Source organism: Peromyscus eremicus, chromosome 2 (assembly GCF_949786415.1).
Source record: "Peromyscus eremicus chromosome 2, PerEre_H2_v1, whole genome shotgun sequence".
Lineage (NCBI taxonomy): Eukaryota > Metazoa > Chordata > Mammalia > Rodentia > Cricetidae > Peromyscus > Peromyscus eremicus.
The window spans coordinates 23,676,086-23,748,174 of record NC_081417.1 but is presented as its reverse complement, the minus strand read 5'-3'; the positions used below and the strand labels follow the sequence as shown (position 1 = coordinate 23,748,174).

The window sequence follows — 72,089 nt, the reverse complement described above, 5'->3', positions numbered from 1 at the left end:
TACCACTAAGTGCTTTCATAAATAATTTGGAGAGATCTCACACTAACAACTCAACAAAACAACTGATAGCCTTAGAACAAATAGAAGCAAACACACCCAAGAGGAGTAGAGAGCAGGACAAAAATCAATAAAATGGGGCAGAAATCAATAAAAAAATAAATAAATAAACATAGAGAACAACACAGAGAATCAATGAAACAAAGACTTAGTTCTTTGCGAAAGTCAGCAAGACAAACAACACCTTATGCAAACTAACTACAAGACAGAGAGAGAATATCCCAATTAACAATATCAGAATTGAAAAGGGGACAGAAAAATGTACTTAGGAAAACCAGAGAATCATTAGGTCATACTTCAAAAACCTGTACTCCACAAAATTGTAAAATCTAGAAGTGGTCAAATTTCTTGATAGATATCACTTCCAAAATTAAATAAGGTTTAGATAATACAATTTAAATAGACCTATATCACCTAAGAAAATAGAAGCAGCCATTAAAAGTCTCCCAATCAAATGCCCAGGTCCAAATGGTTACAGTTCAGAATTCTTCCAGACTTTCAAAGAAGAGCTCATACCAATACTTCTCAAATTATACTACATCTACACATTGAGATATTCAAACTACATAAAGACACAAAAAGAAAAAGAATGACAGATCATTATCTCTTATGGACATAGATGCAAAAATATTCAATAAATTACTTGCAGACTAAGGCAAAGAGCACATCCAAAAGATCATTCACCATGACCAAGTAGGTTACATCCCAAAAATACTGGGATAGTTCAATATAAGAAAATAAACAAATGCCACCCACCAAATAAATATCACGGAACTGGCAGACAAATAGAACCAGAGAAACATCTCCCTGAGTGAGATAACCCACATTCAAAATGACAAATATGGTATGTGCTATGCCCAGATTGGGACCCCAAAGACTTCACCACAGACCTTAGGTTCAGAATGCAACAGCATGGTTTATTTCTGTTTGTTTACAAGCCACGGGCAGGGAAGCTCGATCCAAAGCACTCACTCGTAGTCGTGAGGCCAGGAGGAACTTGCTTTTTCTTTGTGTGGCTAGCTTTTTAAAGGCAAAATCCACAAGCCCTTCAGGGGGAGTTTTGCACGGGTGCAACTCGGATTGGTTTATTTTTATCTCTGTTCTCTTTTAATTGGGTGAGGGTATGTAACCTTTGAATTTACTGGTTGGTGGTTACAATTTATTACTTTGGGGGCAGTCCAGCACAAGTCCCAGGCTTTGTCCTTGAGCCACCATGGGGGCTGGCTGGCCACACACGCACTGCACATAACTCTAAGTTGGTGAGGGGCCCCAGAGAGTAAACATCTGGCTGAACTTTGAGCAGTCAGAGTACGTGCAGAAAGGGAGCTACTGCAAGGACTATGTCTTTTGTTCATAGCCCTCCCAGAAACTGCTTGCTCAAGTCTCAGGAAACTGAAATTGAGGCCTGATCTCTGAGAGAAGACTGAGCAGCCTGTTATGGCATCTGCTTGGTCCTTTCAGTATGTACTCACTTGTAAGTAGATATTAGCTGTAAAGTAAAGAATAATCCTACCATAATCCACAGACCCAGGATGGCTAAGTAACATGGAGGGCTCAAGGTGGGGGGCACTTGGATCCCCTTGCAAAAGTGAAATAGAAGAGATTTTATGGGTGAACTGTGGGTGAGTGGGGAAGGGTACATGAAGAATTGGGTTGGTGGGGATGGAGAGTTGGTGGGGATGGAGAAGAAGAGCATTGAAAGAGATGACTTGAAATGGCGAGGGGGGCGCATTTCAAGGTAAGGTAGAAACATGGGGCAAGGGAAACTCCCAGAAATCTTCAAGGATGACCAAAACTAGGACACATAGCATTAGCAGATATGTAGCCTGAATATGCTACATGTGACCAGGCAAGACTTTCAGTGGACAAATTTTGGATACTAGCCACAAAACCTTTGTTATAGAGTCTGCCCTGCCTATGGGAACTTTTTTGGTATGGGGAACACAGAATTTGTTGGAGTGGCAAACCCATGATTGGTCCAGCCTGAGAAGAGTGTCATGATAGTTACCTCACACCTGACAGTGCCTGTGGTGCCAGGATCTAGAGATTGAATGTCCCAGAGACCTAGGATAGAACCAAACATGACTAGAGAAAAAAATGCCAGTATAATGATGCCCAATTATATTCCTTTATACACATAGATTGGTACCTAACCCAATAGTCTTCAGAGAAGCTTCATCCAGTAAATGATGGAAACGGATATGTAGACCCACAGTCAAACATTAGGCTGAGCTTGGGCATTCCTGCTGTAGAATGAGGAAGCTTTTAGGAGCCAGAGATGTCAAGGACATCACAAGAAAACTCATAGAATTAACAAACTGGGCCTCATAGGATCTCACAAAGTCTGAACTGCCAACCAACGAGTTCACATAGGACTTATCTAGGCCTTCTGCATATTTCTGAATGTTGTATAGATAGCTTGGACTGATTGTGAAACTCTCAACAATGTGAGCATGGGCTGTCTTTGACTCTTTTGCTGGCTTTTGAGACCCTATTCCTCATACTGATTTGCCTTACACAGGTTTTATATAAGAGGAGGTGGTTAGTGCTACTTCAACTTTATATTCCATCTTTGTTGACATCCATGGGAGTGCAAGTGTTACAGATTCAGAGGGAAAGTTATCTTGACTTGTTGGGATGTTAGGCTATTTCTACACCTAGGAAGGAAGGTATCTTGAGTATCTACAATTTTAAGAAGAAAGGTATCCTGACTTGTCAGGAAGTCAGGCTATACCTACAGCTGGGAAGGGAGGTATCCTGGATACCTACTGTCAGGGACAAGGATAGAATCTCTAGTTAGTGGAAAAATACAGACCCCCATAAGACAGGGAAACAGATCATCTTACAGTCAGGTTTTCTAGCAACAGGACATTGAGTCAGAGCCCTTGACCCTTTCACCCTGTAAACATCCTATACAAACAAACATCCTGTTAGCTTGCCCCGCCTTATGCAGATGACAGCTTCTTGCTCTCCCCACCCTGCAGGAACTATATAAACCCTCTTGGAGAAAAATAAAGTGGCACCTTGATCAGAATCTAGACTTGATGTATTTCCTTGTATCTCCTGTCGCTATCATTCTGTCCTTAGGGTGGTCGAGAACCTGTTGTAGCCTGGCAGGCGGGGCAACCTACAACTATGAGGAGAAAGGTATCCTAACTTGTCACAAAGCCAGGCTATACCTGAAGCTGGGGAGCAGTTGGGGGATGGTCTTCTTGCAGGATGTAGCAATCTCTTCTATGAGAGACAACCATTACACCTGAGCTCTCCTCCACCACCACACCTTAAGGGAGTTGCCCAGCAGAGGTATCCTTTTCTTCTTCTCCCTAACCTGCCTTAGGGAATGTCCCACCAGACTTATCAGTTTCTTCTCGAATCTGACCCAGAATGTTGCTTTTTCTGCTTCCCTATGCTAAACGGAAAACTCCGATAGAACTATAGCAATCTCCTCTAGTTCAGGAGACAAGCTGTTACTTTTTCTGCTCAGCCTCCCTAAGGCAACATCCCAGAAAAGATTCTGCTCTGTGCCATCAAAAGATCTTCTCCCAAAACTCCTAAGAAAGAGATTATTAGGGAAGGAGGAATCCAGGGGAGTGGCTGCCTCTGCCAAGGTGTAGAAGGACAGTCCATAACTGAACAGGCAGAAGGGCTTATATAGGGCTTCCAAAGGTTGGAGTTTTTCCAGGGAGATGATTTTCTGTGCAGAGTCTGGTTGCTTTTCCTACTCAATGATTGGTTACTTTCATATTCAGTTGGTCAGGGTCAGATTTGGCTCTGGTTTGAGGACCAAACTCTGTTTCTTTCACTGGCTCTTTTAAATATTTTGGCTCTAGTTTCAGGGCCAGGGTGTACTTCTTTCATGGGCCCTGGTTCTAGTGCCAAGGTGTGTTTCTTTGGCTCTGGTTTCAGGCTCAGGGTGTGTTTCTTTGGTTCTGGTTTTGTTATATCTGCATCATGAGTCCCCCAGAGGCTACCACAAGCCAGTGTTCATCTGCAAAAGAAAAGAGCCTTTATTGCAAGCTTGAGTCTGGTCTCTCTATCTGTTCCGACATAGCAGTTGAATAGGGAGAGTCTAGAGAGCAGTTGAGGCAGGAATTTTAAGGAGTAGAGAATGGAGATGTAGGAGAATTTCAGGTTCAGATGGGCATTGCACTCCTTAATTGGTAGGAGTTGGGCAACAATATTATTGTCAAATACGGATTGGTACTGGAGTTGCTGCAAGAAAATTGGTAACCTATATACAAGTGATGTAAGCTATTCTTTATGTCTTGGAGCATCTAGTACTTGTTTGTCTCAATTCTGATTGGTCTCCTGCAGCATACAGTCTGTGGTTTTTCCTAGTTATTGTAAGGATGTGGCCTAGTCTCAATATTGTTATTCTGTAGTCTGTCATGGCTATATTAATGTTAAGTTAGTCCTCTTCAGTTTCAGGGCTAAAGAGTTTCTTGAACTGGCTCAAGTTTCAGGGCTAGGATGTGTTTCTTTTACTATCTCTGGTTTCAGGGCCAAGGTGTGTTTCTTTCACTTGCTCTGGTTTCAGGGACAGGGTGGGTTTCTTTCACTGGTGCCTTTACTTTACATGGAGGCCTGTCCTTTTTTGAATAGAAACAGAGGAGAAGATTAGGTCAGGGAGAGAGGGGAAGTGGTAGAATGGGGGTGGGAATGGAAGGAGAGGAATGAGAAGAAACTGCAATTGGCATGTAAAATGAATTTTAAAAATTTAAAACTAAAACAATTAAACTTAACAGTTTATTAATAGATCTTTTCTAGTTCCATACAATTTAGTTTCAATAGTTCATTGACTGAACCCATTGAACTTTTAAATATAAGAGCTAGTCATCCACAAGTTAAAACAATCTGTGTTTTGTTCTAATATAAATCAGATTTGTTTCTTTCTCTTGCCTGATTGCTCTAGTTGGGACTTCAAATATTCTGTTGAATAAAAGTAGTGAGAACAATCTTGCTCCAACTCTTAAAGAGAATACACTCAGTACAATGTTAGTGATGAGCTAGTTGTATATGGCTCTGGTTAATCTGCAGTGTGTTCCTTCTATACCTAATTGGGCCAGCACTTAACTATAAATCATTATTGAAATTTATAAGTTGTCTTTTCTTCTTCAACATGATTTATGTTCTTCATTCTGTTTATGCAATGGTCACCTTAATTGATTTGCATTTGATAAATTATTCTTGCTCTGATGTATTTAAATTGTTGCCTATCCTATGACATCTTTCTTTGAAAGATGTTTATTTGATTCTTTGTATGTATTTCCTAACACATACCAAAACTTCCTGATATAAATGAGCAATGTTAAAACAATAAACAATTAAGTAATTGTGAAGCTGACTATAGTAACACCTACTTTTATTTCTAAAACTGAGGTACCAGAAACATGAGGATTGTTATAAGTTCAGGGTCAGCCTAGGTTATATAACAAGTTCCAGAGCAGTCATGGATGTATAGTAAAACCAAGGCTTTCAATAGCAAAACAAAACAGAAAGAAGGAAAGGACTGTCATTTTTACTGTCTTCTTAGATAGTATAGTAAACCTTCATCATAAAAGGAAATAGAAAACAAATGATCAGAAAATTATATGAGATATCCAGAAATGATGTGTGCTACAAGTATGTATTGAGAATGTTAAAGAAATATAGTGGTTGTAGTAGAATTACGTTCTATGAATTTCCCTGATTAGGTAGTGTGTGTGTTTTAGAGTTTCTGTAATGAAAAGACACCGTGATCATGACAACTTTTATAAAGAAAAACATTTAATTGAGGTGGTGGCTTACAGTTTCACAGGTTTCAGCCATTATCATCATGGCACAGGCCATGGTGCATACAGGCAGACATGGTGCTAGCTACCTCTTCATCAGAAGACAACAAGAAGTAGACTGTGATGCTGAGCAAAAGTTAAGCAAAAGAGACCTCAAAGCCTACCCCCACAGTAACACTCTTCCTCCAACAAGGCCACACTTAGTTCAACAAAGAATCACCTACTAATCGTGCCACTCCTGCTGTGGGATAATTCTCTGGTACACTGCAAAGATTTGTCATTCCAATTGGTTTAATAAAATGCTGATTGGCCAGTAGCCAGGCAGGAAGTATAAGTGGGGCATCCAGACTAAGAGAATTCTGAGATGAGGAAGCACGGAGTCAGGAGTCACCAACGAGACACAGAGGAAGCAAGATGAGAATACTACACTGAGAAATAGTACCAAGCAACTTGGCTAAACATAAATAGAAATATGGTTTGACATAATATGTAAGAGTTAGCTATTAATAAACCTGAGCTAATGGCTGAGTATTTAAAAATAATATTAAGCCCCTGCTGTGGGATGTTCTGTATGGCAAATGTGTTGCTGATTAGTCAATAAATAAAACACTGATTGGCCATTGGATAGGCAGGAAGTGTAGGCGGGACAAGGAGGAGAATAAAGCTGGGAAGTAGAAGGCTGAGTCAGAGAGACACACTGCCAGCCGCCACGATGACAAACAGCATGTGAAGATGCTAGTAAGCCATGAGCCATGTGGCAAGGTATAGATTAATGAAAATGGATTAATTTAAGCTGTAAGAACAGATAGCAAGAAGCCTGCCACGGCCATACAGTTTGCAAGCAATATAAGTCTCTGTGTTTACTTGGTCGGGTCTGAGCGGCTGTGGGACTGGCAGATGAGAGAGATTTGTCCTGACCGTGGGCCAGGCAGGAAAACTCTAGCTACAAGCCCCTGATTCAATTGATAGGCAAGTAGCTGCTGGGTATTTGAGAGTTGTTGGTGGTACAGAAACTTCTGCCTGTACACTCCCTATGAGCTTATGGGGGCCAAACACATTATAACTACCACAGGTAGGTACCTTTGAGAAGCAACTAGAGGTAAGGGAAGAAGCCAATAGGTCTCTACAGATCTGAGGTTACCACAACCCATTCATGTGGGTTCTGGGACAAAAGTCAACTTCACATTAATAGTGTATTCTTTTTTACTTTTGTTGGACAAGTTAATATTTTCTTTTACAGTGGCTCAAGGTCAGAACAAATTAAAACAGTAATATAGGACTGTGTGAGTACTGAATGTACTTTCTACTATATGCATTTAAAGGGGAAAAAGCTAGTCTCGCTTAAAAAATGTCCTTGATAGGCCAGAACAAATGCCAATACAAAGAGAGGAGCTGGGTACATAATCCCACCCTACCTGTGGTTTTATTGTCAACTGTTGGGAAACAAAGTGTGTTTTCTCTAAGAGTTTAACCTCTGCTAATTTCACAATGCTCCAAAGGAAACCCACATACCCAACATTGTTTGGGAAGTATAATCTGATATGGAAAGATTTTTTTTTGTTACTATTTTTTTCAAAGACACAAAGTTGAGTGGATAAGAAAGGGGGTGGTGAGCTATGTGGGCTCCTTCTGCAGTATTATTGGTTAATTACTGAGAGTAAATGTAACAGTGCATAACAGGGATTGATGTTAAAACTGAAAAAGTGTGTCTTTGATGGGACTTTACACTGAGTTGGCTAGAACATCTTGGTTAAACTTTCTGTGAACTAACTTCACAGAACTAACCTTCATCTCAGGATCACAGCTTAGCTTTCTCTGAAGTGAGATTCTTAACTTAAACCTTTTGTACCTCAATTCTTTTGTTAATGCAATGTTTTTCTCAGTTTATTAAGTTTCAAGGCCGCCCTTCCCAGACATTTCTGAAACGACCTTCTACCTTTCATATCATTCATCTCATGGTCTTTGTGACAAAGTTTGTCTACTCTATGCTTCCTACAGGCAGGGATATACCACAGATTAAGCACCTCCTCCTTTCAATATTTCCCTTCCACTATGCACTCATTCCTTAATACTGCCTGTCCTTATTAAATGCCAAAATGATTCATTGTCCATTGACCATTTGATATTACAGAAATTTTTGTCTGGTGTTTGGATACTGTGTTTCACGATGTAGCTCAGGTTGTCCAGAAACTCTGTTAGCCCAACCTTGCCTCAAACTCACAATTCTCCAGTCTCCATTTCCTGAATGCTGAGATTATAAACACTTGATGTTTAAACTATGATATTCAGCTCAAATTTAGTTTTTCATAACTTTTTTCTCCAAGATAGAAGGTTCTTTTGTAACTCTAAGCAAACAAGTCCACCCATTTATGCAATTCAGATTGATGGTTACCATGAAGATCTGTGGTTCTGGATGTCTTTGATTGAATCAAATACTTCCCTGTGTCCAGAGTAGCAGCTGTTTCTTAAAGAAACAAAAGTGCATCATACCCAAAGGAATCAGATTCCAATGTTTTCCTTGTATCTGCATGTTGTATGACTTTTCTTTGAGACTTGTAAACATATGTCTAATCAACTCTCATAGGACTCTTTTGACAGACTAAGGAAACAATTTCACCGAATTCATAGCTGAAAGATATTCCCTATGAAATGGAATTAAATCCAACTGAAGAACAGTTAGTTCAATGCATAGTATTCATAACACTATTGCAATAGTGGGCCTGGTATTTTGTGACTGTAGCACACAGAGTTCACAACTCATCAGTATTGTTAATGACAATTCTCCCACAGTAGCACAGATGGTACCTTCCATCTTTATTAAAACAACCAGGAGGAAAAGAAAACTCAGTTCAGTCACAACTTAATTTCTCATGTTCTGTATTCATAGCATACAGTGTTTTCAACAATGAAGTTTTACAGTCTCTCTGAATGCCACAAACAGCAGTGGCAATAGACCACATGGTTTGCATCACATCAAGGGATTCCTTGGCCAACAACTCATAGGGGAACACTCACCCCTGTCACTGACAATCACTTAATAATTTTATGGCTTCATGGGAGTTGCACTTTCTACCCCTAAAGGACATAGTCTACATTTGATTTTAGCCACTATTGTAATCAGTCATTTTTTTCTTTCAGTTATCCTACATGAAATTGAATTGAAAGGAATTGAGAAAAGCCATTGAAGCTGGTTGTCTTCAGCCCAGTAAGACATCAATGTTTATTAAATGAGTCTATCACTGTCAGTTTTCATTGGATACCAATGTAAAATGCTTCAGGTAAGTGTTGGGAATATATCACAAAAGTTCTCATGTCCACAGGTTTACAGAGAAACCAGTAATGTTAAGCACACAGGATTGTCTTTCCACTAGTAAAGATGTAAACCCTGTTCTTCCACCTAGAAAGCTGAGAATTGGAAGTAATTAATAGCCTGGTGGTCAGAGTTATCTGTTAGGACAGGCTGTATCAAGCTCCTACACCCAGGACTGGAAGTGGCTAGTAATCTAAATGACCTTTACAGCCAGGGACTCCTCAAGCTGCCACAATCAGTAGAGGAGATTCCTAACAGTTTAGATGTGTTTGTATAGCCAGAGGTGCACCCAGGCTCACACAAGCAAGACCAGAGGTGGCTAATAGTCCAAATGATCTCCATATCATGTGCATGACTGAGGCCAAGCCACATCATTACTTATATACCCTTAAGCTAGTACATGTGGCCTACCTCTAGACCCCATCTTCTGGGAAGAAATGACATGTACCCTAAGTTGAGTTTCAATGTAATTATGCTTCCTTGTGCACCAGGGATTGTATTACACCAGTGTGGTGGTTGGAATAAAAATTGCCCAGATAGGCCCACACAGAGTGATACTAATAGGAGGACTTGTTGGAGTAGGTATGGCTTTGTTGGAGAAGAGATTTCACTGGGGGTGGTCTTTGAGGTCTCGGAAACCAGAACTTCACCAGTATATCGTAGTCAAGTCCTATTTCCTGTGGATCCAGATGTAGTAAACTCTCAGCTACTTCTCCAATACTATGTCTCCCTGCATGCTGGCATGCTTCCTGCCATGAAGATAATAGATGAAACCTCTGAACTGTAAGCCAGCAACAATTAAATGTTTTTCTTTATAAGAATGCTGTGGTCATGGTCTACCTTCACAGCAATAAAACCTTAAGACAACCAGGAAAGCTTTTTTCCAAATTATACTGTATTTAATTTGTTGGGAATTAACCATCTGACATCAGACTCTCTAGAAGATTTGATCAAGGTTGACAAAGTCAATCTGCATCACATTTTCATTCTCACCTCTTCATGCTTTGTTTTTGTGCCTGGCACTTGCAGAAATCCAGTTAGGTTATGAGGATGATGACTTCATCTATTAGTCACTTGCATGGAAATCTTTGGAAGAGGCCTTTGACACTGTGCATATAGATAAGGGTATATTTTCATTCTCTATGGGCAGTATAGGTTGGCTCTAGGAAGTCTGCCTGACAATCCATCATAGTATGGGTTGGTTGATATATCAATGTTGTTTATGTTTTTCATCAGAATATCCAACCATCAAGGAATGGTGAACATACCTCATATGTTAGACCAGCATGCAAAATATAGGATAATTTAACAAGATTGTTAGTGCACTTAGTTATTTCCTGATCTACATTGGTTTATCTGTGACAGGACATGATCAGAACACAATGGGTAATCTCCAGACATACTCAAAGGCATGTGGTCCACATTTTAATAAAGGGACCTATTTTTTTTTTATTTCCAGGAGGATTCAATAGATTATGGGCTGCTACATGGAGAACTCTCATAGGTTCTGATTTCTATCAAATCTTGTTATATTCATCTGTCTGTAGTCCTCTTAGTGGCAAATCCAGCACTTTTTAATTCTTCCTTTTCTCACTAATATCCAGAAATGGAAGCCACTAAACAGAGTCCAGTTGTTAGTGCAGATAATTAAAGTTCGTGTTTCTTTGCCTTTCTTTTCTTTCTCCAAACACATAGATCTGTGTTCTCAATATTTCTGTACATCGCTGTTCAGAACTCCTACTTTTGCTGTGTGCCAGGGACAGATAGTATAATACTATAACTGAGTGACTGTTTAATTACAGGACAGTGGTGTTGAAAGACACTGGTCTTAGGTTGTTCTGAAGTATATTGATAACATGTCTTACAGAACTCACAACATATTGATGTATAAATATTAAAATATTGATGTAAATATTTATTTTATCGTCACAGAGTGGGGAGGGCCAGCTCCCATGATCTGCTCCAGAATTGTGAATAGAAGACCTCAGAGTGGTGAGGGCTTAGGAAATATTATTATCAGAAGCCTAGACATTGTCTATCTGAGGAGTAAATAATAAAGAAACACACATTCTTTCTGAGGATAACTTTTCTTTTACTTCATCTTAAGAATGATCTCTTACTCTGTCTCCACAGAGCTACATATCTCCACACTGTTGCAAACAGCTACATATCTTTACATACATACATATTTCACATGGCTATACATCTTTTTACATATATAAAATATATATTATATATATTTATATATCCTCTACATCTCTTTTCTATACGGCTTCTTCTTGCCTCCACACAGCTACAAATCTCCACACAGCCATAGCTAAACATCTCATTTATGTAGCTTGCTCACCGTATAGCACTTTACACAGATCCTTGGCACAGATCCTCTACATAGCAACAGCTCTTACACACAGCTCACCCTCTCACACTCACTCACACACACATACTTCTAGATTATTCGATCACTCTTTACTCACTCACTCTTTCACCCACTTACTCTCCCACACTTCTCTCATGGTCCTGTTTCTTCATTTCTCACTCAGCAAACACAGACACAGACACACACACACACACACACACACACACACACACACACACACAGCCACAGACACACACTCACACAGACACACACACACAGACACACACACACACAGACACAGACACACACACACACACAGACACAGACACACTCACACAGACACACACACACACAGAGACACACACACACACATACACACACACACACAGACACACACACACACACACACACACACACACACACACATACATACACACTTCACTCACATTCTGCAGCAGCTCTCACATTGCTCTACACAGCTGTCTCTCTCCGCACTGCCACTGCTCTCTCACAGCCAAACTCTGGACTATTAGAAGTTACATTTTCAGGGACCTACCCATTCTCATAATACAAGATCAGAAATGTAGTTTCTCTTAGGCTAGCAATGTCACATTGGCCCATGCACATAGCTCTAAGTTGGTGAGTGATCTCAGACAGTAAACAATTGGCTGAACCTTGAGTGGTCAGGGTGCATGCAGAAAGAGAGCTACTATAAGGAGCTATATCTCAATGGCCTTGATTTAGCAATAAACAACACTTGGAAATTTGTCTTTGTGTATTTTCTGCAAGGGCAGTTTAGTCTGTTTAGAATTTGTTCTAAGATCTTCCCAAAATGTGTAAAAGGCTGTCTTTTAGACTAAGAATACTGTTACTTCCCTGTGTCAGTAAAGAAGAATATTCTGGTATTATTTCTCACATCAGAGTTATACAGATTAACCAGAAATCCACAGCTAAATATGTGCCCAAATGTGTAATATTTTCTAGAGATAAACACACAAGCAGTGAGAAAACACCCATAGCTGTTTTTAGGAATGAAATGAAGTAGGACATGGGAAAAATTACAGACAGAAGCAATAGGTCAATAACAGTCAGTAACTCCACTGCTTTGTCAAGTGGGTCTTCCCAACTGCTGTCCTGGAACCTGAAGCACAATTGCAGTGGTGCATGTGATATAGAGATGAGACTAAGACCATAGAAAGTCAATGGAGAGCTAGAGGTATGGAAAATTCCCAGGATCAGCTTCTTGGAGAACATCAATATTCTGAAATACAAAGACAATGTTTTTATGATAACCAAACATTAATTCTATGCCACATAGCAGCCATGAATGCATGGGACAGAATTGAGGAAGCAGGAACAAAAATTGAGTCATTTACAAAAGTTGTACAGAGCCCAAAATAATCCTTCAAGGATTTCTTACAAAAGCTGTCTTCAACAGTAAATAAAATTGTCCTGGACTCAGAAACTAGACAGATAATAATTGAATCTTTGGCTTTTGAGAACATGAGTGCAGCATGCAAGAGAATAATCAGGCCATTAAAGGCAAGATCTGCACCCTTGGAGGACTGGATCAGGGACACAATTAATGTTGAGTCTCATGGCCATGATGATATGTGGATAGGAGAAGCAATTTCAAAAGGTTTGAGGAATGTCAGATGTTTTGGGTGCGGTCATTTGTAAAGGGAATGTAAACAGGGCATTCCTAGAAAGAATGTTTTTTCAAGGAACAACAGCAACAGAATGCACCTCCCTTTGGGAGTATGCAGAAGGTGTGGTAAGGGTAAACATTGGACCAATGAATGTAGATCAACAAAAGACAGACAAGGTAATTCTTCGCCTCTGTCTTCAGGAAACTCCCAGAGGGGCCTCATGCAGGCCCCCACAACAAATCCAGTTCAGATCTTTCCTGCCATCATAGAAGAAACCCCTACTCAGAGCAATTAAATAACCAGATGCCTATTGGAATAAACCAGGCTGCTCAGGGTGATAGAACAGCTGAGGCAGAGAGAATAGAAAAATCAGGAGAATCCACAAAGCAAATTTTTTGGCAAACTTCTATGAATAAACAAAGACCAAGATTAAAAATACAAATAAATGTTTTCTTGGATGGTTTAGTAGTCACAGATACAGACGTGACAATAATTGCACCAGAATTTTGGCATCCAACTTGGCCTCTATAGGAGGTAAATGTTCAGCTTTTAGGGATTGGAACATTATCTCAAGTGAAACAGAGTAAAAGATGACATGAATATATAGGTTCAGAAGTACAGAGAGAGAAATTAAAGCCATATGTAGCTAATATAGCTATGAACTTATGGGGCTGTGATCTATTACAACAAAGGAATACACAGATTAACATTCCTCCAACCTCAGAAATAAATCATAAACCAACACATGTTTCTGAGAAAAATATTAGAAGGTATTATTCTAACAAGTGGTCACCAGCCATCCAGATTGTACAAGAACAGGGCACAACAACTGACGATCTTTCAAAGACATCAACAGCTCTACCTTTAAAATGATTAACAGACAAGCCTGTATGAGTTCAGTAATGGCCTTTAACAACAGAGAAACTGCAGGCTTTAGAAGAGCTGGTTCAAGAGCAGTTAAATGCTCAGCATATTGAAGAATCAACCAGCCCTTGGAATTCTCCTGTATTTGTTATTTAAAAGAAATCTGGGAAATGGAGAATGGTAATAGACCTAAGAGCAATTAACAAAGTAATTCAGCCAATGGGCTCTCTACTATCTGGAATTCCTTTGCTTACTCTGTTACCTAAAGGATGGCCTCTTATAGTTATCAATTTAAAAGACTACTTCTTTTCCATACCTTTACAAGAAAAATACAAAGATTTGTCTTCACAGTGCCTACTGATAATAATTCTCAACCAATTAAGAGATATCAAAGGAGAGTTCTCTCACAGGGAATGTTAAATAACCCAATCCTGTGCCAATATTTTGTATGACAGCCACTGGAAGTAATATGTAAAAAAATTTCTTAAATCTATAATTTATCATTACATGGACAATATTTTACTAGCTGACTCGAATGCAGATACATTAGAAAGAATGTTTGAAGAAGTAAAGAAAATTTTGCCTTGTGGGGGATTATAAATTGCTTCTGAAAAAAAAAACAAAGAAGAGATTCTATTAATTATTTGGGATATAAAATAGGTCTACAAAACTTTAGACCCCAAAAGGTGCAAATTAAGAGAAATCAATTATGAACTCTTAATGACTTTCAAAGATTATTCAGAGACATTTCTCATCTATGAACTATTGCATGGGTAAAAAATGATGAACTGAGTAATTTGTTCAAAACCTTAGAAGATGACAAGGACTTAAATAGTCCAAGAGAATTATCACCTAAAGCTGAGAAAGAATTGACCTTGGTAGAAAAGAAAGTACAAGAAGGACACGTGGATCCTGTCAATCCAAAGCTGGATTGCATTTTGGTTATTTTACCCTCTAGACATTCTCCTACAGGAATTTTAATTCAGAGGGAAGATATTATATTGGAATGGATATTGCTACTAAATAAACAGAGTAAAAATTAAAAACTTATATGGAAAGATCTCTGACTTGATTTTGAAAGGAAGATTGAGACTTCATCAATTAGCAGGAATAGATTCAGCAAAAATGATCATACCTTTAACTAAGGAGGACATTGAAAAATTATGGGCAGAAAGTGAACCTGTGCAAAAAACTTGCAGTAATTTTAGGAGAGATTAACAGCAAATATCCCAAAAGCAATAGAATGAACTTATAAAGAGAGCTGATTGGATTATGCCTCTCATTGTATGGGAAACACCCATATCTGGAGCTCGTACAATTTATACAGATGCAAACAAACAAGGAAAGACAGGTTACAAATCAGAAAATCTATTTAAGTAAAGTGGCTCAAAGTCTTTATAATTCAGTTCAAAAATCGGAATTATATGCTATTGTATTGGTATTAGTGGATTTTTCAGAACCTGTCAACATAGTTACTGACTCTCAGTATACTGAAAGAGTGGTATTACATATTGAGACTGCAGAATTTATCCCTGATTAGTAAGAATTAACTTCACTATTTATTCAGTTACAAGATATAATCAGGAATGGGAAACATTCCTTACATATAACTCACACCCAATCCCATACAGGTCTGCCAGGCCCTCTAGCACAAGGTAATGATGAGATTGATAAATTATTGATAGAAAATGTGCTGGAGGCCTCAGAATTTCATAAAAAAAAAATCATAGCAATAATAAAGGTTTAAAAAAGGATTTTTCCATAACCTGGCAACAAGCCAAGAAAATTGCAAGGAACTGTCCTACTTGTTCCTTTTACAATCAGAATCCATTATCAGGAGGCTGTAACCCAAAGGGTACTGAGAGGAATGAAATCTGGCAGATGAATGTGTTTCACGTGGCAGGATTTGGAAAATTAAAATATGTACACTATACCATTGATACTTATTCAGGATTTCAATGGGCAACTGCTTTGAGTTCTGAAAAAGCTTATCCTGTAATCAGGCATTTGCTAAAAGTTATGGCCATGCTAGAAGTTACATCATGGGTATAACTGTGCAAATTAAAACTGACAATGCTCCAGCATATGTCTCTGGTAAAATGAAACATTTTTTTGCTTATTACAATATAAAACATTACAGGTATACCACATAATCGTACAGGCCAAGAAGTTATAGAAAGATCAAACAGAACTTTATTTAATATGCTAAATAAACAGAAAGGGGTAACAAAAACCCCAGAAATAGATTATATAATGCTCTATTAACTTTAAACTTTTTCAGTGCTAATGAGAAAGGAACAACAGATACAGAGACATTGGATAATAGAAAAAGTACAGAATTAAATCAGCCTATATACTTTAAGGATATGCTGACCTCAGAATGGAAACCAGGATATGTGTTACACTGGGGATGAGGTTTTGCTTTTGATTCTACAGGAGAAGATAAGCTGTGGATACCATCAAAATTAATAAAGGTTCAATTTGAATAAGAGAGACCTCTTAATTAGAAGAGGTAATAGTTCATCAACCAGCATGACAATCCAAATTAAATTAACTTATATCACTAGCAAATGTTTCATTTAATCAGATATAACTTGCCAAAAGGGAACCTCCACAAAGTTAGTCTTGGGGAAAGGTTTTTGTTTTTTTCTTTCAGGAGAATGAAGGCTAAGGAATCTGAAGAACACTGGCCAAATGAGACATCTGAAGAAAAAGGACAAATCATCTAGAAAAAAAAATGTCCCAAGAAAAGGAGTAAATTGGCCTATTGGTATATCATCTATAAAATTTCATAAGTCTTCCTAAATGTTTGTTTCTGCTCTTCTCTACAGATACTTGACACAAATGGTCTTTTTGTAGTCCTAGTTCAATTAAAAATTAGGCTGATGTTGGAGTTGGAAAATGGCTCTCTCCTTCTTTAAACCCAACCATATTGTAAAAGGAAAATGCAAATCTCTGTATCATGTCAGAAAAGCCATCTTCTGATATGGGACAGAAGAAAACAAAAAAATTAAGGGACTATTCTATTGCTACTAATCTAAATTCCTTGATTCTATTTTGATTCTTTAAGCTTTTCTTAAGTTATGAATTTTATATAAAAATTTATAAGATTAATATGTATATTAAACTTTTGTTATGATATTAATGGTCATATAGAGTACTAACTAATTCTAGAAAAAAGGCTTCAATTAGCTGCCTATCAATGTTTTTGTGTTCAAGTCTTTATCAGTTTTCTGCAGGGAATCATGACCAGGCCAGGCCTAACATTGAATTTCAAGTCTCCAGAAAGATGATGGGGCCCAACAACAACGATTCCACGTGGACAAAAATAATACCACTAAGCTGACAAACATCACCCACAGATCAGCTTTAGAGTACAAACTGCACAGAACAACTTTGAGAGGGCTAGCTGAGATGATACAGTTTCACAGATGACTTGAACAATGACTTGAGATAAGCCCTGAACTTTGGCATTATGCAGAGACTGGACAACAAATGATAAAGCTACCTTTCCTAGACCTTGACAACTAACCCCAAATTTTTCTTTTCAGAATCCCCTAAAGATGCCTTCACCCACAACCACCAGGAAGCAATTTTAAGAACATGATACCCACATTCCCAAAGAGGTAGTGTGGGGTGGGTGGTTTTTGGTCTTTCAATGGGTTTTGGGTCTGGGATAATTTTTGTTGTTTACAAGGTTTAGTTACAAGTTGTTGTTGTTAATGGTTAGGAAAATGGCTAAACAAAGGAGATTACAATTAAGGTTCTTGTTTGAAAAAAGATATATAGAAATGATAAAACAGAGGGTAGATTAATGAATCTACACTGAAAAGTAAAGTTTGATGATATTCACAGCTTATCTTCTCCTGTAGAAACAAAAGAGAGTTTATAGCTATGATATAGATAAAAAGGTAGATTATTGAATCTACTTTTAAAAGACAATTACTAGTTTTAAATACTTTACATTGGATTGGATTTTATATATTGTATACAAATTATATATATTGAGATTGATATTGTTTGAAATGCTGTATGTGTATTTCTAATCTTGTTCAGATATTGTACTTATACAGTTCATTTAACAATGTAATGTAATTTGCTAATCCTTGAATGTTACTACTACCAACTATTAGGATATAAAGAAATGAAAGTTAGTAGTTAGACATTACAATTGAACTTGTAGTCATATTAGGTGTGTTTTCAGGGTTGAGCAGAAATATATTAGATAGACAAGTCATCTTCAAACCCTTCAGAGATCTACAGAATATGGCATTTAAAATGTTTTAATAACTTAGAATTTTTTTCTTTTTCTATGACTATGAGACATGTAGACTCCTGGCAGCACCAATCTACTTCAGAGAAGATATGGGCATTGAAGAAACTGCATATGGAGTTAACTTTCATTGTGGCAAAAGTTAGCCACTGAGTCCTCACATCGACTGCTGACTAACAGGACAAAAAATGGACAGACAGGACACAAAACAAAAGACTTTTGATTCTTACCAAAACAAGTGTGGTTGTGGCTTTAACAACAGGCATCCTCTGAGGCCAGAACAATACAGCACCATTGCTGAAGTGGCCTTTGCAATCTGGAAAAGGCACAGGGCCCCTTTCTTTGATGGCAACTGCCCAGGCAATGGACCAGTGGCTTCAGATGTGCAGTGGAACAGTAGCTAAAAGTTATTCTTGACAGAGTAACTAGGCTGACAGAGTCTAACATTTCAATGGTAGACTGGCATTTAATAAAAGACATGAAACACCCACAAGCCAAGAAGAATGGGATGCAGAGAAGAATGGGATGCTGAGATGAAGCCACCCTCAAGTCAAGAAGAACGGACAGCCGAATTCCAAAAACATCAACAATTTCCAGAACTTAAAATCCTGACTCATGACAGGACACTGATGGAATTCAAGTTTATCTGGTTCGTAGACTACCGAATGTGAGGTTGAACTGTAGGCCTTGTGTATATCCTACTTCACAAATGAGTCTGCCAGGTACGCTAAGCCTAGAGGCTGAAGATGATGTCCCAACGCTGCAGAGAAACCTCAGTTGAGTGTCCAGGCAGCTGACTGTTTCTGTCAACTCACATTCTTTTTTGGAAGGTGCTTGTTTACACTTCCTGTTTTATTAGATAATATATATCCTTCTTGAGTCTCTGAGGGAGTTGAATATTAGATAATTATAGTTAGTTGAAGATTAGATAGTTATAGTTATAGTTTTCCTTGTAAAGAATTTCAGAAAAGAAATTCACTAGAGAGGTGTAAGTGTATAAATTTTATCAACAGATAGTTTTCTGTTGATAATATAAGTTAGAATGGAAAATGAATTAGGTACATTTTGGTCTTATCAAAATAGGATAGATAATGAAATATTTTCTCTGAGTTTGTCAAATGCAAATGGACTAGACATTGTTGAGATATTTATTGTTTGCATATATTATATATAGTAATTGTACTTATTGTATATCATTTTTCTTATATTAGTTATAATGTTTTTTCTTTATTCTTTTCATTGGAATAAAAAGGGGAAATATGGTGATACTTTATTTGTGCTGAAATGTGATATATTATTTGTATGTTAATAAATAAAGTTGTTTGAAGATCAGAGGTCAAAACAAGCCATAAACCAGAAGTCAGGCAGTTGTAGCACACGCCCTTAATCTGATCAGATGGCAGACAGAGTCTCTGTGTGGTCAAGAACACAACCAAGCGTAGTGACACACACCTTTAACACCAGTATCAACCATAGAGACCTGGAGGTCTGAATAGACAGACAGTGACAAGGAAGTGATGTGGCTGGGCTTAGAGCCAATGAGAAGGCAGAACAGGAAGGCAATAAAAGCACAGGTTAGACAGGAAGAGCTCTCTCTCTCTCTCTCTCTCTCTCTCTCTCTCTCTCTCTCTCTCTCTCTCTCTCTCTCTCTCTCTCTCTCTCCCTCTCCCTCTCCCTCTCCCTCTCCCTCTCCCTCTCCCTCTCCCCGGGAAAGTGAGAGCAGGGAGGTGATAAGATAAGGCTAGTCTTAGCTCTTCATAGCTCTTCACTATTTCTCTGACCTTTTTGGCTATTACTTCTGTATTTGGCTCTGTGTTTCTTATTTAATAAGACTGTTTAGAAACTCATCTACATGTGTGTCTCTGCAGTGAGGAGACTTGCAGGGGCCTATGTCTGCCGCAGGAGCACACTGGGTGACATCCTGTGTCTCATGTCCTGGCTACCACTTGCACTGTCAGGGCCCTGTGTCTGCCTTGTGAGCATGTCGGGTGGGGTCCTGTGTCTCCACCATGCAGTGTGTGAGGCAGCAGAAGAGTTCTGTAGTCACTGTTGCGGCCCATGTCATAGTGCCAGCAGGGTTACAGGTGCCTACAGCTGTGCGCAGATTGGAACATCTGTTTCTCTGCCACTGCACATGGAGCAAAGCCTGTGTCTCTAATGCGCAGTGCGTGGTGGGGGTCTGTGTCCCTGCTGCCAAATGGATCTTTCCAATTCCCTGTTCCTCCCCAACCTCCACCCAGACACAGAACATTTCCCTTCCCCTCCCCACATCCCGACTCTGCAGCCCTTCGCTAGGGGTGGTAAGCACTCTGGCAGCAGGTAGAGGGTGGGGTGGGGGCATGTGGGTGAGGTGTGGGAGGGAGCAGTTGGGTATTTATCACATTTGTATTTGTATAGTAATGATGAATGTGCCATGGCGTGTGTCTGGAGGTTTGGGAACAACTTTGCAGTGTTGGTTCTTTCCTTCCACTTTTAAATGTGTTTTGAAGACGTTACTCAGATTTCCGGGCTTGTGTGGCAAAAAAAAGTTTACCTAGTGATTCATTCAGATGCTTCCAGATCAGGACCCTGAGACCTAAATTTGCTACCTTGTTTCTATCAAGAGTCATGACTTTGAAAGCACACACCTTGCTGCTATACAAACAAACTGCCCTTAGTGGCACCGGGTCCTGTGCTCATTGCATGAGTTGGCTGTTTGAAACCTGGGGCCTATGCAGGGTCCCTTGGCTCGGCCTGGGAGGAGGGGACTGGACCTACCTGGACTGAGTCCACCAGGTTGATCTCAGTCTGTGGGGAAGGCTTTGCCCTGGAGGAGATTGGAATGGGGGGCGGGCTGGGGGGAAGGTGAGGGGGGCGGGAGGGGGGAGAACAAGGGAATCTGTGGCTGATATGTAGAACTGAATTGTATTGCAAAATAAAAATTTAAAAAAAAAACCAAAACAAAACAAACAAACAAACAAACAAACTGCCCTTCAAAGCTTGATTACCTTACCCCCATGAATAACTGCTCTCACCTAAAAGAAGAGTCCTGTTAGGCCCTGCTACTCTGAGAATTGAGATAGTGACTTATGTTCATGTTACAAAGTTTGCATGAGTAATTAATGTGATTGCTTGCAGAGGCAATTAGTCAACTCAAAGGGAGGGGGAGAAAACCACAAAATAAAAGAATTTCAAAGTCTTGTCGTGCCATTTGATGAGTCCAAATTAAAAAGAAAGATAGAAACAAAGATGAATTTTTAAGGGTTTCTAAATACTGTTATAAAAGGACTTAAGTTTTCTAAACAAATTGCTTGATTTAAATTTCATGGAAAACACAATGCCTCTGGGACTGCTAACACGTTTTGCCTGTGTTTAAGATAGAGATTCTTTTGTTTATATTGAAACCTAGTTATTTCATTAATAAAATTATTTCTAAGCTTTAAATTGAAAATATAAATGGACCATCAAGTAAGAAGGATAATGTAAAAAGATATAAGCATGAAATAATGTAGAGTTAAAAATAAAAAAAGGAAAATCTTTTACATATAATCTGGTCATCTCCTTTTGCCAGGTGGTGGGACTCCTTTTCCAGTGGTGGGACTGATTGAATTCAAAATATTAATGGCTTTTATATCCTCAAAACTACGGATATTCGTGTTGGAGATTGGACAGCAATTAAGAGCAAATGTGACTCTTGCAGAGGACCCGGGTTCAGTTCCCATCACTCACATGAAGAATAATAATTATCTGTAACTTATTTCTAGGACATCTGATGCTCTGTTCTGATTGTAGGAACTGCATACACATGATACACATACATACGAGGAAAATACCCTTACACATAAATTAGAAATAAATCTAATTTTTAAACTACAGGTACAAGCAGATACATCCAGATAGGGAGAAAAACCAATGCTCCACTCCTCCAATTACCCATCTAGGAACCAATAAGCATTTAGATGATTCTTCAACTCCAGAGATCTCTCTGTATCAGGACAACCAAAACTCAAATAAAGTTCTAAAAGTGATCATCATGACAAGCTGGGTAACTGCATCTTAGAAATTGAACCTTCAAAATACATGTCAGTTACATAACAACCCAACAACCTGTCTCTAACCAGCCTGTGTAATACTCAGGGAAGTTGGCATTAAACAAATTAAGCATAGAAATAAAAACTCAAAATATGGCATAAGAAGATCTGTATTCTGTGTGAGCATTTTACACTGGAAGAACGATCCTGACTCTGAAACTACAGAGATTTGAATAATGCTCAACTATAAAAATTTACCTGAATGGATACTATAAGATACCAAAAGACACTTGATACATTGGTAAAACAAAACCAAGGTTGCAACATAAGACATCTCATAGAGCACATTTTAACCTTTCACTAGGGTTACACTATTACAACTTTATATACATGGGCAAAGGTATTTGGTGACTCACCCATATAATCACAATCAAAGCCAAATTTTGTCTTGAAACTTAGGAAATTTTAATTGTTTGAAGGATCATTTCTTGCCTATGCTTCTCAGTCAAATAAGTGGAAACACACCTGCTCATTTACTTAACCCCTAATGTTGACATAGCAACTAAAAACCAGTCTTATCTGTTCATTTGGAAGCATTTGTCAGGTCTAAATAAGGTCTGCAATTCATTCTCCTTCCTATGGGAATGGGAAACAAATCACCACTAGAATAGGTAGGACTGTGAAGGACTTGCCTCCTCCTCTCATGTTACCAGAGTATTCTCTACAGTCCTCTCAGATAGTGACTGATTGCTCAGAGTATTACTATCCTACAAGACCAAAAATATTCACTAGTGGCAAAAGTTTTAAATATTGAAGTGGTTTATATCACTTAACTGCTGAAAGGGGTATTGTGTCTCTTCCTTAAAAAAGAATGCTGTTTCCTGTTAGTCAGTCAGGATTAGTCAGAAATGCTGGACAAAAATTGATAGGCCATACAAGTAAAATGTATCAGCTATCTGAATCATAGGACTCAGGGTCTAAAGTTTGACGTCAGATATCTTGACTCCTTCCTTTAGTAAGGTCATTCTTTGTTTCTTCTAGTCCTGTTGTTCAGACATTGGTAATAAAATTCTAAATTAATCTGTTTCTTCTTGCCTAGATGCCATTAAACTCCAAATACTACTTCAGAGTTTCAATTCAGTTTTGGAACAAGATTCAAGTCTCCGTGTCTTAGCTAGATCATCTAGAGTGAGAATTCATGATCCCTTTTGTAGCTAGAGTTTTCCTCCAGTCCTGCCTGGCCCACAGCCAGGACAAATCTTTGTCACCCACCGGTCCCACAGCTGCTCAGCCCCAACCAAGTAAACACAGAGACTTATATTGCTTACAAACTGCATGGCCGTGGCAAGTTTCTTGCTAACTGTTCTTATATCTTAAATTAATCCATTTCCATAAATCTATACCTTGCCACGTGGCTCGTGGCTTACCGGCATCTTCACATGCTGCTTGTCATGGAGGCGGCTGGCAGTGTCTCCCTCCGCCTTCCTGTTCTCTCAAGTCTCCTCTCTGTTAGTCCCGCCTATACTTCCTGCCTGGCCACTGGTCAATCAGTGTTTTATTTATTGACCAATCAGAGCAATTTGACATACAGACCATCCCACAGCACCCTTTAGATAGAGACAACACATCTTTGTAAAGAGTAGCAGTTACTGAAGATGATGTCTCCTTTGCTTTGGTTCTCATAAAAACTTGCAAAGATCATGTCTCTCAAAGACACCCAAGTTAGGAAAATTAAGCCATACACATATATGAGCCATAAAAAAAAGTTAATCTGAGTACTCAACAATCAAGAAAAGCCATAACTGAATTTCTCTGGACCTTTCCAAGGATTACACAAACCTGCTACAGTCATGAAGAAAACAAGTCAACCATCTACAACAGCCTAAAAGGATAAACCCTCATAAAACTACTCCCTATCATTTTCATGAATAAAAGTCCCTAGACCAAGAGAGGTAGGTTTTGGAGTGGCATGCTTACTCAAGCCTGACCCATCCTGTGCAATTATTTATTCTTTTACTCTCACTTTTCATGTAAATTAAATTTTCTCTATTAGGACTCCATATCTTCCTCACTTTGTTCAAGTTACAAAGAACCCAGAATTCACCTCAATGGGATACTACTGAGACCATCTCTGGTAACAAAATCATGTACTTTCATGTGCCAAACTGTCACATTTGAAATGCATTAATGAGTTGAAGTAATATACACTAATAACTACAAGAAAACAGGGATTGATTTCTTGAAAATGAAATGACAGCATCTTGCTTACAGTTGCTAAATGGCCAGGTGAAGTTCAAATCTTTGCCCACCTGAGTTCAAAGTAAATAGTGTCTAATACAGCTATAAGACACTGTCTTGGTGTAAATATGTGAAGTAGTATTTCAGGGTTGTATAATAATATTACAACAGTAGCCGTTCTCTTCAGAGTTGTCCCTTGACATTAAACTGTGTTTCTGTACTGCATTCTAACTGTGAAAGAAAAGCAAGCCTCAGTGACTAGAAGTTTCACTGCTGAATAATCCTGTTTTGCTTGGCAGGAACCAGAACATCAGTGACGAATTCACATTAGAATGGTGAGGGTTCTTCACTCCTCAGTCATGTGTATCAACTGAGAGGAAGTAGGTAAACTGTAAAAATGTTTAACTTGTAGAATAATAATGTGCTTGACTGAAGAATTCCAGGAACTAATTCCAGGAGGTCAAGATGGATGGTGTTGTTCCTGAAAGGGAGAGAAGAAAAAAAGAAAGCAGAAGCACAGCTCCCTGAGGAGACTTTCCCAGCACGTTCATCTTGCCACCCTTGTACTGCCTTATAAAAGCTGATTTGCATGTTTTACCTACATACGTTTTGTTGTTGTTCTTTGTTTTTTCTTTTTGTTTGTTTTGCTTGGTGTGTTTGTTTGTTTTGAGGAGTAATAGACTTAGATGTCCCTTGACTTTTCCAGTATCTTTTACTTGAAAATCGCCCCCCCCCCCTTGCATGGCCTTGCATGTATTGGTTTCAGCCCAGCAAGCAAACAGACTGTAGGGGCATAGTGTTTTACATCCAAAAGTATTTTTCAGGATAACTGAAAATACTTCTGATTAGCATATAGTGGCTTTGTCATTGGCTTATTTGGTATTTTAAATATTATTAACAGGAAAGATGTTAGCTGTGGTCTCAGAAAGAAGTTAAAACTGTTTTTTGCAGTTGTTTTTGTTTTTTGTGATAGGGTAGAGATGTAGAACAGCAGTGGCTGTCCTGGTTCTTGCTTTGTAGTCCAGGCTGGCACTGAACTCAGAGATTTTCCTGCTTCTGCCTCCAGAGTGCTGGCATTAAAGGTATGTGCCACCATCACCTAGCTAAAAGTTAATTATTTTAAAACCGAAGTTAAGTTCAGACTTAAAAATCTCTTATAAGGAATAGATGTTTTAGTCAAGGCAACACCCTGTCTGACAGGCATTTGCAGAAAATTACAGAGAAGCATAATAAAAAAGAGTTATTTTTGAAGATTTAAAAGAGAGAAAAGGCAAAACTATGCAGCTCTTGAGAGCGGTAGGATTCATCTATGGAAACATGCTTTTGCTTAGTTCCACCCTAGGGACAGGGATTTTGTTTGTGTCTCCGAAAGGAGTATTAAAATACTCCTCACTGAACATCCCTGTCTCCCTAAGTATTTGGGCAGGTTGTGGCTTGCTGAACATGATGCAGGCTCTCTGTCTTGCAGAGTTGGCAACCACCTTCCCTGTGAGTGGAGCACCTTATTATTTCCTCAAGAGATCTTTTGGATCCTCTGTTGCTTTCCTATGTCTTTGGATACAGCTTTTTGGTCATTTCCTAGGCATTGGTGCTCTATGCTTCCTAATAGCTAGTAATCTAGTTCAACTTTTCTATTCTGGATGCCCAGCTCCAGAGTTCCCAAAGAAATGTCTCGCTTTGGCTGTTTTATGGTCATTTGGAATTCTCAATGCTCGAGGGATAAAAACAGTGGCTCAATTTCAGACTATCAGCAGTCTCGTGAAGATGACTGTTCTTTGTTTCATTTCTCTAACTGGGATTGTGCTGTTAGTGATTGGGAAAAAGGAGAATATATCCAGATTTGAAAATGCACTGGATGCTGAACTTCCTGATGCCTCACAGATTGCAGATGCCATTCTCCAAGTAAACTATTCATATTTAGGAGTACCACTCCTGATCAACATAGCAGGTAAATCCATTCATACAAATATCTAGCAGTATGCCATAAGAGTTTGCCTCGAACTTAGAGGGAAATTTTAATATGATTGTTTCATGCTATATTATGAAGTACAATCTCTATAATGTGGGATTATATTTAAAGTACTCATGTATATTCATTAATGTAGACTTTATATAATTTAGCTTTCTTCCAGCCATGTATTTTATATAAACTTAGGAATGTTAAGAATCTTCAGAAAATGATTGAGATTTTTAAACACACTTGGCTTTATTTCATGTGATACAACCATCTTGAAATAAGTAATAATTATATAAAGAATATATGAGTAAAATCACATTTATAAAGCTATCATAGGTCTCAGATTTTAATATACTTCACCTCAGCTTCAAAACTTTGTTCTTTTCCTAGAAATATCCACTACCAAACCTGTTATGTATAGTCATCTCTCTTGGTGTATTTGCATTGAAAAGTACATTGTACTTTCATATATATATATATGTGTGTGTGTGTGTGTGTGTGTGTGTGTGTGTGTGTGTGAGAGAGAGATATATGTGTGTGTGTGTGTGTGTGATATATGTGTGTGTGTGTTTGTGTGTGTGTGATTGGAATATTAAAATGCCAGTTATATTTTATTCCACCACACATCATATAGGACTTTCTGATAGACTACAGTTACCTAAATATTCTGATCTAACACTTCTCACTATCATAAGCATTTCAAGTGTCTCTGATATTTTCATACTAAAGACAGTGTTATAATGAACATTTTAGAGAATACAATATTATTTTCTGTGGAGCAATAATTCTCATGCAGATTTCACAGTACCATAAGAGTTTGATAATAATTGCACACAATTCTACCTGTAATGTCTAAAAGATTTAATGAAAAGAATTCATTACATATCATGTAAAGTTTTATCTATTTTTCAATAATTGCTTAACATACACAGTGATGAGTTTCACTGTGGTATTTCAATACTTGTCTTAGTTAGGATTTCTGTTGTTGTGACAGAACAACCATGACCAAAAATCCAACTTGGGGAGGAAAGGGTTTATTTCATCTTACAGTTTGTAATCCATCGTCCTGGAAGCCAGGGCAGGAACCTGGAAATGCAAACTAATGCAGAGACCATGGAGGAATTCTATTTAGTAGATTTCTCCTCAATGCCTGATCATCCTGGTTTCTTACGCAACCCAGGACCACCAGCCCAAGGGTGGCAACACCCACAGTGACCCATGACCCCCTACATCAAACATCAATCAAGACAATGCACCACAGGCTTGCTACAGGTCAATCAGGTGGAGGCATTTTCTCAATTAAGGTTCTCTTTTCTAAAATGACTCTAGCTTGGGTCGAGTTGACATTAAATTAGTGAGCACTATATGTACCATTATATTTTGTCATCAATATGATGACACTACCTTTCTTCCACTCTCTCTGCCACCTTTTGGATGTTTCCTTTTCTTCTTCCGGATAGTTGTCCTTCTGTTTCTTATCGCATATAGTTCTGTTATCTTTTCTTAATCCCCTCTTCAGCACACTTCCACTTACAAATGCATACATTACAAATGGCCTACATAAATGCATAAATAAATATGTACACATATAATTTTATTTTTGTTTTAACTGAAATCAAATTATCTAAGTTTTTCCCACCCTTTCCTCCTCTAGCCCTTCATAGATACCCTTCCCCAAATTCCTCGAATGTGTTCTCAAACTCTCATGTTGATAGCATCTTTTCCTATATTTATTATTTTATATACTATATATTTATATGTAAATATACCCTGCTGATCTGTTTCTGTTGCTGGTGTGTATATGGACTCAAGGCTGACCATATGTATCTGACAACCAATAAAGTACCTGCCCCTGGGGCATGACCTCAAGGCTACCCTTAAAACCTGAGATGCGGCAGGGCGGTGGTGGCGCATGCCTTTAATCCCAGCACTCGGGAGGCAGAGGCAGGCGGATCTCTGTGAGTTTGAGGCCAGCCTGGTCTCCAAAGTGAGTTCCAGGAAAGGCGCAATGCTACACAGAGAAACCCTGTCTCGAAAAACAAAAAAAAACAAACAAACAAAACAAAAAAAACCTGAGATGCATGTAGGCAGCTCTCTTCTCTCTGTGTGAACTGACTCATGCAGCAGAATATCATGGGACTGTACCTCAGACTTTGAGGACCCGGCAATAACTCTCCTTTTCTGTTTCTTGAGTTTTGTTTCCTAATAAATTCCTTTTACCCATTAAGCAGATTCCAGTGGATATCTCACTTTATCAGTGCTGTGGCATGTCTTTCTGTATGCTGGGAATATGTGTTGCTTCCATTGGTTGATAAATAAAGTTATTTGGCCAATTGTGTGGCAGAATAAGGCTAGGCAGTGCATTCAAACTGAAGACAGAGATGAAGGGTGGATTTAGGCAAAATTTTCAAGGTGCCATCAGGAGAAGCAAGATGTGAGAAAACAGGTAATGCCACAAAGCCAGGTGGCAAAATATAGATTAATGATTGGGTTGAGTTAAGTTGTAAGCTAGCCAGCCAGAAGTCTGAGCCATAGGCCATACAGTTAGTAATTAATATAAGCCTCTGTGTGTTCACTTGGGACCTAGCAGCTGCAGAAGTTGGCAGAACACAGGAAAACTTCTGCTACAATACAGAGCACAGGAAAGAAGTCTAATTATTCTATTTTCAGACAATTTACACTCCATGTAAAACACCCATAGACTACAAAGGAAACCATTGATTCCAATACATACTATCAGCAAAGTAGCAGGATGTAAAGATCATCATACAAAATTGCATACATTTTTCTATACACTATATTTAATTTTCTGGGTAAAAAATCAGAGAAAAGTGTTATCGATGTCTTTCTATATGCTATGAATATGTATTGCTCTATTGGTTGATAAAATGCTGATTGGCCAGTAGCCTGGAAGGAAGTATAGGTGGGGCAAGCAGAGAGGAGGAGAATTCTGGGAAGCAGAAGGCTGAGTCAGGAGACGCCAGTCAACCATCCAGGGAGCAGCATGTAATGGCATACAATTAAGCCAGAGAACATGTGGCAACATACAGATTAACAGAAATGGGCTGAGTTTAAATGTAAGAGCTACTCAGTGGTAGGCCTGAGTTAATGGCCAAGCAGTTATAAATAATATTAAGCCTCTGTGTGAATATTATATAAGCAGGCCACAGGACTGCAGGGCCCAAGCAGTAATGGAGAAACTGCTAGCTACAGAAAAGTACTGCTCACTGTATCTTTCTTTACTTCTTTCTCCGTGGCTGGCTATGTAGCTGAGTGCCCAGACTCTGGAGTCTTACTATCCTCCTTTTCTTGCTCCTTAATCTATCCCTGGCCCAGATTTCTCCTATTTTTTCTTTTTGCCTGCCTGCCCTGCCTGTCCCTTCTACAGCCTTGCAATTGGCCATTCAGATGTTTTAGACAGTCAAAGTAATACAGCTTCACAGACTTAAACAAATGCAACATAAAAGACTATAATATACCTTTGCAATATTAAACAAATATTTCACTCATATTCAAATGTAACACATCTTAAAATAATATTCCACAACATTTATCTTTCTGAGTCTGTTTGTATTAAATTATATTAAATCATATAATACAGTCTTCTCTAAGTCCATCATTTACCTGAAAATTTCATGATTTCATTTTTCTTTATAGCTGAATGTATATTTGCCATATTTACAGTATCCACTTATCTATTGAAGGACATTTAAAATTGGATGTCTACAAGCAGAACAATGGAATTCGACCCATATCTATCACCCTGCACAAGAAAATGAGATCCAAGTCAATTAAAGACTTCAATTTGAAATCTGGAACACTAAAAACTTCTGGTAGAAAATACAGGCAGTATGATAAAATGTACAGTTGTAGGAAAAGACTTTTTAAAGAATACTCCACTTGCCAGGAAATTAAGGTGCACAATCAACAACTGGGACCTCATATAACTAAAAGACTTATAAACAGCTTAAGAATAAATCAGTTGAGTTAAAAGAACCACAGAACAGGAGACAGTGTTTGCCAATATGCATCTGACAGAGAATTATTATCCACTATATACAAAGAATTAAAAAATGGTCAAGGAAACAAATGACCCACTTGAAAAATAAGCCAGGTTTCTTTTAAAAACAAAGTTCTTCTTTTAATTTGATTTACATGCCAACCACCACAGATCCCTCTCTCATTACTCATCTCACTCTCCCCCAGGCTCCCTCCCTGACCCTCCCTCCATCTCCTCTTTCAAAATGGAAAGGCCTTCCTTGGAAAGTCATTCAGTTGAGGCAGGACCAAGCCCCTCCCTGCTGCATCAGGGATGATTAAGCCATCCTACCATATGTAATCGGTTACAAAAACCCAGCTCATGCTCCAAGGATAGATCTGATCCCACTGCCAGGGGTTCCTCAAATATACCAAGCAACATAACTGTCACCCATATACAGAGGGCCTTGTCCTGTCCTATGCAGGTTCCACAGCTGTCGGTTTAAAGTTTGTGAGTTTCTACAAGCTTGATTCAGTTGTCTCTGTAGATTTCCCCATCATGATCTTGACACACATGGCTCACATAATTCCCCTTATCTCTTTGACTGGACTACAGGAGCTCAGCCTTGTGCTTGGATGTGAATCTCTGCATCTGCTTCTATCAGTTACTGGATGAAGGCTCTATGATGACACTCAGGGTATTCACCAATCTAATTACCAAGGTAGGCCAGTTCAGGCACCCTCTTCACTATTGCTAGTAGTCTAAGATGGTGTCATCCTTGTGGATTCCTGGGAATTTCCCTAGCACCAGGTTTCCCCCTTACTCCCTCTATCAAGACATATCTTTTATTGCTCTCCCACCCTGTTCCTCTCCTAGCTTGGCCATCCTCATGTTTTAATTCCTCATCCCCTCACCTCTATTACCCTCCCTCATACCCAGTTTACTCATGGAGATGTTCTCTGTTTCCCTTTCTCAAGGTGATCCTTTCATCTCTCTTAGAGGCCTCCTTGTTTCCCAGCTTCTCTGGAGCTGTGGGTTGTAGGCTAATTATGCATTGTTTTAATCTAGGATCCACTTCTGAGTGAATACATACCATGTTTGTCTTTCTGAGTCCAGGTTACCTCACTCAAAATGATATTTTCTAGCTCAATTCATTTGCCTGCATATTTCATGATGTCATTGTTTTTACTCCATTGTGTATATATAGCACTTTTTTTTTAATCCATTCTTAGGTTGAAGGACATCTAGGCTGTTTCCAGGTTCTGGCTATTACAAATAAAGCTGCTATGAACATAGTTGAGCAATTCTCCTTGTGGTATGATTGAGCATCCCTTGTGTATATGCCCAAGAGTGGTATCATTGCATCTTGAGGTAGATTGATTCCCAATTTTCTGAGAAATCACCATGTTGATTTTCAAAGTGTCTGTACAAGTATGCACTCCCACCAAGAGTGGAGGAGTGTTCCCTTTGCTCCACATCCTCTCCAACATAAACTGTCATCAGTGTTTTTGAACTTCTTCATTCTGACAGGTGTAAGATGATATCTCAGAGTCATTTTGATTTGCATTTCCCTAATGACAAAGGATGTTGAGGAATTCCTTAAGTGTCTTTTGGCCATTTGACATTCTTCTGTTGAGAATTCTCTATTTGGCTCTTTAGTCCATTTTTTAATTGTATTGTTTGGTATTTTGATGTCTAATTTCTTGAAATCTTTATATATTTTTGAGATAAGCCCTCTGTCAGATGTGGGTTTGGTGAAGATCATTTCCCATTCTGTAGGCTGCCACTTTGTTTTATTTATCGTGTCCTTTGCCTTACAGAAGTTTCTCAGTTTCAGGAGGTCCCATTTATTGATTTTTGCTCTCAGTGTCTATGCGACTGGCTTTATATTTAGGAAGTGGTCTCCTTTGGCAATGCATTCAAGGCTACCTTCTACTTTCTCTTCTATAAGGTTCAGTGTATCTGGATTTATGCTAGGGTTTTGATGCACTTGAACTTGAGTTTTGTGCATAGCAATAGATAAGGATCTATTTGCAATCTTCTTCATGTTCACATCTAGTTATGCCAGCACTATTTGTTGAAGATGCTTTCTTTCTTCCATTGTACAATTTTGGTTTATTTGCCAAAAATCAGATGTTCATAGGTATGTGGATTAATATTAGGGTCTTCAGTTCGGTTCTATTGATCTGTATGTTGGCGTTTATGCCAATACAAAGCTGTTTTGTTACTATAGCCCTATAGTAGAGCTTGAGGTCAGGGATGGTGATGCCTCCAGAAGTTGCTTTATTCTATAGCAGTATTTTGGCTATCTTCAGTTTTTTATTTTCCATATGAAGTTGATTATTGATTATTGTGTTGGAATTGTGAAGGGGATTGCATTGAATCTGTAAATTGCTTTTGGTAAGATTGCCATGTTTACTATGTTAAATCTACCTATCCATGAGCATCTTTCCATTCTCTGATATCTCCTTCAATTTCTTTCCTCAGAGACTTTAAGTTCTTGTCTTATAGGTCTTTCATTTGCTTAGTGATAGTTACCCTAAGGTATTTTGTTATTTGTGGCTATTGTAAAGGGTGATGTTTCTCTAATTTCTTTCTCAGCCTGTTTATCATTTGTATATAGGAGAGCTACTGATTTCTTGAGTTAATCTTGTATCATGTCACATTACTGAAGAAGTTTATCAGCTGTAGGAGTTACCTGGTAGAATTTTTGGGGTCACTTATGTATACTATCATATCATCTGCAAATAGCTCAATTTTGACTTCTTTCTTTACAATTTTTATCCCTTTGATCTCCTTTTGTTGTCTTATTTCTCTAGCTAGGACTTCAAGTACAGCATTGAGTAGATATGGGGATAGTGGACAGCTTTGTCTTGTTCCTGATTTTAGTGGAATCACTTTGAGTTTCTCTCCATTTAATGTTGGCTGTCAGCTTGCTGTAAACTGCCTTTATTATGTTTAGGTATGTTCCTTGTATTCCTGATCTCTCCAAGACCTTTATTAGAAAGGGGTGTTGGATTTTGTTAAGGTTTTTTCAGCATCTAATGAGATGATCATGTGATTTTTTTCTTTCAGTTTGTTTATGTGGTGTATTACATTGACAGATTTTTCATATGTTGATCTGTCCCTACACCTGTGGTATGAAGCCTACTTGATCATGGTGGAAAATCTTTTTGATGTGTTCTTGGATTCAGTTTGCCAGTATTTTATTTAGTACGTTTGCATCACGTTCATGAGGGAGATTGATGTATAATTTTCTTTCTTTGTTGCATTTTTGTGTGTTTGGGGATAAGGGTAAATGTAGTCTCATAAAACCTAACTAACATAACTATAGATATGACAAGCATGGGTAACAATTAATCCATAAGCCTTAACTATCTAAATAACCAAAAGACTAAGAATTCACATATCAAGGTAAACAGTCTGTAAACAGATGTACAGTATAAGGACAATTACCTCAAATTTCTGACAATATATAAATTATCTTAAATGGATATAGAAATGTATAGTGCAACATGACAACAACATCCTTAATATGTATCAATATACAAAACATTTCAAATAGAAGGAGGAACATATGTATAATATGACAATTATAATTTTGAATTTATATCAATATACAACTTACCTTAAATAGAAATAGAATAATAGTTTATATTTGTGTCAATATAAGAATCAATATCAGTGAAAATTATCTAAGTCTGATAGTTTGCTAAATTAGTTTACTAGTAGATACAATAATCTACCTTAATATCCTATACCTATCTATTCCCTTTTTCTCTTTTCTTAAAGAGAATCCTGACTCTAAATTTTATTTTTCCATCCAACCCTATAACAATTTATCCATAACCCTGAGAAAATGAAATCTTTGGGAGAGGGGGCATCATTTTCTTAAAATTGCTTCCTGCTGTTTAGGGTACAATAGTATCTCTGTGGGATATTTTAAGAATCCTAAATGGTTGAGTCTCAATAGGGCTAGCTATAAAGTCTGTAGCCAGGCTCATAGTATTAGATATGAAGGTTATTGAAGATTCTGACTAGAATTGCAATATGATGGACCATCTCATCTTGAAAATTTCCTGAAGAGTTTGCAGTCCAAAGCTGATCATTGTGTGATATTTTTTGGTTCAATGGCATCATTATGGACCAGGTAGAGTCATTATTGTGTGGCCCAATCTTCCTTCTGGAGACTTCCAAGACTGATATTGCTAAGACTTATTTTTCACTGTGGAAAAGTTGAACATTATTAATATCAAAATGGAAAGTTTAGATTTTAGGATGATGTAACACTTGAAGAAGGATTTCCAGAAATCAAAAATAAGCATGGAGAGAAATAGAATCTTGGCAACAATGGTCCCTAGTTTATTGCTTTTCTTCTGTCCCACACCAGAAGATTCTCTTGATAAGAGACAGAATTCCCAAATTTTTCTTTTAGCAACATGCTTGGTTTAGAGAAGGAGAGAGCCACATTCCAACTTCAAAGTCACCTTAATTTCTAATTGAATCAGGACTACAATAGAGTTAAAAAGCTATTGATGTCAGGCAGTGAGATATTACCCTGTAGAGTACATTGGTACCAATAGATCCTTTCCTTCTTCTGTAGATGTCTGTGACCAAAGCTTTTTTATTTCTTGAAGATGGATATTTCAATTTTCCTATAAAGACAAAAAACATAACCTTGTCTTGACCCTTGTTTCTGAGTTTTCTTTACAACTTGTAGAATTGTCACATCAGTGGATGAGCTATCACTTCTCATCAAGGAGTTTCTCCTGGTCAAATTGAATTTTTATTAATTTTATTAGCATCCATCGCTTTCGTTTCCCTGCTGAAACAAAAGCAAAACTGCTTCCCCAGTGTAGGAGTTATCCTGGTTTCCATTCAGAGATCAATACATCTTTGAAGTAAGCAGGCTGGTTTAGCTCAGGGTTTTTTTCTATTATCCAATGTCTCTCCACAACTGTTGTCTATTTCTCATCAGCAATGAGAAAGTTCAAAATTAATAAAGCATTATGTAATCTATTTCTACGGGTCATTGTTACCTCTTTCTGTCTATTTAGCATATCCATTAAAGTTCAATTAGATCTTTCTATGACTGCTTGGCCTGTGGGATTGTGTGATATACCTGTAATATGCTTTATATTGTAATACTCAAAAAATTGTTTCATTTTACTTGAGACATATGCTGGAGCATTGTCAGTCTTAATTCATATAGGTATTCCTATGATGGCAATAAGTTCTAATAGGTGGGTAATTACAGAATCAGCCTTTTCAGAATAGACAGGAGTTGCCCATTGAAATCCTGAATAGGTGTCAATGATATGGTATACATATAATAATTTTCCAAATTCTGCAAAATAAAACACATCCATCTGCCAAATTTTATTTCTTTGTATACCTTTAGAATTACTTCCTGCAGGTAATGGAGTTTGGTTATAGAAGGAACATGTAGGATTTTTTTTTTTTACTATTGCCTTGGTTTGTTGTCAAGTGATAGAAGAGGCCCTTTTCAAACTTTTGCTATTTACATGGTGTTTCTTATGAAAGTCTGAGGCTTCTAGCCTCATCATTACCTTGTACTAGAGGACCTGAGAGACCTGTATGTTATATATATATATATAACTCTCATATATATATAATATTCCCTATTTCTGATTATTTCCTGTAATTGTATAAATAGTGAAGTTAGTTCTGTGTTATCAGGAATAAATTCTGCAGTTTCAATATGTAAAACAACTCTATCTGCATATTGAGAGTCAGTAACTATATTGAGAGGTTATCTGAAGTCCATCAGATCCATAAGAATGGCATACAGTTCTGACTCTTGCACAGAATTGTAAGGGCTTTGAACCACTTTACTTAAATCTCCTGATTTGTTTTCTACCTTTCCTGATTTATTTTCATCAGTATAGAATGTGGGGACTCCAGAGATTGGCTTTTGCCATACAATGTGAGAAAGGACTCATTCAGTTCTGCTTATGAATTCTACTCTTCTGCTTTTGGAATAACAGTTGTTAATCTCTCTCAAAAAATTACTGCAGATACTTTTCCAGTATTCATTATCTTTTCATAAAGATATTTCCACATTAATTAAAGGTACTACAATTTATGCTGAGTCCATTCTTGTCAATTGACAAAGTCTTAATTTTCCTTTACAATCAAATCAGAGATCTTTTTCACATATGCCTTTAACTTCTTACTTGGTTTATGTGGTAGAAATATCCATTCCAATATAATATCTTTACTTTGAATCAAAATCCCTGTGGGGGAGTGTCTGGAGGGGATTATGACCAGAATGCAATTAAGTTCAGGGTTAACATAATCCACATGTGCCTCTCATATTTTCTTTTCTACTAGAGCCAATTCCTTCTCAGCTTCAGCTGATAATTACTTGGACTATTTAAGTCCTGGTCCCTTTTCAGGTCATTGGCCAAATTTACTAGTCCAGCTTTAGATACTCCAATGATAGTTGGTAAGTTGGAAATGCTTCCTAACAATCTTTGAAAATCACTAAAATCTACAATCAATCTCTCCTCAGTTGTATCTTTTGGGATCTAATTTTTTGTAGATCTATCTTATATCCTAAGTAATTAATAGAATCTCCTCTTTGTATTTTTTCTGGAGCAATTTTTAATCCCCCATGAGGCAAAATTTTGTTTACTTCTTCAAATATGCTTTTTAAAGTATCTAACTTGGGATCAGCTAATAAGATATCATCCATATAATGGTAAATTATAGATTGTGGAAATTGTGCAGGAATTATTTCCAATGGTTTTCACACAAAATATTGACACAAGATGAGGCTATTTAACATTTCCCATGGAAAGACCTTCCAGTGAAATCTCTTGACTGGCTGGGAATTTTTATAAGTAGGTACTTGAAGGCAGTACCTATCCTTTTCTTGTAGAGATATGGTTAAAAAAGCACACCCTTTTAAGTCAATATCTATAATAGGCCATCCTTTAGGTAGCAGAGAGGGCAAGCACATCCCATTCTGTAGGAAGCCCATAGGCTGAAATACTTTATTAATGGCCCTCAGATCTGTCAACATCCTTCATTTTCCAGATTTCTTTTTAATAACAAGTACAGGAGAATTCCAAGGGCTGATAGGTTCTTACATATGTTGAACATTTAACTCTCCTGAAACAGTCGTCCTAAGGCTTGTAGTTTGTCTTGTGTCATAGGTCCTTGTCCAATGCAGACAGTTTTATCAGCAATCTATTTTAAAATTAGGGCTTTTGGTACTTCTGAGAGTTCAACAGTCATTGTGCTCTTTTTATGTTGGTGAATGGTTGGTTGCTGATTTTTTTGTAGTGTCTTATAATATTATTCCCAGAAACATGAATTGGTGTATATTCAACTTCTGAAATTGGGGAAATATTGATCTGAGTATTCCATTGCTATAACAGATCATGACCCCATAGATTCACTGCTACATTCACCACATATGGTTTCAGACTTTTTCTCTGTCCTTCTGGCCCTATGCATTCAACCCATCTCATAATTTGTTTTACCTGAGATAGTGTTCCAATTCTGAAATATTGAAAACCTGCCTCATAAAGAGGCCAATTTGGATGCCATGATTTGGTGTAATTATAGTCATATCTACACCTGTGTCCACTAAGCCCTCTATAATAAGGCTATTTATTCATACTCTAAGCTTTGATCTTTGTTCATTCATGAAACTCTGCCAAAATATTAGTTTTATGGTATTGTTTCAAAATTTAGATCCATCTATCAAAGCTGTTATACCATCCAGGGCAGAATTATTCTTTATGTAAGACATGGATTATTTAATTGTGCTGGGAAGGAATTTCTTCCATAGTGACTGGAAATGACTGGACCACATTCAATCTGGACGCCTGCAAGAGGCCCTCTGAGACATTTCCCAGTGGTAAAGGGTTGCCTTATATGTCTCTTGTTGATCTGTATTCATTGATCCAATGTTGGCCTTTGCCACATCTTCCACATAATCCAGAAGTTTTGGTCTCCTGTTTGTGGCATTTCTAGAAGAAGCATTTCTTCTAGGAGTGCCTTATGTGCAATTTCTACTTATATGGCCTGGCTTACCACAGTTAAAACATTTGGCACTTTGATGTCTCTTTATACCTCTGGAAATTAGCTCTCTTATCTAAGCCTCGCCATCATAGTTACAAGACTCAACATTGATTTTGTGTTGGATCCATTCTTCTATGTGTGCTGATCTCATCTTTAAAGGTACAATTATCCTATTGCATTCTATATTAGCATTTTCAAAAGCCAAATATTGAATTACTTATTAGTCTTAATTCTTGGTCAGATATTATATTATTTATAGCCTTGGTCAATCTTTGTTAAAATGAAAATCAGTAAATGGTTCGTTTGAGCCCTGGAAAACTTTTGTCTATAGCTCAGTTGGTTTCCCTCATTCTGGAATCTTTTCCCAAGCATTTAAGACTGCTGTATGGCATATGGATTATGTATGCTCATCAAAGGTAGATTGTTCATCTATGTCATCAAAGCAGCCCTCATCAAGAATTTGATCTTGGGACATCTCAAAGCCTCTAATCTTACCTTGCTGCTCAAAGACCTTAGCTTCTCTCAACCACTTTTTTATTTTAATTGCTGGTTATATTCTAATACAGCTAATACTAACTATTCCAGTCATTTAGCATGATCCTATTTGGAGAAGACCATATATTTAACATCTGTTTCACTTATGTTGAATGTATATCATAGGTAACTACAGCTTATGTGATGTTTTTTAAATTTCTTGTATGTATAGGCTTCCATATTCTACATATTCAGGATATTTATCAGTTGCTGGCTTTTCACAAATGGTTACAGGGTATATGTCATAATGTGTAGTGACTTTAGTTAAGACATCCTAACTCTGTAAGGCATTGGCAATGTTATGACTTCTCTAGCATTTCCCTTCTTGTTAGCACTCTGATTATCTGTTCCAACAGACTCCTCCGAAGCTTGAAATTGATTAACCACAACTTTTTCTAAATTCTCTACTTCCTGTACTGTAATTATTCCAGTGACTTCATTAAATCAAAAAAGATTTTCTGTGCATCATAAACAAATGATTCTAAAGATTTCATTGTATTGATTAATGATGATCATTCCTTCTTAGAAATTGTCTGTACGGCATTAAGATTGCTTTGCAGATTTACTGAGTTTTCCATTAGTTTTTCACCTTTATTTTCAATAGAATTAAATCTTGATGTTCATTTATTATTAGAAGACCGAAGTTTATGTGGTAAATTAGCAGATTCCAAAGAATGAATACCTTTGTTTAAGTTCTCATTACCACTTTGCAAAGTCTGTATTAGTCTCATTAATGTCTCATATTTGGTGATGTTATTAAACCAGTTTTTTAATGATATAATATGAATTACTATGCTAATAACCATTATGGTGAAAATTGTATACATCCCAGGAAGGTCATATATGTCATGTAAAATTTCATCCATAATATAAACAAAGAAGTCTTTAAATTCTTGAATGGTTACATTATGCACCATGACGTAAAAAATATCTAAGTTTGTAAAGTAAAGAAAAAATATTTATTTATTATCAGTTTAAGGTGTGAAATTATCAAGTAATTTACCTTAGATAAGATCCTCAAAAGATTGTCCTAAGTGTCCAGATGTTACAGGTGTAATTAACCAGGTTGGGGGAATGCCTGGTTCACTTGATGATTTTTGGATGTAGTGTCAATGTTTTACCAGTAAGTGTCAAAGGTGGAGCGCCAAGACAGGTCAACTGTGAGCTGACTCAGCTCGCTGAATGGGCTTCTGTGAATCAGTCACCCAGGCAACCCCTACCCATGAGTACTGGGCAGAGCTGCCGAGATTACAACAAATGAGTCAATACACTGAACAGTGGTGGTGGCTGCACACGGAGTGGTGGTGGTGGCAGTGGCAGTGGGAATTTCAAAAGATGGAGTTGACAGCAGCTACACCAAACAGTTTTAAAAGTAAAGAAATGGTCTTCTGGCCATCTCTTACAAGCATGGGGGCTGTGACCTGGTCCAGCCTCTACAAGCACAGAACTAGAAAGGTACCTAGCATGGGCATGTTTCTTTCTGGCATGGTTCTCTATCTGCCACTAAATGCATGTGCTTTCTGTCAGTTTTTATAATAACTGCTGCTGCATGATCTGGCTGGCTTGGGAGTTCCTGGCTCACATGCCTTGTGAGCTGCCTGGACTACAGGCTCTCTGCACAGCTGCTGTTTGCAGGTGGTCACCTGAGCAGGGGTCAGGCAGCTCCTGGGGGATTGGGCTGCATTTAGGCTCTGCAGGGTGGAGAACTCACCAGCAGCTGCCTGTGGGCATTAAGGTTTGGTCATGCAAGTAGCCCCAGTATGGGCACTAGGGACTCAAATACACATGGTTGGGTGCTAGATAAAGTGAGATGTCCATGGAAGTCTGCTTAATGTGTAAAAGGAATTTATTAAGAAAGAAAATTCATCAAATAGGAGAATCATTGCAGAATCCTGGAAGGCTGAGGTACAGTCTCACACTGTTCTGCTACTTGAGTCAGTCCACACCATCCAGGCCCATGAGTGAGAGAAGAGAGTGGCCCCAAGGCCATGCCCTGGAGACAGGAACTTCAAGATTATAGATAGAACAGTTACCTGCTATATCTTGTGGTGCTGTACCTCAAAGTCATAGATAGACCAGATATCCACTATACTTTGCATCTCTTATTTCCTTCTCTTGTCTTTCTTTTCATTTTCTTTATATTTATTCTTCTCTCATACAATAAATCCTGACCACAAACTCCTCTCCCTCCACTCTTCCCAGTTCCTCCTCCACCTCTCCTCTCCTCCAGATCTACTACTCCTTCATTTCCCTACAGAAAATAGCAGGTCTCCCAGGGATGTCAACCAAATATGCCATAAAAAGTTACAATAAGACTAGGCACAAACCCTCATATTAAGGCTGGATGAGGAAACTCAGTAGGTGGAAAGGGGTCCAATGGGTAGGCAAAAGATCAGAGAAATCCTACTCCCACTGTTAGGAGTTCCACAAAAACATAACATTCCAATTCCTAAAAATTCAGTAGACACCTCTTGACAACATCAATTTGTATTCCATGACTCTTGAGAAAGTATAAATACACCAGCTTCAATGTCTACTAACCCTTCAATCTCAATCCCATTCATTTTTTTATTTGAATTTTGGCCTTTCATCAATAATGAATTTGCCAAAGCACCTTTCTTCCTGTACTTACAAACCTTCCTGTCCTACATACGGGAGCTGCTCTACCTTTAAGTTGTGGGAGTAATAATAACTGAGCAATTCCATCACCAGCTTCTATTTGCATGGTCTTTTTTTATAGAAGCACAATTTTAATTTCTCCTATGTAATTCATGGGTATACAATAAATTCTTGAGATATTAAACTACTTCTTGCCACCATTATTCCTACTTTCCCTGGTGAAAGAGAACCACACACTCCAGTGGCTACTTTATAACTAGGAAATTGTGGGGATAATGTTAGATGTTTAACAAAGCTAAATCTGAAGCAGTGCTTTCCTGAAGTAGCATGCATTAACTCTCCAATACTGAATTTGAATTCTCCTGACAGCTTTGCTGGTTAGCTATCCCACTGCTGAAAGATATTGTTGGCTCATGTTGTTTATTCTTGGGTCCTGAACTAAACCGTTCATCAGGTTTCCAGACAAACTGTCTTTCACTTTTCTGACAGATCTATATTCATTATAAGATTGTCTTTCACTTTTCTCACAGATCTATATTCATTAATCCAATATGTAACTTTTCTGTACCTCATACAAACTCCTGAGGGTTGAGGCCATTTTCTTGATTATACTCAGGCGACACATTTTTTTAAAAAATTGTTCAAAATCCAAATATTCGACTAAAACTTTCATAACATCAGGATCAGATACTGCTTTTTTACAATGCTGAAGTCGATTTTTGTAAAAAATTCAATGTCAGCTTCCCCTGAACTTGGTGTAATTGTTGTTAAGTGAAATAGTTCTCCTCCCTGCCTCCTTAACCTCATCCCAGACCCTTAATGCTGCTAAATGACATTGCATGATAGTGGAGTCATCAAATTATACTTGTCTTTGTAAATTAGGATATTTAAATTCACCTAGAAAATGATCCTTCTGTATTTCACTATTCTACCATGATTATGCTATTCCATGCCTGCTGATTCCTCTGTCCACAGGTGAGCCTCAATTGTAATTAGGGACCAGCTTCTAATATAACTGCCATTAAGTGCTGATGTTGTGAAATAATTGTATTCTAAGCAGCAAAATTATTTAAAACATGTCTTAGAGAAGCTGAAAGCATTCCATATGCCACCGCTGCTTCTTTAAATGATGTTAAGTTTGTCATATCTGTAGGCCTGTAATTTAAACTTAGCATTGAGGATACTGAATATTTGCAGACATTTCCTGCATATTAAATGGAAACTGTGAAGGACACCTGTGAAGGTGTCCTTACGTCCTTAGGCAACCATTTCTCGATTCCCTCATAAAGTGGCATCAGAGGTCTTTGATTAAACACTTTCACTTTTTACTGAGGAAATTTCTTTTTTGATTTCTTTTCCTTGCTTCTTTTATAACAGGAATATTTTTTCTCCCCATGTTCTTTGTCTTGTTAGGTTTTTTTTCATGTATGTCTTTAATTCCTGCAAATGTGCAGTTAGCATTTCAATCTTTCTCATTTCTAAGTCTGTACCACCTAAAGAAAGAAATTCATTTCTAGTGTTTTGACATTCTTTATTTCCTTTTCCCTCTGAAACAACATTCTTATCTTCACGTGAACAAAATTCTCCTCTGCTGACTGACACTTTGTAGCCAGAATGGTTTCCTTTTTATTTCCCTGTTCCACATCTGAGTGAACTTTCTGTAATTTCTCATTCTGAAATGGCTCCAGAGCATTGGAGATTAATTAGAAAAAGACAAAATCTTCACTGGTATAGGCTCTCCTCTCTGATGAGCTCTCCTTAAACTTCTCCACACTTGATCCCATATTATCAGTTTTAATTGAATATAAGGAGTTGCCTCAAACCAATAAGCCTGCCATTGAAATAATAACGAAAGTTCTGTAGGGTGTTTCTTCCATTTTAAATCTATTTCCTTTAAACACACACCTTAGCAACTGCAAATACTTCTGCTCCTGAGATGGTGAATTCCCCATATCCCTGCCCAAGCCTGGAGTTTTGCCTATGGTCAAGCATCCAGTCCTAGAGTATCCAGACACCTGGATGTCTGGATGCCCATGATGTTGGGTATCAAATGTCAATGTTTTGTATTGCATAGGACATTCAAAGAAGGAAAGCCACTCAAGAATGTAAGTTTCAGCTCACCGACAACAAGGAGAAAAAGGTTTTTTGAACTGAATTTCAAACATCTGTACAAAGACTTATACATTTGTTTTTTTATAAACAAGTTCCTTTAAACCAAAACACCTTTGATATATTCTATATGTTCTCTGAAGTAAATAATCACACCCTTTCAACTTTAGTCATTATCGTGTACTGTTTGCAGTACCCAGTATGCAAGACATTCCAGATATGCCATGATAGTCTTGTGATCAAAGTCGTGCAATGGATGGAAAACTTCTCCAGAAAAACAACTCTGTAAAATCACAGAAAACAAATAATATTCTCTACAATTTCTAATTACTTTAAGGTATATGTACCTCCAGCAAACAATGACTATATTCTAATGTTACCCTAGATATGGTAAGAAAGAACTATTTCATTCTAATGTTTATCCTAGATTCAATGACTCTACTAGATTTAGATTCCACTCCCAGTACTCTCTCCCTGCATCCCCCACACCTGATTCCCTCCTGTTCCCATCCTCTTCCACTCTCTGTCCACTGAGAAAATTTATTCTACTTACCCTCCTCAGGGAGATTCTGTGTTCCCCCTTGAGCCCTCCTTGTTACTTAGCCTCTCTGCGTCTATGTGCTCTAGTGTGATTATCCTTTCCTTGATAGCTAATATCCACTGATAAGTGAGTATATACCATGTTTGTCTTTCTGGATCTGGGTAACCTCACTCAGGATAATTTTTTCCTATTTCCAAAATTAGCCTGAAACTGTCATTTTTAGCAGCTGAGAAACACTCCACTGCAAATATATTACATCTTATTTATCCATTCCTCAGTTGAGGGTCACCTAGGTTGTTTACAGTTTCTGGTTAAAATGAATAAAGCTGCTGTTAACATAGTTGATCAAGTGTCCTTGTGGCAGGATGGTATCTTGTTTGTGTCTATAACCAGCACTGGTATAGGTGGGGCCTGAGATAAATCTATCCCCAATTCATTTCCTGAGAACTGCCATTTTGAGTCTCAAAGTGGATATACAAGTTTGCCCTCCCACCAACAATAGAGAAATCTTCCCCTTGTTCCAGCATAATCAAGTAGGCTTCATGCCATAGATGCAGAGATGGATCAACATATGAAAATCAGTGAATGAAACCCACCATATAAACAAACTCCAAAAAAAAATCCAACATGATCATCTCATTAGATGTCAAAAATCTTTGACAAAATCTAACACCCCACTCATAGTAAAAGTCTTGGAGAGATCAAGGATTCAAGGGATGTTCTTAAACATAATAAAGGCAATTTACAGCAAACCTATAGTCAACTGTAGCTAGAGTTTTCCTGCCTGGTCCACAGTCAGGACAAATCTCTCTCACCTGCCAGTTCCGCAGCCGCTCAGACCTGACCAAGTAAACACAGAGACTTATATTGGTTACAAATTGTATGGCCATGGCAGGCTTCTTGCTAATTGTTCTTACAGCTTAAATTAATCCATTTCCATTAATCTATACCTTGCCACATGGCTCGTGGCTTACCGGCATCTTCACATGCTGTTTGTTATCGTGGCGGCTGGCAGTGTCTCTCTGATTCAGCCTTCCACTTCTCAGCTTTATTCTCCTCCTTATCCCGCCTATACTTCCTGCCTGGCCACTGGCCAATTAGTGATTTATTTATTGACCAATCAGCAACACACTTGACATACAGACCATCCCACAGCAGTCAACATCAAATTAAATGGAGGAAGAGTCAAAGAAAATAAACTAAACTCAGCAACAAAACAAGGCTGTCCTTTCTCTCCACATCTATTCAATATAGTACTTAAAGGTTTAGCAAGAGCAATAATACACTAAGGGAAATCAAGGGGATACAAATTGGAAAAAAAAAGATCCAAGAATTGCTATTTGTAGACGATATGATAATGTATGTAAGTGATCTAAAAATTTATCAGGGAACTTCTACAGCTGATAAAAAAAACTTAGAACATTTTATTTCAGTGAATCTTTGTATTTTTTTCTATTTAACTTCTTTTAGCTATGAGATGATTGTTTCCTGCTAGCTATTCCTTTTGAATATGAGTTCTTCTTTTTGTTCTAGAACTTTCAGGTGTGCCTTTAAATTACTAGCATGAGATTATTCTAAATTTTTGATGAGTATTTAATGAATGATATGAACTTCTCTCAAAACTGCCTTCATTGTTTCACAAAGTTTTGAGTGTGTTATGTTTTCATTGTCATTCAATTCTATGAAGTTATTGATTTAGTTCTAAATATTTTTCTAACCCAGTTCTCATTAAGTATATAGTTGTTCAGTTTCCATGAGTTTTGAAGATTCATCTTGTTTCTGTTGTCAATATCCACCTTTATTCGATGGTGGTCAGATATGATTCAGGGCATTATTTCAATTGTCTTGTATATGTTGAGACTTTATGTCTGAGTAGGTGGTCAATTTTGTAGAAACCTATGTGTGCTATAGAATAGAAGGTATATTCTTTTCTGTTCAAGTACAATGTTCCATAAATATCTACTAGGTACAAATGATTTATGATGTCATTTGGCATCAGTGATTCTTTACTTAATATTTCTTTGGATCATCTGCCAGTTGGCAAGAGTAGGTACGTTATTGAAGTCATCCCTATCATTGTGGTAGGGTCAGTATATGATATTAGCTATTGTACTGTTTCTCTTATGGACTTGGTTGCCCTTGTGGTTGGTGTAATAATCTTTAGAATACCAATGACTTTATTGTAGCTTTTTCCCTTGATGAATATGTAGTCCCCTTATCCATTATTTTTGGTTAGTTTTTGTTTGAACTCTATTTTGTCACGTTTTAAAATGGTTATACCAACTTGATTCTTTGATCCGTTTTCTTGTAATGACTTATTTCATCCTTTTACTCTAAGGTGGACTTCTGTCCTTAATAAGTGTATTTCTTGGACAGAGAATAAAGGTACAACCTGTTTCCTAATCTAATATGATAGTCTGTGTCTTTCTTTGGGGGAATTAAGACAATTGATATTGAGAATTATCAATGAGCAGTGTTTGTTGATTCTCATTGTTGTGTTTTGTGGTGTGGGGATTCCCCCTACTTTAGCCCATTTTTGAATTGATTTTCTGAGATTATTTATGCCTTGTGTTTTATTAGGTGTGGTTAACCTCTTAATATTGAAATTTTCCTTCTAGTGCCATCTCTAGAGCTATATTTGTAGATAGATACTGTAGATAGATAAATCTGGTTTAATTATTCAATGTTATCTTTCTCCATTTTTTTGTGATTGAAAGTTTTGCTGAGTATAGTAATCTCGGTTGGCATCTCTGATTTTCTACAGTTTGTAGGATATCTGTCTATACCTTTCTAGTTTTCAATGTTTCCATTGTAATATCAGGTGGTATTCTAGTGAGTATATTTTATATGATGCTTGTTTTTCCCTTGCAGCTTTAATATTCTTTCTTTAGTCTGTAAAATCAGTGTTTTGATCATTACGTTTCCTCAAGAATTTCTTTTCTGATCCAGTTTGTTTGGTGTCTGTATTTTCTGTGTACTTTTAATAGGCACATCCTTCTTTAGGTTAGGGATATTTCTCCTGTGATTTTATTAAAAAATATGTTCAATGTTTTTTAACTAAGCTTTTTCTTTTCCTATTGTTTATATATTTGGTCTTCTCATATTGTTCCAGATTTCCTGGATGTTTGGATCTGAATTTTTTTTACTGAGGCATCTATGTCTCTTGTATTATATTTAATGACTGAGATTCTCTATTACTTTTCATGTACCTTGTTGTGAGGCTTACCTCTGAGGTTTACGTTTGATTTTCAAAAAATCATTTCTGTTACACCTCCGTTTGGAGTTTCTTTGGTTACTCTATTTTTATTTCTTTAATTGTTTTCATTATTTCATTCCACTGGTTGCTTGTGTTTTCACCGACTTATGAAGGGATTCATTTATATAGTTTTTGTGATCTTTGAACATACTCATAATACCTAATTTGAAGTCTGTGTCTTATGCTTTAACATTATTGCATTTCTATTGAGCTACTTTACCAGAGTTTCTGGGTTCTGTTGCAGGAATATTTTCTTTGCTGTCAATGGCTGTATTTTTGTGCTGGTATCTTGGCCTCTGGGTTTTGAAATGATGATGATGGTATTTGTTGATATCTGGTATTGTCTTCCTTAAGCACATGTTTCTATGCTTGAGTTTTCTTGGACTCTCTGGATCTTAGCAACTGTTGGTGGCTGTGGATTGACTGAGAAGAAGTACTTCTAATTCCCTTCCTGGTTTGCTCACTGTTGTTCCTGGCTTGGACGTGTTTCTAGGTATTTGTTGCAGGCCCAAAGAATGGGGATTGGCTAGAATTTGGGGACTGAAAATGTTCACAGGAAGAAGGAAAGATGGGTCCACCATCAGGTTGGGTGTTATCCTCAGGTAGTAGAGTCACGAGGAAGGACAGGTTCATTTAAGCAGTTTGCTATATGCCTGTAGATGAGACAGGGGATTGAAAATGGGGGAAATGAACAATAGTGAAGATTGTGTACCTGATTCCCAGGCCAGCTTGGCCAGCAACTTCCCAGGTAGAGAATCTTACATTAATTTTCAAGATATATAAATTTAATAAAATTTAAGTCTTCCTTTTCATAGTGTAAATATTTTTCTCATTATTTGTCTCATAATTTTATGCAATGTATTTGATGAAAGGAAGACAAACAGATCATGATTAACATCTATTAATATGTGGCATTCATTTGTTTCTTGTAATTCCAAATCATTACAACCATGTCTGAACTAATGTTCCTAGTATTTTTAGGGTTCCACTTATTTGCATTATGTAACAATATAATTTTTTACTATCTGGATTAATCTTGTTACAACTCTCTAAAATTTAACTACTTGATGGGAAGAGTTTAGAGTCTTCACTTAAAGATGAACTTCTTTCATTTCATGGGAAACCTATTTTACTGCTGAAAATGTCCTCAGAGATAACTCCTATTTCATAAAGTTAAACACCAGATTCCAGAAAATATAGCAAACTAGTTAATCAACTTGTGTGTGAAAACTGACCAACTGATCTACTGGAATATCTGTCAAGTCATAGATGTAATTATTCTCTTCCAGCACCACAAGCTTCTCCATATTGATTCAGAAAGCTCTCATTTCTTGTCATCACTGCCAGGAATAGACCATTCATTTTAGTTCAAACTTTACCTCACTTGATAACAGACCATGCATGGAGTAGAACGAGGAAAAGAAGTATGTGGTAATGCTCCATCCAACACAGGGCTTCTTATACATTTTTTTCATGACTACTTCTCACTCATTAATGTTAATTGACCCTCATCATCTATGAAAACCTGAGTTTTGGGAACACTGCACTGACTTAAATGGATATTGTAGACCACAGTTCATTAACATCACTATACCTTTATAATAAAATGTTTGCAGAGTTACGTTATTGCACAGTAAGATTGCTGTTTATAAATGAACAAAATTGTGTCCTTCATATTGCCTCATGAGACATTTTGCTCTAAAATATGTACCTTAAAAGAGTTAATATGTCTAGGTTCTTGTGTTCAGGAAACAATCAAAGACAAAAAAAGCACTACTTTACATTCAATAGGCTTACTAAATATGTGAAGATCTGTATTTTATATCTAAACCATCAATATTTCTATCTCAGTTAAAGAAAGATAATACATAATCTCTAGTGACAGAAAGAAATGCTTTATCAGAGACCTAATGTGATCATCTCCATGACATGGGGCTTTGGCAAGTTCATAGATGTGTCATTTTCTAATATATTTATTTATTTATTTTTCTTAGGAGAAATAAAAAGCCCTACTGATACAATTACAAGATCTGTAATATCTGGCCTGTCCATTGTGACTCTGTCATACTTACTGACTAATATATCATACTTGGCAGTTCTGACACCACAGGAAATCATCTCTTCAGGTATGATGGAGTAAAATTAAATAGGATAGATGCCTGTCTGTAATAAGAAATAAAGATTGAAGGTTTTATATATGATAAATATAATTAGTATGCATACAGTGCCATAAAAATAATGTTTATTTTGGGGATACTCAATGAATCTACTGAAAACAAAATAACCTAAATCATCTATTATATGATAACAACTAAATTATAGATCCAGAAGGCCATAGACCAAGAAAAACTAAAATAAAGAACAAAGACAGAAGAGTAGGAAAAGAGTAAAAAAGAATGTCAAGATACCTGATCAGGACAAGAACACAAAGAATAAACACTATGCTTAGATGCTTCATCCTTCAAAATACACATTTATCTTTGCAATGAAAGAAGCTGTTTAAAATAGGCAACATCTCTTTACTTTCTTAGATGTGAAACCCACTGCCAAGATTTTCATTAAGGCTGTCATAGTCACATATTGTAACTCTCAGTTTTTCTAGGATACTGCTAGTTATTTGTAAATGTGAGCACTAATTGTCATGATTGGTTCTTCTACATATACCCATCAGAATGCCACTAAGAATAAACGTGGCCCTATCATCACTCATTCATTACTTTCTGGGATTTCTCTATGTAGTCTGTCAAATTGTTAAAAACACATGAAACCTTTTCTTCAGAGACAAGTGCTTGTTCTGGTTGGAACCAGAGCTTCAACTTTCCCTTCTTCCAGATGAGATTACTGGGGAAATTTCAATTCCAGACCTGGGCAGCATTGATTTTAAATACTATGATAAAAAAGAGAGGGGCACAAATAGTCTTTCCTTAGGATATTTTCAGTCTTAAAAAAATGACATAGTAGCATAATCAAGATTTGCCAATGTCAAAAAGGATATTGGGCAGGAGCACTTCTAAGTACATCTGCAGCACAGGGCCATTAAAGGGAGAATGTGAGGGAGGTGTCATCACACAAACTTCACAACTTATGCTACACCATACTGGCTGAATTTTAGGCCATTTTTACTGGGAGAAACCCATAATGCAGTGCCAGGTATCCACAGCTAGTATGGCTTTTTTCTGTCTTTTTAGCTGACAAAAAAGTTGGGGTGGTAAATTCATGAGATAGACAGTTTAACAATCAAGAAAAGCAAGAACTGTTATTCCCGGCACTCTCAAACATCTACTTCTAATGTGCTTTAATGGACAAAACCAATCACAAGGCAAACAGATTAGAAGAGTAAGAGAATCCCTCTCTTAGAAAAAAAATGACCAAGATTTGTTACAATATGCATGGAAACAGAAACAATTGCAGAGTGCTGTCTATTTGCTTTCAAGCAAAAATGACTTTGGCATTTTGAATTTTCATAGATTCTATTGCTGTCACATGGATGGACAAAGTCTTCCCTTCTGCACAATGGGTACTTTCTTTGGGGATCTCAACATCACTGGTGACCAGTGGTTCTTCTGGAATACTTTCAGCATCAAGAATATTTTACTGTGCAAGTCAAAATGGACAATTACCTGTCATCTATTCAATGCTTAATGATCATCACTCTCCAGTTGTAGCAGTCATCCTGACTACCATTTTATCTTCTATTGCAATAATAGCTTCAGATTTAATCTACCTAGTGAAATATGTGACGCTAGGAACATCGTGTGTAAATTTGCTGAATGTGATAGGGTTGCTTAAACTAAGGTACCAGAAGCCTGATCTACCAAGACCTTATAAGGTAAGTCAATATGTAAATACTAATATTGAATATGCAGCCTGTTTGCTGTTAAAACTTGCTCAGTAACTGTGAGATTCTTCTAACCAGTTTTCAACCCATTGTATGAGGTAGTAGCTCTATGTCTTCCAACCAAGCTTCTGTGATATGTGCTATTTGAGGCTTCATTTTTATTGTGTGAAAGCAGATAACTGAAACACTGTAGAAAAGACAGATATCATCATTATCTTCCAGGAAGCAAATAATAATACTCAGGAGAAAACTATAGTCCCCATGCTCAAAAGAACAAGCTCACATAATAATTTCACAAAGTAGAAGAAGCTTCCTCTTTTTGCTTATTTCCTTATCTGATGTTTTATTTAATTCACGATTTTTAGCAAAGACTTATCATGGACAATTTTCATTCATATTATCTCTATAATATGTAAATCACATATTTATATAACATAAATCCAGGGATGTCACATCATCTTTGCTTTCCTTCTCAATATTCCTATGAATTTCATCAAGATTTAAGCTGTATCATGGTTGCAGAGATTATGCAAAATAATAAAAAAAACTTCTGTATTTTATAACAGTGACCATAATAAGTCCTGAGTATTGTTAATAAGTTCCACAATAACAAATTTTCTCCTAGGTACTCCTATATAATTCATCTTGGGATTCTTTGTGTGTGTGTGTGTGTGTGTGTGTGTGTGTGTGTGTGTGTGTGTGTGTTTTATTTTATTTTACGATACAATTCAGTTCTACATATCAGCCACAGATTCCCTTGTTCTCCCCCCTCCCACCCTCCTCACCTTCCCCCCAGCCCACCCCCCATTCCCACCTTCTCCAGGGCAAAGCCTCCCCTGAGGACTGAGATCAACCTGGTAGACTCAGTACAGGCAGGTCCAGTCCCCTCCTCCCAGGCCAAGCCAAGCGACCCTGCATAAGCCCCAGGTTTCAAACAGCCAACTCATGCAATGAGCACAGGAGCCAGTCCCACTGCCTGGATGCCTCCCAAACAGATCAAGACAATCAACTGTCTCACCCATTCAGAGGGCCTGATCCAGTTGGGGGCCTCATCTTGAGATTCTTATAAATAGTTGAATACTGACCATATTTTGAGAAGTGTCATACTGTACCATATTCCATATTCTTCTTTCTTGTAATTGCTTCCTCTTCAAGTACATCCTACATGAACAAAAGTAAATGATACATTGGATACATTGTGGTATCCCTGCTATATTTCAGATAATCATGTGGATAAGTCAGAGAAATTGGGATAAATATATTTTTAAACCTTGCTTTATTCAAGGGTCATAAAAAGAAATCACCATCAGTCAAAATAATGAATAAATTTCATTTGTTGAGCACATTCTAGTGGACATGAGTCTCATATAGACTTTATTAGAATCATATCAGATATCATTTTAACAACAAAAAATCTGATGAACATATCAATTAAGTTATCAGTTAATGCACCCACACAATGCCTCTCAGATTCCTGTTTATTAACTTTCATTATGTTTCCTGAGCATTGAACACAGTACATGGCAAATAGGAGTTGTAGGTGGAGTCTTGCGCTCTCCACCACTTGCTCCCAAATAACCAATTCTGTTACTTAATATTAATGATAAATGCTCAGCCAACAGTTCAGGATTTTTGCTAGATAATTCTTACACTTAAATTAATCCATTTTCTTATTTATGCTTTGCCACATGGCCTGGTACCTTTTCTTAGTATGGCATGCCCATCTTCCTTCTCTGCATCTCTTTGTGACACTCCTGACTCTACCCTTCTTCATCCCATCATCTTTAGTTTGGTCACCCCACCTCTATTTCCTGGTTGGCAACTGGCCAATCAGTATTTTATTAAGCAAATTCAAGTGACAAATCTTTACAGTTTACAAGAGGATTATCCCACAAAATTTCCTTTTTGTCTAATTAAAAAGTTTTAATTTTAACTTAGTATAACTATATACAACAAAACAATTATTAAGTAAGAATTATACTTACACTATCCAGTCTATTTGTATTTGGAAAAATTAAAGAAAATACTCCATTATCTATCCTATGTTGGTGAGTCCAGAGATTTTACCTAAATCACTTTATATCTTAACTTGCATTACCAACTCAAAATTATCCTTTTATATCTTTAAAGCTTATACACTTTATTACTCTTGTAAATTTCTTTTTGGAATTTGGTAAAAAGGATAAGTATAACTCTACCTGTCTAGTCTTCGACTCCATCAGAGAACTGAGAAGGATATAATATTACCTGAGTAAACAGGAAGTGCAGAGCAAAAACTTCCAAAACTAAGAAATTACAGAAACAGTCACCTGAATGGACAGTCATCCAAGGTTCCTCTGCAATGTTGGGGCATCCATCTTTAACCTGCAGGCCTAGAATATCTCACAGATGAACAGTGAAGAAGGATTTTTGAATAACTGCCACGCTTTGTCTTGGCAAAGATTGGTATCACTTTCCTTTGTGTCTGGCTTGTCCAATATGGTAAACATACTGTCAGTAGTTCAAGCCAGGGAAGCTTCTTGCTCAGTAGCTAACTTTCACCACATAGAAACTGAACTCTATATGGAGTTTCTTTGATGCCCATCATCTACTCTGAAGTACGTTGGTACTTTCAGGAGCATACATTTCTCATTTTCATAAAAAACTTTGTTGTTAAGGCATCTTAAATGCCATATTTGTAGACCTCTGATGTGTTTGAAGACCACCTGTCTATCTAAAATCTATCTCTATATGATTTTGAAAACATACCCAATGTGACTATAAGTTTGACTATTATAGATGACTATTAATCTCTATTTTATTATAAATTACATTTTTAAATGAGCTGCATAAACATAATACTCCAAACAAGAGTAGAATTATACATAAAGTATAACAGAAATAACTTTAAATTTCCATCAGTAAACCAAATCTATACTAATGTACACATTTAAGATTGATAGTTGCTCTTTTAGATTAAAGTAGATTCAATAATCCAACTTTTATCTCACCATTTCTATATTATAACCCCTTTTATTCATGCAGAAAGAGATCTTTGAATTTAATTCTTTTTCTAGCCTTTATCCTGACTATGACCAATAACAACTTGTAACCAATCCACCTTAAATGCCAAAAAAATCTATAGCCAATCTTTTAGGAATGTGGGCATTGTTTATTTTAGACTGCTTCATGTTGTTTGATGGTACTAGTATTTTTAGGGAATCTTGAAAAAATGGGATAATAATGAAGTGTTGTCTGGAAAGGTCTGTGAGGGTGGACCATCTAAACCAGCAGCCTTAAAGCTGTTTTGAATGCAGACTTTTGAGGAGACTATAACAGAGGCATTTTGAAATGCTAGATAACGTAGACCATCCATTTACATTAGTGTCTCATCCTTTAATTCTGAAAATACATAAAATTTTAAAGGTAACATACATAGCTACATTATTACAAGTATATACTGTGTATTGTATACAAGTCAGCCAAAGAATCCAGACTCTCTGTGTAATTCAACTCTTAATGTGGCATATTTTACTCTTTATTATTCTATTCCTTTTTAAAGGACTTTCTGAACCCTTTTTCTTTTTCTTCAAAGCTTACATATATTGTTAAACACACTGTAACCTGTGTAAAGGATTTTTTGGTCTGCATCTATCTTTACTGTATATCTGTATTTTTTTTTCTCACATGAGACAAATCTTAAATTGCTCTTAGTTCCCAGGATTTTCCAGTTTAGCACATGGCAGTAGCACATGGTGTTTGGGGGTGAGTATTAGGAGAGACTTTTCTATACTGCAGCTAGCGTGAGAGACTGAAGGAAACTGCCACAGAGCTTAGCTCATGGCCAGGGTGAGAGACTGCAGGATCCCACCTTGCAGTGTAGTTCATGGTGAGCTGGCAGCTTTCAGGAGATGCAGCTCTGTGCTGTGGCTAGCATGAGAGACATGAGACTAGGAATCAGTGCTTGACTCCATTTCTGTGTCTAGAACCCCCTTTTAAGCTTTTTAGGTCTCATGTAGATCTATGCCCCATTTTGGGTGCTATTTGTAGATGTAATTTTTCTGTCATAACTGTCTGGTTCTAAATAACCAACTCTGAGACTTAATATAAATAATACATATTCAGTCAATAACTCAGGCTTGTTGATAGCTAACACTTTAACTAAATTAACTCATATTTCTTATCTATGTTTTGCCATGTGGCTTGGTACTTTTTCTGAGTACGGCATCATGGTCATCTTAACTTCTCTCCATCTTTTGATGACTCTACTGAATCCATTCTTCTTCCTCCAAGCATCCTTAGTTTGGTTGATCTGCCTATAATTCTGGCCTGGAGACTGACCAATCAGAATTTAATTAATCTAATTCTAGTGAAAAATCTTTATAGTGTACAAGAGGATTACTCAACAGCAAGGAGTATTTCAGTGTGATGTGTGTCCAAACTAGAAACATTATTAATCTGAAAATGTGAAATCACTGAAAGACTGGGTATTTGTGTAGCATAGTGCAAAGAATCAGCACAGCAGATGTTAAATAGGGCAATGCTCAGACCTATATTTAAGGACCTATTTGTTATCAGATATTATAAAATGGACACATAGAAAACACTTTTAGTGAAGAAAACACTGAGTCTTCTATATAATGGCATGTTGTATAAAACTGATTAACAATCTGAAAAGACACAGAATCTAATTATGTCCATTTGATGTTAGAGTATATTTAGGTAGAACCATTTCCAAAATGACAAAAAACTAGACTTAGGAACATGGTTGTGGAAAAGCAAATAGAACAAGGAATTGAGATGGTACCTTCTTAAGAGACAGGCAAGAGAAGTTGCTCTTGACACAGAGAATTGAAGATAAAAAAAAATCAAGTTCCCTAGTACGTTCTAGGAACAATCCCTGGTGAAAGACCTACAACATGAAAAGTAGGTATTTGGTAATGGAATGCTTGCTCTATTACCATTTCAAATATCATGTAAAAATACTGTTCTTTTATATATGAGAAGAAAACAAGAATTGTAGGGAAAATCATCAGATCCATCCTTACAAAATCTTGGTATGTATAAGACCATTATGAATTTATAAAAATATAGAAAGCTACAAAATAATTTTTCTGAGAAATATATACACAATAATTCTTAACAAAATGTTTCTAATGGGAAATTGAGACCACATAAGGAGAATCAGATACAATAGAAAATTTTGGCTTAGTTAAAGAAATAAAAAGATAATTGAACAAATTTAAATCAATAAATATAATATTACACATAACTACACTTAAGGTCAAAAATCACATTTATTTTGTTAAAATATGTATTTATACACATGCACATATTGAAAATAAACATAGAAATGGGATCGAAGGGAATGATGATGCCTAAAGAAAGTTTTTTTTTTCAAAACGGCACATGTCACTTAATTTCTGTGAATAATTAATACATATTTCATTAATAATGAGACAATAATGGAAAAATGTTATCAAATTTGATTGGAATAAAGCAACAAGATATCAAGGCAAGTGCTAGATCAAAACTGATTCTTTTTTTTTAATGAAACAACACAGTCTACAATTAGAGTATATCTCATCTCCATTTACTATTTTTCATTCAAATGCTAGCATTTAAGACAATTCCTATGTGGGGCAATCTGTAGCCCTCACTCCCGGCTTATGACACATTGACAGATATTTTTATTTAGGTATCACTAATCTAAGAGTCTCAGTGAATTTCTTTTATTTTTTCTTTTGATTTTTCCTTATTAAGAAATTATCTATTCACTCTACATACCACCCACAGATACCCTTCCTCCCTCCTCCCACCTTTAAGGCCTCCCTACCTAGCCACCCCACGTCCCCACATCCCCCAAATCAAGGTCTCCCATGGGGAGTCAGCAGAGTCTGGCACACTAAGCCCAGGCAGGTCCAAACCCCTCCCCACTGCACCAAGGCTGCACAAGGCATCACACCACAGGCAATGGGCTCCAAAAAGCCTGCCCATGTACCAGGGACAGATCCTGATCCCCCTGCCTGGGTGCCCCCCAAACAGTTCGAACCAAGCAACTGTCTTCCTTATCCAGAGGGCATAGTCCAGTCCCAAGGGGGCTCCACAGCCACTAGTCAACAGTTCTTGGGCTTCCACTAGTGTGGCCGGTCATCTCTACATGTCTTCCCATCATGATCTCAAAGTCCCCCACCCCGAGAATCCCTCTTCTCTCTCATCCATTGGATTCAGCCTGTCACCTGGCCATGGATCTCTGCATCTGCCTCCATCAGTCACTAGACAAAGGCTCTATGATGACAACTAGGTTATTCACTAGACTGGTCACCAGAGTAGACCAGTCCAGGCACCCTCTGGACCACTGCCAGCACTCCAAGGTGGGGTCATCCTTGTGGATACCTGAGAGCATCCTAGCACACTGCCTCTTCCTATTCCCATGATGTCCTCATCTATCATGGTATCTTCCTCCCTCACCTCCCACTCTGTCCCTGTTCCAGCTCGACCCTCCCATTTCCCTATGTTTTCATGCCCCACACCTTGCCCTCTGCCACCCCCCACTCCCAGTCCACTCATGTAGATCTCCTCCACTTCTCATTAGATGGGCCATCCATGTGTCCCTCCTAGAGTTTTACCCTGCTAGCTACCCTCTCTGGAGCTATGGGTTGGAGTCCGGCCATCCCTTCCCTTCCCTCACATCTAATGTCCACTTGAGTGAGTACATACCATGTTTGTCCTTCTGAGTCTGGGTTACCTCACTCAGGATGATATTGTCTAGTTTCATCCATTTGCCCGCAAACCTCATGATGTCATTGTTTTTCTCTGCTGAGTAGTATTCCATTGTATATATATACCACAATTTCTTTATCAGTTTTTCAGTTGAGGGGCATCTAGGTTGTTTCCAGGTTCTGACTATTGCAAATAATGCTGATGTGAACATAGATGAGCATGTGTCCTTGTGGTAAGATTGAAGATTCCTAGGGTATATGCCCAAGAGTGGTATTGCTGGGTCTTGAGGAAGATTTATTTTCAATTTTCTGAGAAACTGCCATACTGATTTCCAAAGTGGCTGTACAAGTTTGCACTCCCACCAACAGTGGAGAGTTCCCCTTGCTCCACATCCTCTCCAACATAAGCTGTCTTCAGTGTTTTTGATCTGAGCCATTCTGACAGGTGTAAGATGGTATCTCAGAGTTGTTTTGATTTGCATTTCTCTGATGACTAAGGATGTTGAGCAATTCCTTAAATGCCCTTCAGCCATTTGAGATTCTTCTGTTAAGAATTCTCTGTTAAGCTCTGTAGCCCATTTTTTAATTGAATTTTTCAATATTTTGAAGTCTAGCTTTTTTAGTTCTTTATATATTTTGGAGATCAGCCCTTGTCAGATGTGGGGTTGGTGAAGATCTTTTCCCATTCTGTAGGCTGTCGCTTTGTCTTGTTGACTGTGTTCTTTGCTCTACAAAAGCTTTTAAGTTTCAGGAGGTCTCATTTATTAATTGTTGCTCTCACTGTTAGTGCTACTGGTGTTATATTTAGGAAGTGGTCTCCTGTGCTGATGCATTCAAGACTATTTCCTGCTTTTCCTTCTATCAAGTTCAGTGTAACTAGATTTATGTTGAGGTCTTTGTTCCACTTGGACTTGAGTTTTCTGCATGGTGACAGATATGGACCTATTTGTAATCTTCTGCATGTTGACATCCCGTTATGCTAGCACCATTTGTTCAAAATGCTTTCTTTTTTCCATGGTACAGTTTTGGCTTTTTTGTCAAACATCATGTGTTCATAAGTATGTGGATTAATGTCAAGGTCTTCAATTCAATTCCATTGGTCCACGTGTTGGTTTTTATGCCAGTACCAAGCTGTTTATATTACTATAGCTCTAGTGTAGAGCTTGAAGTCAGGGATCATAATGCCTACAGAGGTTGCTTTATTATACAGGATTATTTGAGCTATCCTAGCTTTTTGGTTTTTCCATATAAAGTTAAGTATTGTTCTTTCCAAGTCTGTGAAGAATTGTGTTGGGATTTTAATGGGGATTGCATTGAATCTGTAGATTGCTTTTGGCAAGATTGCCGTTTTTACTATGTTAATACTATCTATCCAAGAGCATGGCAAATCTTTCCATTTTCTGATATCTTCTTCGATTTCTTTCTTCAGAGCCTTAAAGTTCTTATCATACAGGACTTTCACTTGCTTAGATAGAGTTTCCCCAAGGTATTTTATATTATTTGTGGCTATTGTAAAAGGTCATGTTTCTCTGATTTTTTTCTCAGCCCATTTATCATTTGTATATAGGAGGGCTACTGATTTTTTGAGTTAATCTTGTATCCTGACACCTTACTGAAGCAGTTTATCAGCTGTAGGAGGTCTCTGGTAGAATTTTTGGGGTCACTTATGTATTATATTATATCATCTGCAAAAATGAAACTTTGACTTCTTCCTTTCCAATTTGTGTCCCCTTGATCTCCTTTTGTTCAAAAGAAAGAGATTAATGAGAACAAGAAGAGATAATCAGACATTTATTTTGAAGCCAAAGTGGAAATAATTTTGTGGAAGAAAAGAGATAATCAAGAAGGAAAAAGGAATAAAAGGAAGAATAAGAACATAACTGATTTATTTGTGGCTATAAAAATTTCAGAAATAAACACTCATTACACATGTAAATACATCACTACAGTATGCCAACTAAAAAATTAATAAAAAAGTAAGATAATAAGGAAGGGGGAAGTTTGGCTATGAGTAAATATGTAGTAGTTTTCCTAATTCAGATAACATCATTGGAATGATGAATAGTAGAGTGATGCTGCTATTTCAGTTTATGCAATTCTACAAGAGAACCCTTTCCTCTATTGTTTGAAAATAAAGAGCTGGCTTTAGTGAAGAATGACTCAGTGGGATGAATAAAGTAGTAATTCAAGTACACTGTATGCAAATATGTAAGTTCACAATGACATTTTTGTTGCATAATTTCTAGTTGGTCTTTTGATAAAAAACCCAGAGCCAGATATTGGGGTAAATACAGAAAGATGGAGAGACAAAGGAACAAGCCATTGCCATATCTCACTTGTCAACTCCACAAATCCTTTGTTTGAAAGCCTCTGAGTCCTCAGCCAAAATACCTCTCTAGCCAAAAGGCCTCTAGCCAAAAAATTTAGTTCCTGCCTCCTCATGAATTATATACCTTTCTCTGCCCAGCCATATCACTTCCTGTCTCAACCTCGCTAGTGCTGGCATAAAAAGCTGTGTGCCTCCCAAATACTGATAGCAAAGGATGATATCTCAAGTGCTGGGATTAAAGGCATGTGAATCCTACATACTGGGATTAACGGTGTGTACCACCACTGCCTGGCTATGTTTCTCTCCTAGACTGAATCAATCTCATGTAGACAAGTGGGGCTTTGAACTCACAGAGATCCAGATGTATCTCTGCCTCCTGAGTGCTAGGATTAAAGGTATATGCTTCCATTGCCTGGCCTCTATGTTTAATCTAGTGGCTTGTTCTGTTCTCTGATCTTCAGGCAAATTTTATTAGGGTACAACAAAATTCACCACATATTTTTATGATATATGATATGCAATAAATTAATTTTTGACTAGCTAATACCAGGACTACATACTCTAAAAATTTTGAAGATATGTATGCACTCACTTCCTATTGGTTATGTAACAAATATAATATTCTTTTGTCATAGGAACTTAGCATGCCATCAATAAGCTTAAAATTTTTTCTCCTTTCAGGTGTGGCTTCCACTTATATTTGGATCAATAGCTTCATCACTTTTTCTCATTTTCATGCCAGTGATTCAGTCTCCTAATATGGAGCATGTCTATCAGGTTGTCTTTCTTTTCTGTGGATTTCTTTGTTACTGGCTTCAAGCTCACCTTCATAGACATGCTGTATGTTTTGACACAATCACTTGTTACTGTCAATTGCTTTTCAATGTCTCACCATCTGAGGACCAAGATAAATTAATTCCTTCCTAAAATCCTGACGGAAGGAGAAGTATATTTGAAACTAAGCATAACCTAATTTTATTACAATTTCACTTTTAGATGTATGTTGTTAAACACAATCCTTGCTTATATCATGTCCACCCCAAACATTGTTACACAGTTTCAATTTCACCTCCTAAACACCTTTTTTCTGTGAATAATGAGTAGAAATAAGATTAAAGTTTTTAAATATACAATAACTAAAAAAATATGGAAATTTCTTTTATCACTAAGAGATTATACAAGTGTTCACAGCATTTCAACATGTTGGCAAGTGTACTTTGCACACACACAACAATCATAGCATTTATAAGTAGATTTGTCTTTAGTCATATTTATCATATTTTCACTAAGAGGGAAAGTTTGTATAAAGTGCTGTCTAAGGAAAGGAATCAGTGTACTATAACCAAAGAGCCACATTCAGTGATTCCTCTCTGTTGCTCTCTCTGTACATTGACATACTTCCACAATGTTGACAGAGACCACACAACTTTTACAGCCAAAAATATGTCCTTATTGACTCTTCAGAAAGTATTACCCAATTCAATCTATATAGCTAATTTTAAAAGGTTGATGATCCCAGAATTCTGAATGACTAGGATTTTACTAAGTATTTTAGAAAGTAATAATTTATGCTCTATTGTAATTTGCTAGGTATTAGCATAGGCACATGGCAGGAACATGGCAACACATAACATTGAATGAGATGACACAGCATCTTCTAATTACATTACAAGGAAAGTAAACTGGGTTTCTGTCCTATGCAATATATTTAATGTGTAAAGAAAACTATCTGTAAGTTAGCATATTAGACATATGAGAAAGAAATGTGTGTTTCTCAACTTTGATCAGGACACACACACAAACACACACACACACACACAAACATTTGACATAACTCTGTAACCCATAAATACTGTCATTGATTCCTTAATCAAGAAATTTAAAAAATGTTTCAGATTGAAATGTTGACTACCCTGATTATGACATTAAATATCATTATTTATCAAATTAATGATATTTCATAAAATTTAAATAATTTAAAATTTTACAAATATATATTACACCAGTATGTCCTGTTTTCTTTCTAATAGCAATATTTTGAGATTTATTGTTACATCTACATGTATATTTCTTTATATTTTTCTTATTGTCTTCTCCATGCTCCCATCTCTCCTATCCCTCTTTCTTTCAAGTTCCTACCTTCCTACAAAGTAATTCTCACATCTGTCTTCATGACAGTTACACTTTATTACCCACTATTTTCCCTTATATTAGACCTCTTTAATCACTCTCATTATTTTCTTTCTTCTTTGATGTCCTACATACACCATACACACACACACACACACACACACACACACACACACACACACACACATATATATATATATTTTATATATATAAAATCTAGGTTTTATATGTGATATAAAATATCATATTTTTCTGTGTTGGTCAGCTTTTTGTCACTTAATATATTGACACTCAGTTTCATGAATTTTATCTAAACTGTCATGATTTGAAACGTTTTTAAAACTGAATAAAATTATAATGTGTATATCTACTACATTTTCTTTATCCATTTGCCTTTTTGTGGATGTCAGATTAATTCCATATTTGAGGTTTTTGAGAGTGTAGTAATAAACATGTATATGCAAATATGTATGAGGTATGTGGGCTTAGATTCTTTGGGTCTATAACCAGGAGTTACAAACACAGAACACATGGTTCTTCTAGGCTTTGTGAAAGTTCCATAATGATTTTTATAATGGTCACATAAATTTATAGTCATAACAGCACTGTATTTCTTCTTCACCTACATCAGTACCAGAATTTGTTGTTTGTTTTCGTAAAGATGGATTTTTGTTCTTCTGACATGGAATCCCAGAGACACTGGGAAGCATCATACTTCCATGATGGCTAACAATGGAAAGACAGATGGTTGTGAGCTATCTCTTTTCTTTTTGATCTAGACTGTAATGTGAGAGAAAATGTGCATCCATGTTATTGATGATACCGGTCTATAGTTTTGGGTTTGTTGTTCTTTTTTGTATTATTGTTGTTGTTAATATTTTACCTGATTTGGGTATTAGTCATACTGGCTTTATGCAATAAAGTGATCCTTTGGGAGTGATCCTTCCTTGCTATTTCTCTTTGAGAGTTGAAGATGTATTGGTTGTAACTCTTTGAAAGTATGGCAGAATTCTGATGTGAATTGATCTGGGATTAGCCTCTTTTTAGTTGAAAGTATATTTTTTCGTTATTTGTGGAGGCCCACAAAGGTTTCCTAGTGAGAGATGAGCTTGCATTACCCAGCAGAGCTGCATTAGAGGATTGCTTGACCATGTGCATGGTTTCTGGGTGATTGGAAGGGTCTACACTTGGCTGAGTGAAGGGGAGGTTTTGCTCCACCCCTTGGCATTCCTGTAAATAGCCCTTTAAAAGAGACAGAAGCTACCAGTAGATAAGAATTCAGGCCCTCCTGAGGAAATCCTGAGTTTATATCTGTTTCTCTCCCCTCTATCCTTCTATCTAAATCTCTTATCCCTCTCTCCTCAAGTGTACCCTGGGATAAAATGTGGGAGTCTGTGTCCCAGCTGGCCTACCACATTTTTTATTGTTATTTTGACACAGGGTTTCTTTGTGTAGCTTGGATGTCCAGGAACTCACTCTGTAGACCAGGCTGGCCTCAAACTCATGGAGATCTGTCTTCCTCTGTCTACTGACTACCAGGATTAAAGGCATACACTACCACAGGCCAACTAGAAGTATTTTTATTATTGTTTCAATCTCAATGTTTATTATTTTTATTTTGTGATATTGGTCTATTCTTGGTTTAAGTTTGGAAGTTTAGATAGATCAATAAAATCATTCATTTACTATCTTTATCAAACTATTCTCTTAAAGACTTAGGGATCTATGTAAAAAATAAAGGAAACAGACAGTAAGAGTCAGAGGTCATGGATGACTCCAAGATAACTGCATCATCCAGTCAAAGCAGGCCTGTTTAAGTGTATGAAATCACCAACACTGTGACAGCTCACACAAGACCTGCAAAGGTTCAAAGCAGACAAAATACCAAGATGGAGAACGAAACTGGATAGAAAAGTCCTATCACTAGGCAAGAAGGTTTATGCAATTGATACCTGCTGGGAAAGAGAAAATAAGCTTTCTCCAGTGGAGTGTTACAGGGTACACAAAGCACTTTCTAGGGCACACCCCAGTCCTACAAATAATTGGCCAGCATCAAATGGAGTTTTTGTGCTTTGTGTTTTCATTTATTTTGTTTTTGTTTTTGCTTTGAGACAGAAAGAAATAACATACACTTGGTTGGTAGGGAAGTGAAGATGATTGGGGAGAACATGGCTGAGGAAAGAATATGAAAAAAATACATTTTTTTGAAAAAAAATGTAAAGCCAATCTATAAATGAAGAAATCAGAATGAATATCTCTGTTTAGTTTTCTGACTTGTGCAAGTGGTCCAAGTTAAATATATAAGACTATGTAGATGAATTTATAAACAGTCTTATTAAATAAAAAACACAGAGCCAGAAATTTGGGTTAAAGCCTGAGAGAAAGATCACAGGAATAGGACAAACCACAAGCTAACCTCACCTCACAAACTCCACAGCTTCCAAAGAGAGCCTCTTCCTGTATATTCACGTTTTTATGCCTTTCTCTTCTATTCTCACTGGCTCCCTCAGGCCAGCTAAATCACTTCCTCTTCCTGCCCAGCTCTGTCACTTCCTGTCTGTCTGGACAGACCTCCAGGCCTCTATGGTTTGCACTGGAATTTAAGGCGTATGTCACCATGCTTGGCTCTGTTCCCTAGTGTGGCCTTGAGCTCACAGAGATCCAGACAGATCCCTGCCTGACAGGTGATAGTAGGAAAGGTGTGTGCTAACATTGCATGGCTTTTGTTTACTATAGAGGCTGGCTGTTTCCTCTGATCTCCAGCCAAGCTTTATTTATTAAAGCACAAATAAAATATCACCACATTTCAGCACAAATAAAACATCACAACATAGTCCCTTTCTCTAATAAAAAATTAAAAAGGAAGTGATTTATCTGGCCTGGGGGAGCCAGTGAGAGAATAGAAGAGAAAGACAATAAAATAAATACAATAACTATATACAATATATACAAGCAATAAATACATCAACAATGTCTAGTCCACTTGCGTTTGACAAATTGATTGAAAATATTTCCTATCTATCTTATTTTGGTGAGTCCAAATGTACCTAATTCACTTTCTATCCTATCCTGTATTACCAACAGAAAACTATCTTGTAATGTCTTTCAAGCTTATACACTTAACACCTCTTAGTGTTTTTCTTTTCTAAATTTATTAACAAGGAAAACTATAACTATAAATATCTAATCTTCAACTCCCTCAGAAAACAAAGAAGGAAATAATATTATCTAGTAAAACAGGAAGTGCAAACAAGGGACTTCTAAATAATGATTTATAACAGAAACAGCCAAGTGCCTGGAAAATCACACAAGGTCTCTTTGCAACATTGGGGCACCATCTTTGCCCTACAGACTTAGCATATCTGACAGACTCATTTGTGAAGCAGGATGTGCTCAAAGCCTATAGCTTAACCCCACATTCTGTGTGAGTATTTCACGTACCAGATAAACTTGAATTCCACCAGTGTCCTGTCATGATTCAGGGTTTTAAATTCTGGAAATTGCTGGTGTTTTTGGAATTCAGCTTCTTCTTAGCTTGTGGGTGGCTTCATCTCTTTCATTAAATGCCAGTCTACCATTGAGAGGTTAGACTCTGTCAACCTAGTTACTCTTTCAAGAATAACTGTTCCAGCTGCTGTTCTGCTACACACCAGAAGCAGTCAGTCCACTGGCTGCTCAGCTGCCTTCGAAGAAAGGGGCACTGTACCTTTTCTGGGTTGCAAAGCCACTTCAGTGGTAGTACAGTTTTAATATATTTATTGAATACCCTATTTATAAAACATATGTTGCCATCTATTTAAATTTTCTAAAGACTTGCTGTTGAATACTAAGAAAAACATAAATACTTAGGTGTAAATCTCTAAGTTAGTTTTTGTTAACCTGATCAGATATTTATAACCTTAGTAAAAGATGACTGCCAGCCACATGTCTGCCCATGAGATCACCAGCCAAGATGGAGGAAAGCTTCGTGGTTGCTGTTTAAAACATGTTTTTCTAAACAATAATTACGTGCATGTATACTCACAGTTGGATCCAAATTACATATTCATACATACAGTTAAAGCTTGCTTGCATTTACACATATAATTATCCAAGTCACATATGTATCCACATACACATACATAGATGTATCCATTTTTAACATAAACACTTTGAAGAATCATCAGCTAATTTTAAAATGGAAACCAACCATAATTAACTTTTAAATTTAATATTTGCAGGTATAAGAAACCACAAAATACATACATCCCCTCTGACCTTCTACCATATCCCATGTACACTCAGTCTGTTCAGACATTTCTCAGATATTTACTTCAGACATATTCTGCATTTTCCTTTCCTTTTTAAACATAGAAACTCTTACCAAAATCTTTCTTGTGATTTCCCTCAGTAGTCTAGAATATATTGTAAAGATACACCATTTTAAACAAGAACAGAAATTCGTGCATATACCATAAAAAATAACTATAAATTTACATCAACATTGTAACAAAATGAAGCATCTGAATCTGGCAGTTTTTTTAACCAATAATAATTTATAACCAACTCTTTTAAGGGACGACAAATAGTTATAATCTATTGAATCCGAATGCTACAGCATTATAACACAGCCAATCCCAGCTTAACAACCACAGGAAGTGACACTCCACTCTGTCCTAGGAGCCAATCCTCCCTGAGATTTGGTGGACAACCACCAGGGCAGGTCACGGGTGCACCACACATTAGAATGGGTGGGGAAAGCACACAGCATAGAGACAAAAGATTGTTATTAACCCCAGATTCTCAAGTACATTAGAGTGGCAAACTGAAATTGACTCCATGCCCCAGCTGGGCCCCCAGACCTGTAGGCCACTCCTGGGCTGTGACCCTGGAAGGGCAGTTCTCCACCAGCCCCCACCTGGCACAGGCATGCTCTGAACTCTTCAAGGCCCACACTGGCTCCTACCAGCTCTGAACCATAAAGTCTCATCCTGAGGCTCCCAGCACAGGGGCTGGCCTTGAACATACCAACCAGCTTCAGGCTCTATGGGGGGGTTATCCTAGTAGGATTGAGGGACCCCAGATGAGCCCCCAATTGTTATGCCCAGATTGCAGGGACCCCCAAAAGACCACCACAGAGACCAAATCCTATATGTAAAAGGAAAGAGCCTTTATTTCATGCTCTAGGGCTGGTCTCTCTGTCTGTCTGACACAGTGGTGAGAGCAGAGAACCCCAAGCACAGGATGGGTAGAGTTTTTATCATAACAGATGTTGGGGTGACAGGATTTCTCGGGGTCAGGATCCTCATTGGCTGACATTTGTCTAGGAGTATCTGTAAAACAAAAATAGGTGTTTGCTAGACTCAGGGACATCTGGCCACCTTAGTATCTAATGGTTGGATTGTTTGGGATGTTAGGTACTTCCCCATCCCTGGGTGGATCTCTGGGTGATGTCACCTTATGGCTTTTCCTGGATATGGGTGTTGCCTGCCAGTCAGTAAGCCTGTCACAGAAGCTATGCCTGGGCCTTTAGGCCTGTCATGGCAGCTGTGTGGTCAGGCTGTTTTGGAGCCCCTGCACAAAATAACAATAGAAGAAGGAGAAGAAGCCTAGATCCAAGGCACAGAAAACATTTTGAATAAAATTTAGAAAAACATTTCCCTAACATAAAGATATAAGGAATAAGAAAAATAAAGAACGTCAAATAGACAGGGAGGACCAGAAAAGAAATTCCCTAGGACACATACTATTCAAAACAGTAAACATACAGGATAAAGGAATATCAAACTCTACAACGAAAAGAGAACAAATAACCTATATAAACAGACCCATTAAAATAACACCTGACTCCTCTAAAAGACAGAAAGAAAAACCTAGACAGGTGTTTTACAAATGCTAAAGATAACAAATGCCAACTCAGACTATTATAAAACTAACAATCACAAAAATGGGAAAAGATATTCCAAGATAAAATTAAATTTAAGCTGTATCACAAATATAGCTCTAAAGAAGGCACTAGAGTGAAAATTTTCATCTATAGAGGTTAAACAAGAAAACATAGGGGATAAATAACCCCTGACCAGAAAATCCAATGAGAGAGAAATAAACCCACACCTTTACAACAAAATAAAAAGAATCAATGAACACTGCTCATTTTAGTGGTATTTGTTCCTCCCATGACCTTGGGGTAGAAGACCCAAAAGAGACAGGGCTTCTTACTATTGTACAAGATCTCTTAAAAGAAAAGAGACAGGGGTCACATGGTCCATTCTTTCTATTTATTTGTTTGTTTGTTTGTTTGTTTGTTTGATTATCCTTGCTCATTGGTCCTTGCTCAAGTTGTTCACTTTGCTCTTCTTATTTGGTTTTCAGCACTTGCTCATATATTTCTTCATTGTTCTGCAAAATATCTGGTTGAGAAATAGGTTTCATATGTTCATAGAGGATGTCCACAGAAGGGTGGTAGCACACTATTGTCCAGCCATAGTATGTCAAATCAACCTCTACCTTGCAGTTGTAGTCCTCTGGAAGAAAAGAATATGTAGATTTATGACAAATACTAGATAAAGCTCCATTTTGGATTGGAAACAAATTGGGTGCCAGATAATTCAATAAATCCATGGGAGTCTGTTTAAGGCTTATTAGGGAAATTTACAGTAATTGAGGAAATACACTCATGAATACAAAACAGAGTAAACAGCTAAAGTTGGCCTCTATTCTGACAAAGAGCAAATCCACCTGTCAGGCAGCAGGGAGAAGGGGCATGTGACCCTTCTCCCTTTCCTTTTAGGAGGTCAGGTACAACAGCAAGAAGCACCACCTTCTTTGGGCCTTATAGACAAAGATCATGGGTAGAGCAAATACTACTACAGCTCATTGATATCTCCCAGCATTAATGATCTCAATTACCCAATAAAAAGACAAATTAGCATACTGGATTAGACAACAGTGTTTGTGGTGATATTTTATTTGTGCTGAAATGTGATATTTTATTTGTATGCTAATAAATAAAGTTGCCTGGAGATCAGAGGTCAAATAGCCATAAAACAGAAGTCAGGTAGTGGTAGCACACACCTTTAATCCAATAACATGGCAGGCAGAGTCTCTGTGTGGTCAAGGACACAGCCAAGTGTGGTGACAAGAGCCTTTAATCCTAGTACCAATTATAGAGACCTGGAGGTCAGTATAGACAGGCAGTGATGAGAGAGTCATGTAGTTGGGCTTAGAGCCAATGAGAAGGCAGAAGAGGAAGGCAATAAAAATATGGGTTAGATGGGAAGAAGCTCTCTCTGTGGAAGCTACAGCATGGTGATAAGCTAAGGCTAGTCATGGCTATTGCTCTGATCTCTTTGGTTATTACTTCTCTATTTGGCTCTGTGTTTCTTATTTAATAAGACTGTTTAGAAATTCATCTATAAGTGTCTTTTTCTGCTGCATACAAGAAATACATCTTACCAGCAAGTATAGACATCTCTACAAGGCAAATGGATGGAAAAAAGATATTGCAAGAAAATAGGTCAAAGAAGTAAGCAGGTAGAGATATTTTAATATTTGACAAAATAGATTTAAAAAAAATTAATCAGAATAAAAATCCACCAAGACAATATTGCAAGCATTTATGCATCAAACACAAGGGCATCCAAGTTAATTTAGCAAACAAACAAACAAGCAAAGAAAGTACTACTGCTAAAATCATATATTGACTTTCACATACTCTCACCAATAAACATATCATCCAGACAAAAACTAAAATGATAAATGCTGGAGATAAATGATGTCTTAAAAAAATTGACCCAAAAGGTATTTGTAGAGTATTTCATCTGTAACACAGAAGCATATGCTTTTTCCTCAACAACTCAAAACTTTCTTGAAAATTGACTACGTATCTTAACACAAAGTAAAACTCAACTCACAAAGTAAAACTCAACTGAGACACAATGATTGAAATTACACCCTGCATCCCATCTGACAACCATTGATTAAAGCTTGATATCAACAACAGAAAGTATACCAACTCATGAAAATTTTAAACAACCCATTATTTAATAAAAGTAAGATCAAGACAGGAATGAAGAAGGAAATTAACAACTATTTAATAATTTAATGTAAATTAAAATAAAATATACCCAAACCTATGAGGCACAATTAAGTCAGTTCTAAGAATCAACTTTATCATACTATGTGTCTACAAAGAGAAAGACAGACAGAGAGAGAGAGAGAAAGAGAGAGAGAGAGAGAGAGAGAGAGAGAGAGAGAGAGAGAGATGAACAACACAATGGCACATCTTAAAGAACTAGAACAAAAAGAAAAACCAACACCCCGAAAGAGTAAACATCAGGAATACCCACAAAAACAAAAGCAATGAAGAACCTCACATCAGCATAACTCAAAGAATTCTCTCTCTCTCTCTCTCTCTCTCTCTCTCTCTCTCTCTCTCTCTCTCTCTCTCTCTCTCTCTCTCACACACACACACACACACACTACCATCATCAACTACAAAAAACAGAAATTAATAATCATTATGCATCAATATCTCTCAATATCAATGCACTCAATTCCCCAACAAAAAGACACAAACTAACAGAGTCAACATGAAAACAAGATCTATCCTTATGCAGCATACAAGAGACACAATTCAAAATCAAAAATAAGTATAGTTTGTTTGTTTTAACTTTGGGGACCTGATATCCAGCTCCCAAATAACTACACTGAGACTTATTCTTACTTTTGAATACCTGGTCTTAGCTTGGCTTCTTTCTAGTCAGCTTTTCTAACTTAACTTAAATCATCCGGTTTCTCTTTAAGTGCATTTTGCCTCTGAGCTTCTTAATTTTCTTTAATCTTTCTTTCCTTCTTACTCCTTGGCTAGCTGTGTGTCTAGGTGGCTGACTCCTGGCATCTTCCTCTCATTCTCCTTTTATCACTCCTCTCTCCTTGCTCTTCTTTTACTATTTATTCTCCTCGCATGCAAGTCCCACCCATTTCTCTCTGCTATTTAGGTATTGGCTATTCAGTTCAGCTCTTTATTAGACCAATCAGGTGTTTTACAAATGCACCATAATACAGCTTTACAGAGTTAAACAAATGCAACATAAAAGAATACAACACATCTTTGCATCATTAAACAAATATTCCACAGCATAAATGAATATAACACATCTTAAGCTAATATTCCACAACAGATAGACGTTACCTCAGAGAAAAGGGTTGGAAAAAGATTTTGTAAGCAAATGGCTCTAAGAAGCAAACTGGTGTAGCTATTCTAATATGTAACAAAATAGACTTCAATAAAAAATTAATCAAAAGACATGAAGATGGACACTTCATACTCATCAAAGGAAAAGTTCATCAAGACGACTTGTAAATTTTCATCGTCTATGCCCAAAACACAAAGCACCCATGCTTGTAAAGGAAGCACTACTGAACCTTAAATCACACATTGACTCTCATGCATTGATAGTGGGAGAGTTCAATGCCCCACTCTCATCAGTGGACAGATCATCCAGGCAAATTTAAACAGAGAAATAATGGAAC

At 37.2% G+C, this 72,089-nt stretch overlaps 1 protein-coding gene across 1 annotated transcript; it reads left to right on the top strand.

Moving 5' to 3' along the window:
• The first annotated feature begins 25,806 nt into the window (after nt 1-25,806).
• On the top strand, nt 25,807-61,373 carry LOC131904565 (solute carrier family 7 member 13-like). Its single transcript, XM_059255664.1, has 4 exons — nt 25,807-26,476; nt 49,573-49,704; nt 51,046-51,407; nt 61,128-61,373. Exons 1-4 carry the CDS (start codon nt 25,807-25,809, stop codon nt 61,371-61,373), a joined length of 1,410 nt encoding a protein of 469 aa, XP_059111647.1.
• The last annotated feature ends 10,716 nt before the right edge of the window (nt 61,374-72,089 follow it).

Coding starts and splice junctions, on each gene's coding strand:
- LOC131904565 (XM_059255664.1), top strand. CDS start 25,807: ATGCAGCTCTTGAGAGCGGTAGGATTCATCTATGGAAACATGCTTTTG. Junction 26,477..49,572: donor ACTCCTGATCAACATAGCAG/GTAAATCCATTC, acceptor TATTTTTCTTAG/GAGAAATAAAAAGCCCTACT. Junction 51,408..61,127: donor ATCTACCAAGACCTTATAAG/GTAAGTCAATAT, acceptor TTCTCCTTTCAG/GTGTGGCTTCCACTTATATT.